Below are 72089 nucleotides of genomic sequence, written 5' to 3'. Positions count from 1 at the left end.
TTTTACCCATGATTAATATAATTTATTTTTTTTGTCACAGAAAATGGGGTGAAATACCTTGTATCTTTTCTATTCTAACAGCTTTAATTGACTGAGCAAACAGTATACCCACCAGCAATGATGTAAAAGCCTCCTCCTGCTTTGTACAGAACGTGGCTGGCAAAAGGAGCTGCACAGATGATGAAGAAACTAGCCACCACAATAGTGAGCACTCCCAGGAGCATAAGAACTGTCCAGAAACCTCGATAAACTGCAGAAAGGGAAGAAGGAAAAAAGCACACAACACTTTTTAGAACTTAAACAAGTGACATATTTGGCTAACAAAACTTTTTCCTTTCCTCTTCTCTTTTCACTTTCCTTATTAACAAACCAAACATTCATTCCATTGTGTATGCACATTATATATCATGTGGATCAAAGTAGGTTTGGACCACAGTTCTTATCCAACGATCATGGAAAATAAGATGTAAGTTACCATGAACGAAATCCATATGCTTAATATTTAGACAGTGACTTGCAACATAGCAAATTTATGCACTTTAGAAAATGGTGCACCAAAGCTGTAGCAATGATATTTTGGAGTAAATGACTGGACTGACTGGATTATTTTTTTACCAAAATTGACTGGGAGAAGCAGAGAATTCTAACATTTTGACATTGTTAGTGGTCAGAACCTCTCACCAAAAGCAATCTTTAAGTTCTCTATAATTGACTAGTGGATAATTCTCCTTACATATAGTCATATTCAATACAAGGAAATTTAAGCAGGAAAGAAGTGCAACTCAAAAATGTAAACTGAAAAACATTTTTTTTTAAAACCAGCCTATTCCTGCTCTAATGCTCTCTGTATTTTATTAAATTTAAAATGTGATGTTTCAGAAGTCCCTGTTAGACAGTGCCAAACAGTGCTGAATTAATGGATGCAGCTGGTGATAAATGAGCCGAGAGTTTTGTGACATACTCTGGCCAAAAGAGTCTTTCTAACAATTATTTTTTAGCTGGTTAATTGCACATCCATTTAACAAAGTCATCATTTTACAAATGCTACAAGAGTGACATAAATTCCTCCCATGAATTTAAAAATTGGTACATTAACACAACCCATTAGTAAAATTATGAGTTGCAAAGATCTCCATCGTCAGATCTGAAAATCTTGAAGCACTGACAATTCAGTCAGTGAAAAACATTTCCACCCAACTGAGAGAAAGCATATAAGCCAGCTGGCATGTCAGAAAAAGTGAGTCACAAAAGAAACTGCCACTTATCATTTGACAGCACCTACTTACTGTTATAGCAAAACACAGCTAAGCAACTATTATACTGGTTCAACTCCTGAAAGTTTCAAATCCATTCAGGCTGCGAAAGCCAGCTATTCTGGAATAATTCTGGTTTGCTCTCATCTAAAGACTGAAGGTGCACTAGACATTATCAGTTTGTGTTTCCTACTAATGTGTTTCAAAATTTATGGTTTTCAACTTGACCAGCTTAACTCATGTTAAAGTATACATCATCTTGCCTACCTCAGCCCTGTAAATGTATTAGCTAGATCACATTCACCACATCACATTAGACACACTTTTTAAATAACAACCTTTTTAATCCAGGCAAAGATTCACAGACATAATTTTCTGCCACAATGATCAGCAGATTTGGGCACAGGGAAGATGAATGTGTCTGAAAGTAGTTGGCAGAAGGGCTAAAACTGTGTTTTGGTTCATATCCAATACAAGGTTTCCTTCCACATAAACAAATAAATATGAAAATAGTAGGTAAAAGATAAGGCTGTGGTTCAGCAAATCAGTTAAGTGTGTGTTCTGCTTTAAGCACTCTAATTCTTACGGGATTGAGGCACCTGTTTAAAGTTAAACACATTGTTAAACGATTCACTTAATGCAAATGGACAGTGAATGGAGACCTAGAAAGGTAAATCTCTCAAGTCCTTTGGTCTTGGGTATTTGAAGCAATTTCATATTATTTTACTCATGGGTCTACTTTGCTAAGCTTCATCGCAGTCCCCAAGTCCATGGGACATTACTTCCTCATTTAAAACCTAATACTGCTAAATCAGCCTATAACCACCCAACTCCTTTACATGGATGGCCCAAGGTACTTCAAAGTCATGCTACATAATAGGACACATTGGCCAAAATGGACCTTGAAAAAACTTACTTCAATATCATTATGGTCAGTCACTGAAATTATATAGCAGTGTATCTATTTTCTGAATGGATGAGGACACAAGCTTCTCCAGCATTATGAAATTAGTGTGCAGCTTCATTATATACAGGAACTTTGAAGATGTCTTTTAGTGAACTTTTACCAGAAAAGCTTGATTTCCTCAAGTATTCCTGAAAACTAAACATAAATGGAGTACAAATGTACCTGATGAAAATCTGTTTAAACCTCTCTGTGACTATACAAGAGAAAATTTGTTTCTCTTCTCCAACAGCGTAACTGTTTTATGCATTATATGTGAAATACTGATTTGACTTAGCTATCACCTGAAATAAGCTTCCACTGTATTCCTCTATACATAATTATTTTCTCTAGACAATCATGGAGATATTCTGATGATCCTAATACTTGTTTATCTAGCTAACTCCATCATTAAACTTCAATTAGAAAATAGAGAAGACAGGTAAAAAGTCTTCAGTGCTCTCAAATTTGTGACTTTTCACGCAAATGCTTACCCCTTCTAATCTACAAGACAGGAAGTCTTTAAGGCCATTTGTGGCACAAGTCCAAGTAAACACCCTAAGAGCATCTAAACTTTTTATTTAATAATGGAATTAAAATGCAACCATTCTTCTACAGAGAAGACTTCACTTATTTCATATTCAGACCATTTTTACCCAGACCACATCTCCTACCTTCTCTGTTTAGATGGGCAAGATCACTTCCTGTGGAGCTAACCATTCAAAATTATAGTGCAGCCCTATTGCAGTCACTAGCTTAGCTGGCATCAACAGATGAACACAAGAGAGGTGGTTGAAATAAACCTACCTAAGGATGAAATTCTTAATTCAAAGACTCTGCTGCTCTAGGATTGAGGAGAACTTTGACAGATAAAAAACAACAGAAGATGCTGCTTTGAATTATGCTTCTTTATAACCCATGAAAAGGGATGACACTGTGATCCAAGCAGTCTGTTTCAGCTGTGGTTCAGTGTATGTACACAAGATGTTAAGAGAAGTTTGCACCACTTCAAGTCCCATTGAAGCAAGTTCATAAGATGTTCTGGTCCAAACAAGGAACACCCTTGCCTCTTCAAAGGCAGCAGGCGCTAAGTAAATGAACCTCACAGATATGTCAGAATTAGCTACCTCAAGTACTTGCGTTATTCCAAGTATTTCCTGCAGTGGAAGAAATAAAGTACAAGCACTACTGCAGAGTCTGAGGTAAACCTATCTGCAGTGTTAACCTTAGATATCATTGCTCTATGTTGCAAGAGTGCTAAACAGAGGGTTCTGTAACTTGTCTTGGTAAGCCGTCCCTTCATCAGGGTACAACATTTGTTTTGGTAGTGACAGGCAGGCCTAAAAATAAAATAGTACTTAGAGGAAAAACAGGAGTACAGCCAGAATGCTTGTCTTTGAGCTCTGCACCACTCAGTCTATATACCATGAGAATATTGCAGCTGAATTATATTCCTTTCAAATTGCGTGACCTGTGATTTTGCCTTTCCACCTGCTTTTCTCCCAAAAGAGAAACTTAGATTAACTAACTAACTTAGATTCCTCTGGAGACTTCTGCATCATTTGAAAAGTAGCTGAAGTATCACATTTTAAGTAAGGGACTGAATTTTGAATAAGTCGCTGAAAAGTACCGAAAGCCCCATTTTCTTGTATAGTAGATCCCAAACCTGTTTAGAAACTGACACCAGAGTTTCATGTTTTAAGATGTTACTGGTGCATGATATGGAAAATAAGTAATAATATATTTGACACGGTTACACAATTATGTCACCTAAAAGACACACTTTTTATGTAGTAGCAATGCACACCTCAAAACCTCCATAATGGGCTATTCAGGAACAGGTTAGCTAAGGATACAATGTAACACCCATCTAAAACTAGAGATGTTAACACCAAACTCATGAAACCACACCACATACTTTATTGCCCTTGCCAACTTCAAGTCCTTCAAAATCTTAGCCATGTAAAAGACTTGGCTCATACATTTCCTATGGCCTACAAAAACAAACAAAAAAAAACCACCACCAACAACAAAAAAACAATCACTTAATATCGAACAAGAATTATTAAGTCCTGCAAAGCTGAAAATCTTTTTGAAGCGTGTGTGAGTACAGTGATTCATAAACATTACAAAGAATCATTAAAATGACTTGGAAAAGTTGTCGTGAATTTTCACCCACAAACTCAGGTCCTAAAGTGAACCTTTCCTGTGATTTGGCTAAATAGTGCATTTCAGAATATCTTTTTTACCTCTCTATTTAATGTAAGTGATATCAAAACGATTTTGACAAGAGGTATCAAAATGTCACTCCCAATATAAAATATGATGAAAGGTAAAGTGCCTGAACTGTACTATATCTGAAGTATCTTCTCTGCAGATAAACAACTGCAAATGTGATCACAGCTCTCAGCAGCAGCACCTGAGACACATCTAGCAACACAATAAACCTTGCAAAACTTTTATCAGTTTCACTCAGTAACCTTTATTATCCCTTAGTAGTAATAATCTTTTTTTTTTTCAAATAACCTTAACAGTAAAATAAATACAATATTCACATTATGAATACATTGCTTTTTTAAATACTTCTTGCTTTATCACTGCTTAGTGGCTGGGGAGTTCTCCCTTAGTAAATGTACTGTATTACAACCTCTCATGGGCAATTATGTGACCGTATTACATAACAGCATTTTTTGCCCTAAAAATAGGCTAATTCTAGCATCTCACTATACAGTTATTATTTTCAGATTTCATTGCTGATATTTCCTAGATTACTTTAGGTTAATTTCAGCCCAGCAACAAACCTGCCAATAAATTTGATCACACCAATTTAGATGTAACAGTTGCTGAACCAGAACTTCTCTTCAGTCCTATAAACATTCTGTATTCCACATTATATTAGGCACTACTTCAAATGTTGGCAATGTGCCCAGTACTGGACAAAATAAGATACAAATGGTCAGGAAAAAAAGTACTAGCAGCTACAAATCAGAGTATTAAACTGATGTGTCAGTGCAGCCCCATTAAATTGCTTCCAATTTAACCTCAAAAGGTGCTGGGGCAATTTACAACAGTTAAGAAACTACTGCATATTTCCAAATAAACTTTTTTTTTTTTTTTTTTTAATTGATGACTTGACTAAGTGATAGATCCTATACTTCTTTTTCTTAGGAATTATCTCACTGTTGCAATATGGGACTATTTGTATGAGTAAGGACTTTGTACAGTAAAAGAGTTTTATAAAAGTATGATAGCCCTTGAATATCAATGTTAAGTAATGTGATGCGATACCATGAATTAATCTAGCTTGCAATGAATTATTATTTAATATAATTATAATTATAAAAATGTATATATAAGTATGCTTATTTTAGAATAAAATATTTAGAATAAAATAAATAAAAGGTCACTCTTCTGGTACTTTTACTGTATGGGCTATTTTTTTTTAATTATTATACCTAGCTTGTAGTCTGTTGCACATATGTTTGTGAATCACCATATAAATGAATCTGCTGGTGACACAATGAGGTGCTGTCTGTCCTCTTAATAGCTGCACATTGTAATAGCTGTCACTATAAAACATTGTAACATCACAGAAAGTCACTAGAGTCAGGCTTCCCTGACTTCATTTAGATGTCTATTTCAGGTTAAGATAAATGACATGGCCTGCAAAATTATTTAAGTGCATAACTATAAATGATGGCTAGCAGAGCTGTAGACTGCACTTTACACTGCAGGCAGGTGATCCACCAAGATGCTTAACAAAAACAATGAATGAACAAAGCCATAATACTTGTGATTAAGATACAGAAAGCTGCAATTTCAAAACAGTACTATCTCACCCTTCCAAGCTGATCATGTATCTGACAGTAATGATGAAAGGAAATCTGAGACAATAAAACATGCATTTGAATCCCCAATGTAAGCACCACTGTAGGCTTTTCTGTCTTCACATTTCCATCTAAGGCTATAACTCTTCACAGCAAGAACTCATAGTCTAGGTTTCCACAGGAGGATGAACCAGGCCTTTTGTGTAAAGCATACTAACACACTAATAAACTTCAAGGTCTTCAGATTTTGAGGTTTTTGGGAACTATCAAACACTTTAAAACCAACACATGAAAAAATATAAATAAAGGATAGATCAAGCCTTTTTTGAATTATGGCCATGGCCCAGAAAAACTCTGAAGCAAATTCTTACTGATACTAAAGCCAAAGGAGTTATGTCAACAGAGGACTTGGTTCAGTCACTCCACTCAAAAATCATCAGAGATTTTATAGTCCTCAGGAAACTGATTTTTGCCTGAGCTATCCTAACTGGATGGTAACATGGCACTCCAACTACAAACCACAGTTGTATTTTCATTAGTGTCTGTAATTAAATCCAATCCGCTCTGACAAGTTCTCATATTCTCTTAAGCCGAACTGTTCGTAAAAGAAGGTGCATGCCTTTGTTTGTTCAGAAAGTAACAGATCTGTTAACATGAAGCTAGAGATTTTTAGAAAATTGTGTTGTGCATATGCACCTGATTTCTCTAATGAAGTTTAAAGCTTTTTATTCAACTGTTTATTTTTCAGCAAACTATTTTTCAGATGACATAATATTTCTTATCCATTCCTAATTAAAATAAGACTTGGGGGTCTCACGAAAAACTTGGTGAAAAATCTTTCTGAAAAGACCAAGAGTGGTGGATTTTTTTTTTTATCCCCCAAAGTGAATGTTTTGAGAAGACTATAAGACATGAAAAAGGAAATATTGTATCAAGATACAGTAGCAGAAGCAAAAAAAGGAACAAGAACCCTAATCTTTCAGTAGTGCCCTTTTGTTCTATGTTTTGTTGACAGAAAGTATTAGATACAGCCAAGTGGATGTACAAATAGCTGACAAAATATATATATAATTTTTTTTTTGCATGAAATCAGATGGAGGGCTTTCTCCACTGACTAATTCAGAGAAGCATTTCCTCCACTGTGAATCAAAGAAAACAACTTTCTAGTATTTCTTAATTTAGTAAATGCAGATTCAGTGAGGTTTTAAAAGCCTGTTTGCCAAATATCACAGGCAGGACTGTCAAAGTACAATAGAAGAGGAATGAATTTTGAACTAACAGAAGAGATGATGATATAACCTTCTTAATAATAAGTTGTGGAAGATTCTTGAACAAGTATACCTGCTCTAGATGCTGAAAATGAACTGGTGGCATTAAAAAAAAAAAAAAAAAAATTCTCCAGTTTTAATGAGCTCCAAAGCAATCCAACTGTATCTATTTATACAGCAGGAATGGCTCTGAATATACTCTACCTGGGCCAGCATCTATAGTACAGTTCTGTCTATTTTTAATCTTGTAATATAAAATATAGATAGGAAAATTATATTTGAGCAGTGGTTCTTTTGGCAAACATTAACTGAAATTAATTAAACTTTTGATGATATTCCTTCTCCTTTCTTTATTCTTTGTTTGTCCATTTCTGTGTAATCATGCAATATGATTTGAAGATCTTTTGTGAATGTATGAGTGAATGGTGGAATACAAACTCTGTCTAGATTATTAGGAGCAGATGACTCGTCACTTTCAAATGGAAAGATAAACTGTTCTAGATGTGCTTCGAAGTTACAGATTAGATCTCTGACTCTGAAGGATGAGGTATGAATTCTTCCTGGACAAACAGTTCATAATTTCTGAAGATTAACAGAACTGTTACCAGTCCAACTTCTTTTTCATGTCTGTAGCATAAAACATGGATTCTGAAGACACTTCAAAGTCAGCAAAGGTATAATTACAGCTTCAGGGATCACTTAAGTCATTAAGTCAGCAGGCTCAGAGACATGCAGCATCCACATATCACAGGTTATTTAAAAAGTCATATGAAATAGGCATCAGAAGCAATATTTTCAAATACATTTGCATAAAGCCCTTGATCTGATGAAATGTGACCAATTTTTTAAGTGGAGTAGTAAAAACAGAGCTTTCCAGGCATTATTCAAGTATAAGGTTTTCGATTCTGTGTATTTTACATATACATATGTATGTCTGTTACTACACTATAGTTTCTCGGTGTTAATATCTCAGTTTAAGATATCAAGTATTTTGAAATATTATAGAACATATATATTTTTTCAAAAAGAACTTAATTTACAAAACAAGATTGCATATTGCCACACTCTTGGTCTACATTATTCATGTATGGCACGCACTGTTCAGGGTAATTTTAGTGCTGCAGCTTCCTATAGTGTCAGTGGAGAGAAGCTGGCACCTCCGGCACTTGGTGCAGTATATCTGAGTTAGTTGAATAAACTTAGACAGTATCAAGGCCCCTCTTTTCCCTTCTCATAAAGTAAAAATACAATATAATTCCACATGTGGTTATTTATTTAACAAGAAACAGTTTAATTGGGATATATGAGAAGTATTTGTTTAATGCATTCAGCCCAAGGAAGACACTTTTTCTGTAGGAAAAAAAAAAAAATAAAGCACTAAAAAGAAATGTTTCTGTTTTTAGAAATGATTTCCATTCTGCCATCATACTTAAAGCTACGCATTCATTTAAGTGCTTTGCTAAATAGTGTCTTAAATATGCATGTTGTAAAAGTATGAGAAGTATGAAACACCAAAACTCTATAAATTAAACTGTTTGGAGTGATAATGCTGTTTTGTACTGAAGCATCCAAATTGTTTTCTTGAAACTATAGGCATTGTATCCATTTGCAGCCAAAAAATTACTTACTGACTGCAGAGTCATAGGAGGTTGAGTTGTGTTCATCTCGGATATGAGGAAATGGTGAGAGGTAAGCATGTGTACAGTTCTTAGAAGGTGACTGGTTGGCTAAAAGGAAAAGAGAGAAAAAGATTAATATTATCATGCCTTAGAAATAAAATATTTTATGCCTGTTTTTCAAATAGGTAAACTGAGTTTCATAGGTCAAGATTCCAGGTTCCTTCCCAGGCAGTAGCCCTACAGTGGATTTTGCGTTGGTAAGAGATACCAGCCTTGATATCCAGCCAAGGATATTCCTTAAATGGCAGCTCAGATTTGTACTACGGGAACAGTAAAGAAGCCTCTCTTGAGAGCAGGATCTGGTACACTGCAGTTTATATGCAATGCCTATGTATGCTTTTATATGAGTATGTTCTTTTCTCTTGTGAAGGTTAATTATTTCTGTCTCATTACTGCATATCCCACCAAAACAAACAAACGAGCAAATAAAACAACAACAAAAACAGGAAATTAATTTTTCTCTTGTGAAAAGATAATGACAAATACCGAGCATCTTCAGAAATTTTACAGTCTCAACAACTATGAGTTCATTCTATGGAATCAATATCTCCAGAGAAGTGTTATTTCACCCTTTTTATTAAATGCCTGTAAAAAGGTGATGGTGATGACCTTCTTCTTTGCAAAGGGTAAAGGCTTTCTATAGTTTAAATCACATTCAGATTTCATATTCCTGACTGCAGAATTATCCAGATAAAGAACAAGGGGAAATTACAGTGAATATTACATTTGCCACCTAAGACCAAGCAACATATTTAGAAAAATATGGATATCGAAGTCAAAATGGTATGATGGCACCTGCTTTTCACAAGAATTGTGGAAATCTTGCGATAAGGAGAGGGAGCTCTGTATATCACAAGTAGGGTCAAACACAGTAGAAGTTTTGCTCAGTTTCTTCTTCACTGGAAAATGTGCTGGCAAAAAACTCACTATCTTCCAGAATCCTGGCATGTAGTGAAAGAAAACAGGTCATCCACGCAATTAGAAGAGGGATTTTTCTGGAGAGGATGTGTACGACACTATTCTCACCATGGAATTGCTCATGTCCTCCTTAAGCTACTCGTAGAACTAGCTGGAGAAATAGTGCAGGCAAAAACTCACAGACCATCCTAACCACAAGGCTCTTTTTCCAATGTTACAGACATAAACAATCTGTTAACAACACAAAGCAAAAGACTGTCCTGATAAGAATGGACTCAGACTTAACAGGTCAGGTATAACATAGAACTATATCCTAGAATCACAGAGCAGTTTGGGTTGGAAGGGACCTTAAAGATCACCCAGTTCCAGACCCCTTGCCATTGGTAGGGACACCTTCTGCTAGACCAGGTTGCTCAAAGTCCCATCCTGCCCAGCCTTGAACACCTCCAGGGATGAGGCATCCACAGCTTCTCTGGGCAACCTGTGCCAGGGCCTCACCACCCTCTGAGGGAAGAATTTCCTCCTAACATCTAATCTAAATCTCCCCTCTTTTAGTTTAAAACCATTCCCCCATGCCCTGTCATTGTCCGCCTGAGCAAAAAGTTGTTCTCCATCTTTTCTACAAGTGTCCTTTAGGTACCGAAAAGCTGCAATAAGGTCATCCTTGAGCCTTCTCTTCTTCAGGCTGAACAGCCCCAGCTCTCTCAGCCTGTCTTCATAGGAGAAGAGTAACAAAGGAGAAGAGTAACATAACACTTCAAGAATAGACTGATATTTAAACATGTATGTTTTTGTCCTGGGGATTCCTTTAGTACAAATTACAAAAGTGTTTGTCACTTTTGAATTTATTTAAAGACTGCTGAAGAAACAAAGAAGCCAAATGAAACTGAGTGATTCACAATCACTCAAAAAAAAATATCAAGAACAACAACAACAGAAAAAAAAAACCAGCTTTGAAATCAAGCTACTGTAGATAACAACAAAGGAAAAGAGTTACTTACTGTACCAGAACTTCCACATGCTGGAGTTATGTTCTCCTACTTTTCCACTAAACCAGCACCTCCAGAAGAAACCTTCATGATGGAAAGTGGCCTTCTCTCCCTATGGAAATAAAAAATAAAAATAAATAAATAAATAAAAAGCTATTATCATACCCTTTTTCAGCTACCTGAAAAAATCAAGTTCATGTGAAATTAAATGTTTAAGTAAAAAATAACACCATCACAATAAACTGTAGACTGTCAGAATATAGGTTAGCTATAGTATATCTATACAGTTACAGTTCCTTTGAAAGACTATTATATCACAAAAGTAGTATCACAAAAGACAAATTATTTTTGGAGTTGATAATAACTACTTAAAAACGGTTTTGAAGTAGCCCTATTTTGAAGCAGCAGACCTCCAGAAGGTCAAAATGAACATGATCAAAAGTTCCTACAGAAGTAATTTTTTTACACAATAAATACACCCATGAAACAACCAATATATAATTCCCATTATAAATAAAAATCCATACTAACCCCAACATCCTCAGGTGCTTTTGAACATTTTCCTATTTCTGTAGCAAGAAGCCAATAATCAGTTCCAAACGCCACCAAAAAAAGCAAAACCCCTAGAGCTGCAAAGAAACCTCCAAAAAATATTCCTACACTCAGTTTCATTATCAAAGTTATCTTAAAAAAAAAGCAAGTATTTTTTAAAATTACTTAAGAAGAAATAGTAAACTAAAGAAAATTATTGTGCGAGTGACTAGAAAGTTTGGAGAATACAGCTCATGTCTGAAGAAGTTCCTCCTTGCTTGACTTTCTCCCTGTGTTTCCCAATGCCCTGTGAGCTGATTTGTGTCTCCTAATTTGTGTTCCATGTGGCTGACTCAAGACTGACAGATGAAAAGGACCATCTATTTTAGGACACTGATGGCAGAGCTTCATTCTGTTTCTCTGTCTGGGCGAGGCCAGTCAGAAATAGCTGACCTTCCCATAACTAATCAGGGATTGACTTGAAATATTATTGCAGCTGGTACATCAAAATCAGGGGAGATGGAGGTGGAGCTGCAATGGCTCTGGCAGTCCACGTGAACTGTGTTACAGAGCCCAGAGTAGCAGTAAGGACTTACAAAGTTCAGAATTGGTGGTGAAAACTTTCCTGGCTACTAGCAGGGAAGGATATATGAACAACACTTTGAAAGTTACTATAAATCACTTTATGAAGTTTGCATTTGTTTGTTTCTTTATGGAACTCTGAAAATACGGCAGCCAAATCACACAGATGCCTTTGGAAAGTCCTGACCTTTACTGCAAATACACTTAGCTTTACAAATTTGCATCTTACCTGTAAAGTAATAGCTTTAATGACACTAAGCATTTAACTGCTTTATTTGTTCCCATTCAATTTATTTGCATATCTCACAAATGCATGCAAATAAAACCAAGAAGAAAGTCCTAAAAATGAAAAAGTGAAACCAATTCCTGCACCACACCAACCAAGCACCTGGTATAGAAATATCAAACTTTTTTAAAAAGAAGAGACTTCCCCATCTGTGTTCCTTGGACATTTTGGAAGGTGATCAGGTAGCACATTTAAATTCCAATGATTCACTGCATAAGAAAAAGGCTTTTCCAAAAATTCTTGTAATGCCAAGCAAGCCTTCCCTGCCATCTCCAGTGAATTACAGGGCTTCCTCCTGTAGAGATCTGTTGAGTTTGTACCATGCATCAGATCTTGCAGTCCTTACCCAATAAAATTCCACTGGTGTTATCTGTCACTGGAGTAAATAATCCTCCACTGCTTTCTTGCGCTGGGAAGTGCTGTGACCAAGAGAAAGATGAAGTCAATTTACCCCAGAAAGAACTTGTTGCAAAATTTTATTCAACAGATTTAGCTCTCCGTACCGGAATTCCTACTGCCAATGCCTACTTGGACAGTACTGCAGCATGCTCACAGAGGGTAACAGAAAAGACTGTTTCCACCTGTTCTCATTTCCAGACAGATGAAGCAGAGATGTGTCCTGAGTGTTTTCATAACACTATATTATCTGCCTAATGCCTTATTTGCATATTACAATTCATATTTTGTTCAAACTTGATACTATACTATCTTAATACACAAGCATTTCTGATATTTGTTGGCCCTTCTGCACTGCCCAGTTTCAGTGCGGAACAGTAAACAAACCTCCAGTCAAACCGACTCTTTGTGTCATATTTTCTTTCCCTGGCAGACACTGATGCAGTTCATTTTGCTATACTTGAAGGTGATCTTTGGAGAGTATGCTATTAAAGAACAATAAGCAAAAAGGTATTCAGAAAAAGAGCATAGAATGTGTTATAACAGGAAATAAAGCATATTTTAGAGCATATTTTAGAAAATCATTACTTGCTAGTTAGAATAATGTCCAGTCAAAATAGAAGAAATAGAAGAAGTCAGATTCAGCTCAGAACTAACCTGTTCAAATTTAGACAACTTCATGTGAACTAGATGTCCTTCCATTATAATCAATACAGATCTAGTAAATGCAAAGGGTAGCTCCAGCTAGTTCTCAGGGGATCCTGCTGGCTTTCAGCTGCCACTCTAGAGGGCACTGTTTGTCTCCTGGCTTTAACTACATTTGCTAGCACCACACAGGGGTCTTAGGTACCTTCTACCACCTGAAAAGGCACTAGGAGTATACGTGAGGGTGACTAAATGAAGCCTGGAGAGAGGGATACAGCTGCCTTGCCATCATTCCCTACCACTCCCTAGCAGTGCCACTGGATACTCCAGCATGTCTAATACATCTACATTTGGCAAAGAGGGATGACAAAGGACTTAGAGGAGATCCACTCTTTTCTTAAATGACTGCTACAGGCCAAGTTCACGTCACCTAAAACTGATGCTAGATACCTCTGTTTAGATGACTGAAACCAGTCTCCACTAGTTGGTCAGGTCATTCTGGAGGTACTGCTGCCTGTTTTAACTAGACCTCCATTGACTTTTACAGCAGCACAGATCTCTATTTCACATGGAGACATGAATTTCAAGGTCTTACTCTGGAACTGAATCCCACTCTGCAGGTAGGAGTTCCCAACAATTTTGCTGCTGTATGGGTGGCCTTACAAAAGATTTGCCCAAAGCTTATGAAATTTTATTCAGTGAAAGCCAGAGATGTAGACACTCACAACATAAACAAAATCAATAAAACATAATCAATGTCACAGTTTTTCAGGATATCCATTTAAAAAAAAAAAAAGAGCAAAAAAAAAAATGAATTACTTCAGATGTGCTGTTCAACATAATGCCATTTGGCTCATCTTGAAAACTATATTTTTGAGTGTTACATGACATTATTTTTAACCCCCAAAATACCAATTAGGCAAGGCTTTGTATAAGTACTGAAAAACTCACTACAACCTGAATTTGGTGAATTCTGACAATGAAAATAATAAACAGGCTTTTCACTCTTGTGCTTTAATCTGCAAATCTTAAAGTTCTTTTCAAAATTGTTATGCACTGCTATTGGTACCTGTGAATAAGGAAACTGTGGCACACAATGGCAAAATGCCTTTTTCAGTGTTACATCTGAAGTGAAAAGAGGACTCCAGTCTCCTGACTCAGCCACCGAACCACATATAATAAAAGAAATAAAATGGTTGGTTTATTCTTATTGCACCCAGCTGCCTCCAGGTGGCTTCAGGTCAGACAAATAAATAAATAAATAAATAAATCAGTGACTCTGTGAACCTATTTCTGCATGAGAGTAACTTACTCTCAGGACTAGCTTCACTGAAATCAGTTTGTATGAAGTTTCACTGAATTCAAATGACACCTGAATCGCTGACATGCATTCTGTACATGCATTCTGGTCTCCGAGTAGAATGTTCTTCCTGAGATGATCTAATTTAATTATTCTCTTTTGTATTTATGGTACATTCTCTGGCAGCACTATCTTCTAAATACTCTAACATCTCCGGTATTATGCCCAACTATGTCTGGAATGAATCAGAAGACAGATTTAGATCTGTTATGTCATCATAAAAAAATCACTTTTTTTCCACTACTTGAATGCTCACTGAAAGTTCCAGGGCACTTTTTCATCAATTAATTTAAATTAAATTCTGAAGGTTCCTCAACAGAACAGAGAAAGTTTCAAGGCAGTAAAAATAGGGCCAGGCTTATCAAATCAAAACAATCATTAATCTGATTCTTAAACACGGTCACTCTCCAATTACTTCCCAAACTCCTAAATTTCTACAGAAAGACTGACACTTTAAAGACATAGCCAGATTTATCCCTACTATAATGACAATGATGTAATTAAATCTGTTTTAACATACAATCAATTTGGCCAATTATGCCCAACATCCATTGATTTTGTTGATTCATAGTGTGAAGATTGAAGGCCCTCATATAATGGATGCATTCCAATCTCATTTAACAAAGCTGGCAAAAGTTTTATGATTATATTTCTGTTTATTTTTCTTTTGCAGATAAGGCTAAACTAACTCCCAAATCTGCATATTTTTGTTTATTTATGTATCTAAATGGCTCCAGCATCAATATACTATCTGAGCCCCTCCTCATATTTAAAAATAGAAAAGAATTAAAAACAAAACGAAACAATAGCAGGCTGTTTCTTTCTTCCTTTTCCATCTGAAGGAGAAAAAGCTTGATTAGTTTATGGGAGGGGGAGGTTGTTTATTTGCTTGTTTATGTTTGTGTGTGATTGAGTAAATGTCGTGTGTATATGTTTGGAATTGGCAGGCAGCTCCTTATCTGTGCTGGCAGATATGTCCATGATCTAAAAACAGCCTGTTAGAACTGGCTGCATGTCTCACTACACACCAAGAAACAATTTCTGCAGCTGCCTCAGAGCTGAGTCCTTCTGAGACCTCATTGCCCATTTGCCGCTGGAGAAAAAACGTTTTGAACATCGATAAAATACCTCACCCACTGATTCAGATCCTCATCCAGGCCATCCTCCCCAGCTGGGTAGTATGTTATCCATTGCACCTACAAGATCATTTGTCAGCAGTGTGCTGGGCAGACATATAGAGTATAGTACACCTTGTCCATTAAATCCTTGGCTGGGATTCATCTTACCTAACACTAGACAGCTGCACTGTAGCTGCCTCCAATTAAGCCAGTCACCTCAGGTTTCCTTTACAGTTATATAGGCACTTTTAGGGCACCGTCCATCTGATCTATTTTTGTATGCCTACTTCAACATGCAATGAATTACACCCTAGAAGTTCAATTCCCTGAATTCACTGAAAAGGGCCTGGCTCTGCCTTCTTTGTACCCTCCCTTCTGGTATTTATATACAATCACAGAATCATTTAGTTTGGAAGAGACATTTAAGATCAAGCCCACACTACAAAGTTCACTGATACATCATGTCCCTAAGTGCCACATCCATGTCTCTTAAATATCTCCAGGGATGGCAACTCTACCAACTCCCTGGGCAACCTGTTCTGATGCCTAACCACTTTCCCATGATGAAACTCTTCCTGATATCCAATCTAAACCTTCCCTGGTGCAACTTGAGGACATTTCCCCACATCCTATCACTTGTCACCTGAGAAAGGAGACTGACATCCTCGTTGCTGCAATTTCCTTTTAGGTAGTCGTAGAGAGCGATGAGGTCTCCCTTCATCCTCCTCTTCTACAGACTAAACAGCCCCAGTTCCCTTAGGCACTCCTCGTAAGTCTTGTTTTCTTGTCTCTTCACTGGATTCATTGCTCTTCTCTGCACATGCTGGAGCAACTCGAAATCCTTTCTTATAGTGAGGAGCCCAAAACTGAACACAGTTCTTGAGGTGTAGTCTCACCAGTGCAATGTACAAGGCCATAATCGCATCCCTCATCCTGCTGCCCACACTATTTCTGATAGTGGCCAGGATACCATTGGTCTTCTTGGCCACCTGGACGTGCTGTTGGTTCATGTTCAAATGGCTACTGACCAACAGCCCCAGGTCCTTTTCTGCTGGGCAACTTTCCAGCCACTCTTCCCCAAGCCTAGACGGCTGCATGGGGTTGTTACAACATAGGTATAGGACCTCACACCTGCCCTTGCTGAATGTCATGTGCTTGGACTTGGCCCATTTATCTAGCCTATCCAGGCCCCTCCGCAGAGCTTTCCTACCCTCAAGCAGATCAACAGTCCCACCCAACTTGGTGTGATCTGTAAACTTACTGAGGGTGCACTTAATCCCCTCATTCAGATCACTGATAAAAATGTTAAACAAAACTGGTCCCAGTACTGAGCCCTGGTGAATGCCACTGGTGATCGGCCACCAACTGGATTAAACTCCATTCATAATGACTCTTTGAGCCTCGCCATCTAGACAGTTTTTTGCCCAATGAACTGTACATCCACCCAAGCCATAAGCAGACATTTTCTCCAGGAGAAGGCTGTGGGAAACAGTATTGAATGCCTTGCTAAAGTCCAGGTAAACAACATCCACAGCCTTTCTTTAGTCCACTAATCTGGTCATCTTGTCATAGAAGGAGATCAGGTTAGTCAGACAGGAACTGACTTTCATAAGCCCATGCTGACTGCATCTGATCACTTGGTCATCCTGTGGTATGCGATGAGGGGATCTTCTCCATGACCTTTCCTGGCACCGAGGTTGGACTGACAGGTCTGTAATATTGATGAGATCTCCCCTAGCCTTCTCTTCTCCAGGCTGAGCAGTCCCCACTCTCTCAGCCTCATAGGAGAGGTGCTCCAGTCCTTTCATTATTTTTGTGGTCCTTTGTTGGACTCTTTCCAGTATGTCCATGTCTCTCTTGTACTGGGATGTCCAGAACTGAACACAGTTCTTCATGTGTGGCCTCATCAGTGCTGAGTAGAAGGGAAGAATCACCTCCCTCAAGCAGTTGGCAACACGCCTCCTAATGCAGGCCAAAATATCATTAGCCTACTTTGTGGCAAGGGCACATTTTTGGATCACGTAAATCTTGAGGAGAGACTGTAAAGAGTATAAGTTCTCTACACATGGATGAAATCAAGCCATTCTGAATACAGACATCACCAAGTCATTCATTCTGCAGCACTGCTATGCTGGTATGTAGTATAGCTCATGAAGAAATGATGGCCCAAGGACAGAAGCAGCCCTTATCCCAGCTATAGCTTCAACAGGAACTCTCTAATGCACCAACAAGAACCATCTTATGATCCATTACATCTACACATTTTAATGTATCCAGGTATTATATCATACACGTTGCTTATTTACTGTGTGGGAGGTAATGAAAAACACAGCCTCTCCCTCTCACTTCTGTTTGCACAATCTGGTGCAACCTGCATCTGGAGGAACATGCGCCAGACTTGCAGCCACCTAGATGAACTGCAGGGTGTGTAACTTCTTTGGACTCTGCCACGTATCTTCTCTGTGCTCCAGACTTTCGCACTCCAGGTACAAGAAGATGCACCATGGTTCCCCACTCACACCTGAGTGCTCTTAAATTTTCTTAAACGAATAGGAAAGCAGGGGAAATACCATTATTGTTTCCTGCAGCGTTTTAATGGAATACCTCACCCCTGTGTGCATTTTTCACATAAATAAGTTGCTTAATTTTAGGAGGTGTTCAAGGAAGTTTCCCATGGAAACAGTTATGTGCTTGCAATTCAGAAATGGTCAGAAATTAAGAGCTGCACCTCTCCTCAGCATTTCTATTGCTGTCTTATATGGGTCCTTTCACAGCAGAAAGCTGTTATGAAACTCAGTCTGAGGCACTAATTCTTCCCATGTACTGCACACATGCTTTTTGGTACATATTTTAGGATTTTACTCAGGAAGCCTGAGGAACCAGACTTCAGACCTTTCTGTACTCTTCCAGCATCTACAGGCTGGGATGCGGTCATTATTGTAGTATGACAGGAAATGCGGGTGTGGGAAATGGACTGGAGTCAAAAGGACTTGTCTGGCCTATCTTCTGCATTACAGCAGGATCAATGGCGTCTAAACCTGACGTATTTATTTTATCTGTTAATCATTAACTGAAAGAAACATGGAAAGCTATGCAGTCTTAGTTGTGCTGCCACAGAAAACTGCAGAAGGGGAGAAAGAGGCCCAATGGCTGAAACAATTTATTCCTTTAACAGGATTTTTAGAAATGCTTTTTAAGTCACTCTGTCTTGCCCACCAGCATTTATAGCTTTGAGGTAGGAGTCAATTAAAAGATTTCTTTCCATATTCCTTAAATCTGCAGATCTTTTCAGAAAGATTACACTTTATATGCCTTTAATATTATCAGCAGCTTCCAAATTCAAGTTCTTTTACAGTTCCTCTTAAAAAGTTTTGGACCACTGGATTGTAACTCTTTCTACTGGGCCTAATTTGTATATGAAAAGTTGAAATGACTGTTAGATGTTACCCTAATGATTTGAAACTGTAAACCAGAATGAAATAAGTCATTGTTAGATTTGCTAAACCTGATGACAAATGGTACATTTGGGGGTCTTGACCTTTCCCATTTGTAATGCTGAAATTCACGAATATGTTCCATTTACTGCAATAAATTTCTGTAGTTGTCTTAGATCTGTCTTACAAAATGGCTTTAAGAACTGTATTTGAGAATTTATAAGGTTTAAAATTTTCTCCCTTGTTGAAGGAATGAAAGGATCTTTTTCACAACTTTGTTAAATTTCGGAAGATGATTTCCATCAGAGCTTTCACTTTGTCTTGGCATGGAGCACACATAGCCTTCCTCAGAGTTGGCTGAAGAAGGACAGGTGCTGACTGCTTCAACCCCTTCCTCAGCAGGTGACACCGAGCATTTGCCACAGGAGATGTGTTTAATAAAGGGTTGCAGATCCCTCATCCCTTCTCCTTATTAGCAAACTGAACCTCAGACATCCTCCCTGGATTACTTCTCCCATACATAATCTGAGGCAAGAACAGTTCAGGACGCGAGCCTTAGGAGGGTCAGATATCTGACAACCTGACATGGTAAGATATTTTCTTTCTGCCATTAAAGGCTCTTTTTTTGGACCCTTTCCCATTATTGAACATTGTCCTTCAATTACAACAGCGGAACTAGACAGAAAGTTGCATTAGTATTCATATCGAAAAAACGGATACAGAAGGAATAAAGTTTTCTGCTTTTTTACTTGAGATTCCCCTATTTATTATCAGAAGACGGAGTTAGCTTCTTTTGGTTACAGAATAGTAATAAAAACTTATTCTTCCTGATTATTTAATATGACTACCAAGTTTATTTCATAATCACTGGCTGCTACAACAGAGATATGCACCCCCTTAGCGTGGCCCTCATGCTTTGTTTATAGCTGTCTTTATATTTAGAACACTAAAATATCATGAAAGCTGAGTACTCAGATTGTATTGTACCAGTGGTATGCACAATTTTCCTGGTCACTGTGTTGCCCATAATATTAATAATTTTGATACTATAGTTTCTTCCAAGTCATGAAAAAAGGGTAAGAAATGAGCGGACCCATCTAGATGCACCTCTTCCTCAGAGAAGATTCTTCATTCACAATTACAGTCTGGAGGGGTATCAAAAAATTCTGAATCCACATGCTGATGGCCATTTCTGAGCATGTATTGTTCTACTGTTTTAATCAAAAAAAATCCAGTAAAAAGACAAATACGTTACAGCAATATAAGTGTATAACATTGGCAGTATCAACCAACTATGTAATTCTGCCCTCAAAAGATATCACATTAGACTGTTTCTATTTTCCTTAAGATTGTGATAAATGGTCATTATATTTTATTCCTTTAATTCTGTGCTAGTCAAGTCCCTTATCAGTCATGCCATTCTTTATTTGGGAGCCTTTATCTTAAATATTGTAATTGAAATGACGGAACATGAATGGGATGTTCTGAGGTAGTGGGAACCATCTACCTTCAATTCAAAGGCAACAGAAATCTTCACCATGTTATTATACATTAATGCCCTTTCCTTACACATGATGTAAAAATATACAGATGCATATATATATATAAATAACCTGATCAAGTTTGCATGTTGTTTGTTTTTTTTTGTGTGTGTGTGTGTGTGTTTTTGTTTGTTTGTTTTTCTCCGTGAACAGTTGGCACTGAAAATGCTATTGAAGCAACCAAAAACTGGGTTTTGTCAGCTTTACGAGCCATTCTGCATGGGGATAGCTGAAAATAGTACGCAAAACCAAGAAACAGTTCTTACTGTCAAGGAATTCATGGCTGCCAACAATATTTTGTCCCCATTATGATTGTTTGGATATTCAAAATCTGAAAATAATGCAGAATTGCTAACTCTGCCTTCTGAGACTTGTAGCAGAGACTGACATTTAGACAGAATCTCAAAATTTTCAGTTGGGCTTGGTGTTAGGACAAGACATGATCTGTCTTATAACCCAGGAATATTATCTAAATCCTTGCAACATCTTGTAATCATCCACCTCTTTAATATTTTTCCTTAAAAAGCCTTCAGGCTTTTTCCATTTCTTCTATCAAAGTTAAAATGACCAAAATTAGTGAAATATTGAGCAGACACAGTGTAGTGTCAATTCCTATGATATTCTAATATTTCAATATCCTCTAATCATTTTGTTTCACTTCAGAGCAACTGTATGTAACCGTGATCCCCATCAATGCTACATCCAAAATTTTAAAAGAATCATTATTCTGAGAGGCCTTGTTATTCAAAGTAAATGAATAGCCTTAGAGAGCTAAATTAATAGAGAGCACTGGTTAAGCCAACTATAAAATATTACTGCCACTGGGATATTAAACAACCGAGTTATTTGAGATACTGATAGCATCTTTGTCCCTATGCATACACTAGGCTATCCTTTTTGGTATCTTATAAATAAGCTGCATATTTAAGAATATTTCTTGCCTTCCAGCTTTTTTTTTTTTTTTTTTGGTAGCTTAGTTCTTCAGAATCACGAGAAAAATGACATTCCCTTCTCCTGTTTCGTGAACTAACTCTGTTGAAGACCCTCAGCCCTGTGGTATTTATTTCTTCTTTAAGCATGAAGACAGAGGTGAAGTTATCCCATTAATTAAATAATAACTGACATTCTCAAACTTTTATGAACTTTTTTGTTCTTACTACTAATGAAAAACAAATTTTAAGATGTCCTGTTTCATAAATCAGTATTCTTTATTTATTTTTTTAACATTTAAAACTGTGCCCTTTTTGTAGATCAGCAGCTATACAAACAATCTCTGCCGCCTCCAATATAACAATATTTTGCATGTGATAATCACTTCCATCTATGCTTCTCAGAGATTTAAGAATGTTGTTTTACTTCTTTGGATGAAAATACTTCTAAAATAGGATACTGGTCCAGAATTTTATGTATCTCTGACTTTAGGAGAAATGCAGCACAACTAGAGACACCCTAAAAAGAAACTAGGATGACCACCTCCCTTGGCTGCACTACAACCTCCAGCCAGTTTTGCATGTAGCATGGCAGGAAAGCACTTTGCCATCAGAAACACGTGAAGCAAGCAGATTTAACCCTGTGAGAGCCAAACACCAGCAGTGGTAGTAGAACAGGGACACTTCCCCGTGGGGGACGCAGAACCCGAGGCAAACAAGTTTAAAAGCTGTCTTCCTACAGCGGCCAGCAGGACTGTGCCGGGGACCATCACCATGCTGCTGGGGCATACTTCTGCCTCCAAAGGCAGAAATTAAAAATCATCTCCAAAGAAATATCTCCTCCTCTCCCCCTCCCTATCAAGGCGTTTCTACTTTCCTGGGGTGACACTGACACGTTGCGAAACTCTCTACAAACACGCAGAGAGAGGCAGAAAGGGCAAATTCCTGCAGGTGACGAGAGGAAGGCCGGGACTCCAAAAACCTCCAAAAACTGAAGGAACCCTGATTCCTCGCTTGGAGGAGAGGAAACACAAATACCCTCGCTAAAATAAGAAATAAAAAACCGCCGAGGTTTACACGACGGCACTCAGAGGACTGCCCTGACTGCCCCCTCCGCGCCGCCATTTTGCGGCCGCCCCGGCGGCACTGCGCACGCCCATCGCGGCCGCTGCGGGGCGCCGGGCAGCCGCCGGCCCCATGGAGGAAGATGGAGGCCGGGGAGCCGCGGCTGGCCCGGCGGCGTCCGCCCGCTTCGTGCGGTGCCTTTACGCGGTGGGCTTCCTGGTAAGCGGCGGCCGTGGGGCAGCGGGTGGCTGCGCCGGGCGAGGGGAAATGAAGCCCTCCCCGCCCCGCGGCTCTGGGGCCCTCTGCCGGGTCTGCCGCCGGAGGGGCGGTGCTGGTGGTGGCAGAGGGCGCTTCTCCGTTAGGGTCCTTCAGGTGCTTGGGAGGCGCTGCAAAGCCTGAGGTTAATCAGAAATTGGTTTTCTGTCTCCCTTTCTCTTTCCTCGGGCACCCGGTCAAAGCCCCCGGTGCTCCCACCGAGCCTGCGGCAGGGCCTGAGCTGGTGTTGGGTGCCCCCCTTGCGCTGCAGACGAGGTCGCCACGTTCAAGGTGCATGGCTTAGCTGCTTTCTGGAGTGTGAACGCTTGCTGAAGCAGCGGTCTGCAGCAGCTGGGATGTTTCTCCGCTGTGATCAGTCATATGGCCTGGCTTGGTATGGGTTGCATCCAGCGAATGCAACAGAATAGCGTATCACCATTAAAATTTAGTCTTGTTGTACGTATATCAAAACAGTTCTTTGCTTCCTTGAACTACTAGTGCTTATTATGAACTCAAAAACCATCTGTTTTTTAAAGAAAAGTCACAGTGGAAAAACAGATTTGCTTTCTGTAGTTTACAAGCCTTGGGAAACAGGACAATTTAATTTAAAATTAAAGGGGGTAACATGGAAAATGAATACAACATTGGTACAAATTTGCACCGTGAAATGTAGCTATACTCTGTTATTTACCTTTAGCCCAGGCAGTAGAAACAATCTACCTGGTTTTAGTCCTGGAACTAATATTCCAAACAAAAGTGCATTATAACACGTGCTGCTTCTTAATACCTTCTCAGTAATACCTTGCTGACATGAAGCTTTGAGTACACACTGCAACCAAGCAAAAAAATGAGTGTAATTTTAATGGTGTACAGTGTGGTGAAGTATAATAAAGAGCTGTTACCTGTTATGCAAGTTTCCTGTAACCAAGCAAATGCAATGTTGTCATTTGACATGAGAAATTATAAGCGAAATGACAAAATAACCACCTATTAAAGAATAGCGGTCAATGGGTCTTGCCCGACCTGCGTGCCTGTGACAAGTCGAATACTGCCAAGATGCATTCTGAGACCCAGACTCTTTAACATCTTTATCCCTGACCTCAGCAAGGTGGCAGACTGCAGTCTCTTCGTGTTTGCAGATGACATCTAAGTAGGGGGTGCAGTTTAAGGCAGGGGTGCCGTCCAGGGGGGAACTAGGTGGGTTGGATGGATGAGCTGACAGTAGCCTTATGAAACAGAATGAGGACAACTGCTAAGTCTTGTTCTTGGCAGGAAACAACCCCTTCCAAATATACAGACAGGGGAGTAGCTCTTCTGATAAGGCCCTGGTGGGGAGTGAGCTGAATATAAGCTAGTAGTGTGCCCTGGTAGACAGGCAGTCAACAGCATCCTGGGCTGTGTGAACAAAGAAGTGATGTTAGTTCACTCAGCACTTGTGAGAATGCATCTGAAATACTGTGTCCAGGTCGGAGGGAGCTTCCTGGGCCACCAGGGTGGCTGGAGAGGTGGAGCACTTGCACCGTGAGAAGAGGCTGAGGAGGAACCTGGCAGCAGCCTTTCCTGTGTCAGCAAGGAGATACAAGAAGATGGAGCAGGACTCCACGTTGTAGTGCATGGCAAGAGTAAGAGGGACACAGGTCCTGTACGCAGTCAGAACCTCAAGTTTTCAAGGCATGACTAGTTAAAGCCTTGAGTTACCAGGTCTGACTTCAGAGCTGGCTCTGCTGGGGACTGGACTAGAAACCTCCTGAGGTCCCTTCCAAGGGGATTATTCTGTTTTTCTATGATTCTATAAACCAGTGCTTGGAATAGCTTTTTGAGCCCTGTTACTGTTTTACTGATGATGTTTGTAAGTCATGTGGGCCATTTTAACTTTCTAAGTCTTATTTTCAATCATCATAAGAGACTTAGACTGTTTGAATTTACTCAGTGGCATGCGTTGTTGCAGTTATTCTGACTGTGGGCATCCTATGAACAACTAGTCTACTTCAGCTTCAGCAGTCAGTGATAAAAGGTGATCTTGCTTCAGTAGCTCTCCTTTGTAAGCTTCAGCTCTGATAAAAGACTTGTACCAGCAGCGTATAGTGAAAGAACTACTGGGTTAATGTGGTTAGCTTAACAAAAGATAAAAAGTCAAAAGGACTGAGTAGGAAATCCTTGTACTGTTCAGGATGGGCAATGTTCTTTGCCCTCCTCTTACAAGAAGTTTTCTACTTATGCTTTGCTCTATGTGTTTTTTTCATGTTTCTGCCTTTATACTTCTTCAGTTATACAGAAAGACAGTATGTGGGTAGGCTCAGATCTACCTTAGCTTCTGCCCCATCCTGGTTCAGAGTTAAAGTACTGTAGATTTTCTAAATACACTCCCTCTGCGCAAGTAAAAAGTATTTAGGCGACTGAAATGACAGACCACTTTGAATTTAAACTACTAGCGCCAAGTACTTTTTTGTTAAACAGGCAAGTATTCCCTTAATATATATTCAGATGTAATGTTTATATATGTATCTTCAGAATGTTTGCATCTGCAGGGGGGAATGTACTGATGTTTTTGTAGTTTTCACGACTTTGTGAGGCAATCCTTTATCTTTCACCTTCTGTGTTTATAATTCTGTACATACAGGGTATGCTGCAGAGGTTACAACATACCACATTAGCCATGAAGACTTTTCTTTTAATCTTGTACTGATGCAGAAATCATTTAAAACTTTTGAATTACTGACTGACTGTTGTTAAGCCAGGTTGCTACCATCTTCGTAGAAGTGATCAGTTCCTAAAACTTTTCCTGCCTTCTTTTCAGGATTTGTTTGGTGTGAGTATGGTTGTTCCTTTAATGAACCTTCATATCAAATCTCTAGGAGCAAGTCCTACAGTTGCTGGAATAATAGGTGAGTTGCAGTAGTCAACTGATTTACCAAAGAATAAGATAATATGAACTGGAATATGCTTTCCTGCAAATTGGACATTGAAGCGTAATTCTTCCTTGCTAGTAGCATGATAAAAAGTAATGACAAATTCCAAATAAAAATGTAAGGAAAACCATGCTGCGTTAGATCCAGAGACCCGTCCAACCTCACATCCTGTCAGTAGCCTAAAGCATTTGCCTGGGAAAGTGCATTATTGGCAAGAAGAAGGAAGTCTTGCAATAATACTTGGTATTATAATAATAATAATACATATACTGTACATATAATAATAATAATAATAATAATACAGGTGCTTTTCCAGCATCCAAGAATTCACAGCTCAGCAATTCTGGGATCCAGAGCTGTAGCTTTTATTTTTATTGTTATTTGCAGGCTTTCCAAACAGTACTTCTACAGCTGGTTCTCCCAAGCTTTCCAGTGCTCTTGATTGCTTCCCATTTGATTAAATTCCTTGTAAGTGCCTTTTGGCAAAAAAAATATTTATCATCTTTAAGTAATATTAACGAGTAAATTCTGAAATTTTGGAGTTGTATCTTACAAATTAACTGGTAAGATGAAGTTCCATGGTTCTGAGGTTCTTATTTATATATTGTGATACTGTTTATGGTTTGCTATGATACAAGTGTGATATTCTTCATTGCCATGTGTGGTTGACTTGGGTTTTGTTATTAATTTTTTTTTATTACCTTGATTTTTTATTTTGGATGAAAGCACTTTTTGTGAAATAATTTAGTTCTGCTCTGAGGTGGCAATATTATTTTAAGCAGCAGTTTATCAAAAATACGTTTGCATTTCAACAGTCTGCTTTGATTTAAACTTAAAAAAAATAGATTTTGAGATGTATTCTTGTAAAAGAAAGAATTTGGCAAATGTTTCTCTGTGCTTTTCTTTGCTGCTTCTCTTCTGTCACTAACTGTGCTAAACTCAGCCTCTAAAATGAAAGAGTAGGGTCTGTGGTTTCTTCAGGGCTTCTATGGTGTGGAATAGGTTGAAATGCCAAGTGGAAAGTAATTACAGCCTTCCAGTAATGAAATCCTCTCCTGATTCTGAGAAAGGAGTTATAAATGCCAAGATCTCTTTTGCTTAATACGCCATGCAAAGCAACATCCTTCTACATTACATAGCTGTGTAAGTTTGATCAGCAGTTGCTTTACTTTTTTACTCCTGAAACTATTTCCCTTGCAGTCTAAACTTCATCATTGGTTTGTTCCGTTCCCTCTTCTTTCAGTAAATTATTCCTAGAATCTTTCTCATGTTTCCTCATCTAAGATTTTGTTCACTTTTCATAACATAATAATAATAATTTTTCCTGTTGGTATTTTACTTGTTTGTTCTAGGATCTCTCTATGGTATAATGCAGCTATTTTCCAGCACATTTGTGGTGAGTTCTAACACTGCTTTTTAAAGTACATTGGTATTTCTATGGATTTTATGGGAAAAAAAAGAGAATTAGGTTAATAATAACATTTCTTGAAATTTTGAAAATATTTATAGTGTTCATGTAAGCATTTTTGGTTTGAAGGTACCATGTGTTTTTTGCCTTTTTGTTTCACTTAAAGCAAATACCTAGATCCTTCAGAACATTTCTAAATAGAATGAAGTCTTTAGTCCAAAGCTAGAATTCAGATTTGGTGTCAGTCACACAGGGTTGTCTCCAACGTTGATGTTAGTAAAGCAGTTTTCTTCAGTGCAGTAGCCTTTCTAAAAAAGTAGTCTCATGAGTCAGCTTTTCATAATCCTGTTATCTAGAGCTTGCTTTCCCTGCTTCATAAGCAGTGTCTTGTAATCTGTCATATGGCCTATACTCATGCAGTGTGTCTTTGAGCTCTGTATAGTTTTTGTTTGCGTTTTTTTTTTCTTGTTTTTTCTTACATCCTGACAGAAAAAAAAGTTCTAAGGCTTGTCAAGCCCAAACTTCATGAATTCACACTTTACCTATCAATACCTTAGATACCTGCATTTAACCAGGAACACCTTTAATATTATTACCCTGGTACCTCATAGCTCTCAAGAGAGCAGATTTTGAGCATCTTATGAAAAAGTGTTTCAGAGTTTGTTATGCAGGCCACCTGGGATAACTCACTTCTGTAATTTTGTGGCATTTTCTTTGAACTGCAAGACCAGTACCTACATTCTTACAAACCTACTTCCTGTTTGGAAACAAGCTGATTTATAAATATACTACGTATAAGTTCACTGTTTGACTTTCTCATAATTCCTACTTGTCCGCTCTCAGGTGACAAACTCCTACCTAAGACCGTTTGTTTTAGGATGCTTGGCAAGTGTCTACTCCACAGCAACCATTGTTGCAACCAAATATTTGTGGTTGGTTGTGATGATGTTTTCAGAGGGCCACCATCAATAGTATTTGAGGGTGTTTATTGCAGGATTGTATTTTTAAAAAGAAGAATATATTTTTTAAAGTTTTATACATAATATTAAATAGAAGCATAGTTTCAGCAGCTGCACTGCCGGCAGGGCAGAACTCTGCTTGTCACTTCCAGACTTCAAGCACGTAGGAAACTTGTGTAATAAGCTTATTAAGTGTTCACTGACAGTCCTTTTAATTCTTTTCTCAGTTTAATTTAGACATACTGATTGTGCATTGTACCTAGTTAAATGTTATAAAATGTTCTTAAATTCCTTCTTTTTTGTAGGGCTGCTGGAGTGATATAGTAGGAAGACGGTATTCCCTGCTTGCTTGTATTCTTCTCAGTGCACTGGGTTACTTCATTCTTGGAATGTCCACCACTGTGTACCTGTTTGCCATTTCTAGAGTCCCTGTAGGTGAGTAAGCACTTGGCATTTTGCAATTTACATTCTCTGTACTTTCAGCTTGAGAATTGCTACTAGAGAAGTGGTGGCATGTGGATAACTACACAGCATCATCCAACAGCACCAGCTGAACCCTGCGAATGGAAACACCTCTACAAATTCATTCTCATGATTTTTCTGAAAATAATTTGAAACGTGTACTGAAACTGTCACAAATTTTATGCCACCTTTAGTGGCTGAGTTTTATAATAATAGTAATGCAGCAATTCCTTGAAAGCAACTGTTGTAAGGTTAATCTTTAGGGGTACCTAATATACCTGGTCACTGATGAAGTCTTGCAATGCAGAATGGAATGATTTGTGCATTATTATTTTTTTGTTCTGTTTTGTTTTATGCTGAAAACATACTTTAAAGTGATACTACAAAATCTGGCTGAAATTTTAGGTCACTGCTTCAGTAGAATATTTATGTGCAAAAGCGTGTGTTTTTGCAGCACATAAGCTAAGTTTGTAGCAAGGTTCATAACAGAATTCTTATAATAGCTGAACATCAATTGTACATATCCTGATGTAATAAACATTGCTGTTACTATGAACACTTCTACTGATGGGCACTTTTGTCTCTATGGTCCCAATTTAGGAACTCTTTCTATTGTTTCTTAATTTAAAGAAAATTTGCTAATTGATTAAATATTGATCAAATACTTTTTAATACTAACAGCGCTGTCCCTGTGACAGATGGCATTGTTCTGGTCAGAGTGAAGGAATTTAAAAGATTGTATTGTTAGTATTCCTGCAGCATACTTACACTTCTGTGCACTTCTTTTGCCACTCACCAGTATCTAATATGAATATGGTGCATTACAATCCTGGAAATCTCCATACTCAGCAAAGTTGTTACTGAGCTATGTTTATAAAAAGAAAAGCCATTCCCGTTCCACCTTTACCCATCCATGATATCCTATTTTAGAGACTATGTTATTCTTAGTGTGCTCCAGCACTCAGCTTATTTACTTATTCTTCCAGTAGGGTTGGGGGAGTACTTCATCAACTCAGTTATCTGAATAGTTTTGATTCTTAGGTCCAAATCCTTGAACAGCCTTGTTGATGGTCATGGCTCAACACACTGTATAGCTCTAGCATTGAAGAACTTTTTGTTTGTGGAATATTAAACATACTAATCATACAGATTTTTTAATATTGATACTTCATATAGCATCTGGAATCTTTAATCTTTTGGTTTAAGCTATACACATTTTTTTAATAATATGTTGCAGGTATTTTCAAACACACGCTCTCCATCTCTAAAGCCCTGCTTTCTGATTTGGTTTCTGAGAGAGACCGCCCTTTAGTAATGGGACGGTTCAATGCAGCCTCCAGTGTGGGCTTCATTCTGGGACCTGTTGTTGGTGGCTACCTTACAGAGTTGAAAGATGGCTTTTATCAAACGTCTTTCATCTGTGCTTCTATCTTCCTTCTGAATGCTGGTAAGTTTTGTCACGTTGCATTTTGGGTTCCTTCACTCCCTACTCTTGTATATTTTTGTCATTTGTAACACCTGGAATTCACGGTGGCTTTTATTATTTATGGCACACATGTTCTGTATATTAATAGTACCCTTTCAATTTGAGCCTGTGTGGAAGAGCAGGAATTTTGAAACAGTTAACTTCCAAGTTGCTTCTCCATTACATTGTGTACATTGCTTTTGTAGTCAGACACTGGAATGAAAATTTTGTATGTGCCCAAAATGACAACTGGAAATCAGAATTTTGGCTTCAGTCTTTAGATTAATATGTTGTGAGGGTGTCATCTCAGTGTTTGCGTTTTCATTCCTTGCTTTCACCATATTTAAAACTGAACTGTGAATAATACCGGTAATCTTTGTAATTTTTTAAGGTGAAATGATTGTTGAAGTCTTTTTTTTTAATTTATTTTTTACACTAACAGTAAACTTACCATTAATGCTATTGAATAAAATCAGCTAATTTTTTGATCTATTTAGGTCTTGTCTGGATGCTACCCTGGAGTGAAGAAAACACCGGCAATAGAAAACAAAAACAAGGGAAGAAAAGGACAGACAGCATCACAGCAAAACCAAATTGTGACCTGCAGTTGACATCAGTAACTAATGGAACTGTGGCAAGTGATAGTCCTTTCCAGTCTCCGTGGGTCCAAATTGTGACAGTGCTGAAGAGGATTAAAGGAATTGCATGTTCTGACTTGTGGGATATATTTTTGGTGCGGTTACTGATGTCTGTTACTATACTGCTGTACCATAGTAATTTTAGTCTGGCCTTGGAGGAGAGATTTGGGGTGAAACCCTTGTTCTCTGGATACCTAATGAGCTATAGCAGTTCGCTCGGAGTCCTGGCTGGTTGTCTGCTTGGACCAATAACAAGACTGTATCAGCACAACACTTACAGACTTCTGTTGCACTCCAGCACTTTTACCTGCACGTTGATTCTCCTGTATGCATCAGCGCTTAGCATATGGATGGTCATTTTGTCTTCTACCTTCTTAGCCTTTTCAACTACTATAGGTCGTACTTGCATCATTGATCTTGAACTGACCATTGGTGGGAATGAGGCCAGTGGTACGCTCCTGGGTGTTGGACAGTCTGTGACATCAGTGGGACGTATAATTGCCCCGCTCCTTTCTGGAATTGCTCAGGAGTTCAGTCCTTGTGGACCTCCAAGCGTAGCGGTTGGATTGGCTTTGGTAGCTATTCTGATAATGAATGTAAACAAACAGAAATATTGTAGCAGTGGAAATGTTAAGTTAAAAAATCAGTAGCTGCAAATTTGGATTGTATGGGTGTATCTCACAGAAGACGTAATGAATCAACCTGGGGTGATGCTTACACCTACCAGACCTGTACAGCAGTAACGGGATCTTCTATGAGGGCATGTTATGTTCACATGGACAACACGTAACAAACTAGTTGGAGACAAATACATATAAATGTCTGCTGCAGGACTGATATATTTTTGAACTGGTACCACTAGAACTCTGCTGAGACGGACAGATACTACTATACAGTATGGGCTGGGATTTTTTTTTGTGGACTTTTAACCTTTCTGGAGGGAAAAAGGATGACTTGAAGTACACAAATCCTGTTTGTAGCTAACATTTGAAACAGTATTTAGACTGACTTTAAAAGGTGCAGATGGAAGTTGATTTGTATTATTTAATCAGAAATGAATTTTTATTATTTAATTGGAATTTACATTATAACTCGTTAGCCTTATTTTCTTATGCTGTGGCCTGCTTCCATTTGTCTGCTGTGACAATAGCTTCATTAATACGATATTTGCTCATATGATTTCGTTAAGCATACTTTGTCTACAAAACTTGTGCAGCATGATTAGACACCTTAGGGTAGCTATCCGGCCCCTGTTTTCTAGTCTCTCCCAGGTAACAGAATGGGGTATATGTTAACTTTGTGTATTAGCAAGCCTAAATTGGACGATTTTAGAATAACATGAGGACGTTCAGATGGAAACTGAGACCAAACCTAAGCTTTATTGAACCTTGAACTGGTAGTTTCTGTCTAGTGCTGACTTCTACTGAGCAACTTTGTCGTAAATTATTTTTTAATACTTCCTGTGCGGGTTTTCTACCTTCGTTTTAAGAATAAATTTTCTTCTCAAGTCTTTTGAATGACTGTTAAAGGTCTGCCAGAGCAACCAACAGTAATTCTAAGATGGCTTTGGATTAATGCATTCTCTCTCATTACCGGAGTCATAGGTGACATTTTAGTGGCAAAACAAAAAGTGTCAATTTGTTTGTATTTTGGTCTTATTTGTCTGAACTTCTTAAGTAATGAGAGCTTACTCTCAGAGCTACAGTGAGAGTTGTAGTGCTCTCTTGTGCTATTTGTTGTTCGAGCCTGTATTGCTTACCAGTCACCACTGTTTATATTTAATCTGAAACATATACAAAAAAAGTATTTTGCACTGATAATGTTCCATGTGCTTTTCCTAGCATTACTTGATGAAAGGACAAAGTCTACTACATAGAATTTTTATTTTTTGATTTAAAAAAAAACACGTTATTCCCTTGAATACATCTGTGCAAATATGTTGCTACTTTAGGAGAATCTCAGTGTTTTGCACTTTATATTTTCTTTTACAGTGCCTGCTGCCATTTAAGTCCTTTCTGAAACCTCAGTCATTCCAGTGACACGACCATGAGAATATATAGAGGAAGCTCTGAGTTTTTAATTGTATATATTGACACAATAAGTGTCTTATTACATTACTGCTATGATGTCAGTAACTATCCTCAAAATTACTTATTGTAATTATCTGTGTTTAATTTACCCTAGGAACTTGAGGCATTTTCAAGTGTGTTATCTTCCCTTGTCTTGCTTGATAGATGCTTCAAAACATTCTCACCCTCGATTTCCTATCCTCTTTCTTTCCATGTCTTAAATAAATTTTTCAGTATTTATTTTTACCTAAAACCACTCTTCTGTAAGTCAGCAATTTCTGATTTGCAAGTACAGCATAGGTTAAAGGAAAAAAGGGAGGGAAGATGGGACCTAACAAATGAATGTATTTGAAATACTTTGTAATTTTTACTATGCTTATTGGTTATGCTAGGTAACAGATAATATTTACCCTTCTAGAGTTGCTGCACTGTTTAAAGCTAAATTCTGTAAACACCATAAAATTCAGTTTATACTGTACAGCTGACAGAATATTGCTTTTCTGCCTATAAAAGCTTCAGTTTCACTGTTTTTTATACATGAGTAAAAAATGTGCTTTCCACAATGATAAAATATTTTTGATTAATATTGTTTTGAAAAATAGGTCTCCATATACACTAAATAAAAATGAAATTAAATATTTTCATTCAGAAATCTTTGGAAAGCTGTGATCTCAGGGATGTTACAACTGGTGTTATGGAAGGAATTTTTTTTTTTACTAGTAGGCCAAAATGATTTCAGAAGTGCCATACAAACACTTCTTCTTGAAAAGCCTCAGTTACAGAAAAGTTGTACTTTTTTCTTTTTTTTTTTTTAAGAAATAGTAATAAAATGAAATTATGTTCCACTTTTGTCATTTTGTCACTGTGTTTTTTCCTCTCTTCCTCTGCTGAAACTATAGCATGAAAAAGAAATGGTCAAGTTAATGTTAAAGAAGTGCAAATTTTTTTTTCTTTGTGGACTAGCTGTTCCTTAAAATAATCATTTGAGTCTGTCTACTTTACATGTAAAAGGCAAAGGAGCCAACCAAGTGGCCTGACAGTGAATGAAAAAGAAGAAAGAAATGGAAAAAAAAAAAAAACTTACCAGTTGGATGGTAATGCTTAAAGCTACCGTTCCTAGTGTGTGGAGACCATGTTTGCATCCCTCATGTTGCTATGGCCATGTAAGCAGCAAGTGATGAGTAAACGATGTCCAAGGAGAGAAGGAGATGTGATTCCCCCTTTTAAGCTGAAGGAGGAGCAGTTGCAGCTATTTTTAACTACGTTCTACTGGGCTTTACTGAATTACTCAGCAGTTTCTTTAATCCAGTTGTGGCATCTGAAGATACCAAAACAGATCTAAACATGGACGAAAGTGGAAAAAAAAGTTTCAACGTGCAAATGACTGCAAAGTGAGAATTTTTTTTTTGCTTTGGGTTAGTATTCTTGGGCTTGTAGGCAGTTTTTTTTTCTTTTGAAATTTTCACTTTTTTAACATAGACCTTTATGATCAGCTAATGCTAAAGAAACTGCATATACTGTGCAGTATTTCTTCTGTAAAACAACTGGTAGCGTATGATAGGTACTCGTTTTGTTGCTTTTAAATGATTAAATAAATGTAGGATTTATTCCTTGTTCGTTTATGCTCTATACATTCCAACAGATATTTTATAAATCTATCAGTTCTGCATATTTATTTTTTTCCGTTTTGTTTTTTGGTTGTTTTGTGTGTGTGTGTGTGTGTGATCTTTTTACTCTGAATTTACTCAGCACAGACCCACCACAGAGGTCTGTACCATTCTCATTTTCTGAGAACATGTTTCCTGAGGACCAGATAATGCAGCTACAGACCAGGACAAGTTTTGCTTGTCTATTGGCTTGCTGGTCACTTCAAGCACTTCTTAATTTCACTGAAGTAAAACAGATTGCAACCACCGTGGATATGTTCAAGCACTGCCACTTCCCCCTTCTCCCCCCTTCAGTTATGGGTGCTGTGGAGTATACCTGGGTAAGTGATGCTTTATAGCTTGGCACTTTGGGATTTGGAAACTGAAACTGTGCCATTGTTGCTATAATTTTGAAGACTCACAAAGAGATCATCATGAATCTTGTAAGGAAGTTTATTATGGCCTGGACTTTGACCTCCACTCAAAATAAATTTATTTTCAGACCTTTTTCTCATAAAAATGAAATAGTTAATGGAGCTTGTTTTAAAGGGAAGTCTTGAAAATCTCTGAGGCCAACTTAGAAAAGAAGCTAAATATTTAGTTATTTTTAATCCAATGTTAGCATCAAAGAGCTATTTTTGAGAAATGCTTTGCAACTGGAGCTGCTCTTTCATTCTGTCAAGTCTATTAAACAAGGTGATAGCAATAATATGAAAAATAAATAAGCTGGGGTATTTAAAACATTTTTACCTTTCTGTGGCTAAAAATTACTTCTTGAAACAAAACCTTTGGCAACTAGGGTGCTGTTGCAACTCACACAACACCAATGTGAACCTCAGCACATTCCAGATCATGAAACAGTGAGACTCACCAGATCAACCAGTGTAACTATTATTTTCCTCCTGCAATATTAGTCCCAGGTATCAAATGTCGCAGGATAAAAAGGTTTCCAAAGCTTGTCAGTGCTGTACCGGAATTGCATCAGGGTTTGACTGCATGGAGAAACAATGCTAACCCAATACCCCAGTGTGTTGTCCTATGAGAAGACCTGTCCAGCACCTGCAGAAGGAATTCTGGTGGAGAAAATTCTCAAGCGGCACAGTGCAGTTTTCAACCCCAAATCTGATTAACTCCCAAATGCTGAGATACCCTTCAAATGTCAAGAGGAGAATTAAGCTGTAATGTATATTTTTATTAAAAAATAAAATATCTCCCCATTTAGCTTGCCATCTAATAAATAAGCCAAGAGGGAGATGAAACCTGTTGACTTGAAAGTCTTAAGACATCTTCCACATGGTGGTTCACATAAGTGACCTTGTCAGGCACAGCTGCAGCTTTATCTATAACGTACAAGTTAGTTTAAGGTGTGCTAAAGTCAGGGAGAAAAAAAAAAATAAAAAAAGGCTATTAGTCCTTCTTTCTCTTCAGGGTTTAAATAGCACCTGAATAAGGTGAGTTAGGTAGTTCATGACTTCCCTCTAGTGGGTCCTAAGGCAGATCCTCATTCTCCTGCTTGGACTTGATACCTCCTGCATCTTGTTTTCTGGGCTGTGCCTCCAGGCCTCTACTGTTGGCCTGGCTGGCACTGTGCGTTGCAGATGCTGTGTTTTAAGCATATTCACAATCATAGTTTTATAGGACCAAAAAGTCTTGCGGTACAAGCATGCCTCCAACCAATTTCAAAATCCTTCATCTCTTCAGGAGCTGGGGATGTTGGCAGAACCTAGACAATTCTGGAAATGGTGACCAGCTGAAGCACTTCTTGCAGTGTCAGCCTTAAAAGGTTTCTGGTGTCTGGAACTGATGGATTTGGCATCTCTTGAAAAAGCTGGTGCAGAGTGCAATGTATTTACTTCCAGAGACCCCAAGGTACTATTCAGAACAGCATGCATGTTATTTTGGCCAAGTTTTCAACTCAGTTTGTTCCCCTATGTGATTTCTATGTGGCTTCAACAGAGAATGATATTCTTAAGTTTCTAAATTGTTATGCCGCAGGGTTATCTTCTGTTAAACACCTGTCATTTCAGTGGGTCTTGAATTACACCCGAATACCAAGCAGTACGTCCCTTAAAATTTGGTCTCTTATAGCAAATTATTCTTGTTTTCTCTTCCAAATATATGCTTAAACAGATAACTGGATGTCTATCTACACTGTAGCCCTTGCTATACCTACTTTCTTATCCTATTTGCTTTCAATTTTACAGGCCTTGGAGGCTGAAGGGGAAAAGAAACTCTCAGAGAACCCTAATTCACAGTGTAACATATATTTTCTACTGTCTTATCCCTAAATTTGGACAGCTGGGCATTTACCAAGGCAGTAAAATATTGATACTACAGCGAGCACTGGGGAGTCCATCTGGAAACAAACAACAACAACGAAAAGAAAAGTGTGGATTTGGCAAGTTTCCCAGTCAATGCTGGAGATGTGGTTTTCTGAAGTGAAAAGCGTGTCCCCAGTCAATACACATTATTCTCCATCAGATGGTGCTCGAGGACAGATTTATTGGGCTTCTCGTTCTTTAGCAGACAAGCTTTCTTTGATACAACATTAAGAAAGGTCTCTTCCGCAAGCTGAAGCTAGATGGGCACTCGAGGAAGAGGCAAAAGTGCTGCTGAACTTGTTTACCCTTTGCAGGAGAGAAAAACAGGAAGAAAAATAAAAGAGAGACAAACTTCAGACCCAAACCAGAGTATGAGTTGAATGAGGGGCTACCTGGGACATAGCCTGTGTCACCTGCAGCTGTCTTTGCTACTGAAAAGACCACCCAGGGAAGCAGTTCCCAGAGGTGACGAGGTCTGTCCCAGCAGCACCAGAAAAGAAAGAGCCTGGAGGAGGTGGGAGGACCAGGAGAGGGAGAGGGAGGCAGCACTTGCAAGGAGCCAGAGTCCCAGGAGATGTGATTCCACATTGCAGTGTAACCATGCTGGAGGTTTACCTCGATGCTCCTCTTCTGAAGTTCTCGAAGTGCTTTGAAAAGACAACAAAGTGCTGGTGTGTCTTGAAGTGCCAACAGGTTAAGACCATATTTCCTAAGAACAACCTCTACCTTTGTGTTTTTACAGTGGGGAACCCAGTTCAAGTACCAATGATCTAAGCAGGTGCTGTACTAATGGACAACACAGGCAAGGCTGTCAGGTTCCTGAAACCTGCATTCATTATTTAAAATTATGCCAATAAAACCAACAAACATTTTTTTTAAAACATGACATCTTTCCCCAGACATAAGCCAATTACCTGGTCATTACCAGCCGTGAAGGAGAAAGCTCCACAGGGAGTAAACTAAGTGTCGATGTGCAACATTTTGCATTTATTTATTTGGTCAGATTTCAGATGGGCCTGCTATAAAACACCTAGTCTAAACAGTCCCATCTGCAGAGAAGTTTCAGAACTGAAGACAGAACAGAAACTTAAGGCTTCTTATTTAATCATGATCTCACTAATGCAGTGACAGAGTATTTGCTGGCAGTTTTACAGCTGAAACATTTTCCTGTAGAAAGACATTCAAATTTATTTTTAAAGCTTACTAGCTTTCTTAGAACCCAGTTTTATTTCCAAACAAGAGATGGTCATTAAAGGGTAGACAAATATTGCCTTCCACAAAAATCATTTTTTGAAAATAGCCATGAACAGCTGACTGAGATTTCTAGGGTTCACCTAGCCATCTCTCTGCAGCTTAAAATTTGCATTTGACAAACAGCAGAGATTACATAGCCTGAACAGAGGAAAAGATTAAAAGACGTGACAATAAGAGAGTTCAGGCAGGTTTGACATTTTAAATACATACATGAAATGAATATTTTGGAAAAGCTTAAGTGAAGGAAAGTCATTATCCCTATTTATAAAACTCATTTACCATCCCGGCCTACAAACCTTTGAAAGAAATCTACCCTGTGATTTTAAAAGCAAATTTGATTTTTAATAGTTATTTCAAAACGAGCTTAAATAAAAAAGTGAATCTTATTGCCCACAGATTTAGAAATGTGCTAACGAAAAAAGAGTAGTTATGATTTCACAGTGTACATTCTTAACTGAAAGTTATGAATCTTGTAACAAGAAGAATGAAAATGATTTTTGCATTGTGCTGAAATGTGTATCTGTGCTGAAGCAAGCTCAAAACTTAAGATAAAGTGGGACAGAAAGTGAAAATTCCTGAGAGCTATTAAGTATCATTTATTTTAATGCACCCTCCCTTCTCATAGGCGCTCAGATGACAGCCATTTACGCTGGGGTGAAGAAAGTCTGCATTTCTATGGGTATTAGTAAGGTGCACAGTGACTGCAACTGATTCCAGAGCTATTTTTTTTCCAGGTCCTACTTTTACTGTACGAGAAGGAACATTTTTGTTCCTTGGAGTGCATAGCCCAAAGAAAAGATAATCATTCCCCCTTTACAGATAAAGAAACAAAAAGTAAAATGAGTTGACCAGGTTCACAAGCATGAGTGAAGGAGCTTTCTTGAACCTCAGTGGTCCCAAAACTCAAACAGGGCACTGCTGGTTTCGTCTATGTGCAGTGCTCTACAACTGTTCTACTGCTGTGTTTGCACTGGCATGGAAAAGCTAAGGTGCGAAAAGCAATTTTGAACAGTAACATTTTTTATCTACTTGAAGTCTCTTTTTAGGGCTTCTGGTGTCCTTTTAAGTGCTCTAGTCATGTTGACATTAGTCAGAATCAAGGTTCAGATTTCAGTGAGAATTCAGATTTCCCTTGGTGATTCGCAGTACCATTCAAAGGCTACATATTGCCAAAATTAAAAAAAAAAAAAAAAAGTAAAAATTCAAGCTATTCAGGCCTCGTCTGTGTTGCAGCTTCTCTCTATAAACTGTGCAATTCTGCTCCAACAGCTTGCTCCTTCTCTTCTTCCTCTTTTTGCACATCACAGCTCTTCGAACAAACTGGGCTCCAGGAATATATTTATTCTTCTTACGAAGTCTATATGATAGGTGCATTGTGCAATTTTCAGTGTTACTCATATTAAAGCTCTGGTTAAAACAAGTATTATTTGATCATAAATAAAACCTGAAATGATATAGGTTTTTGTAAAGAACCCCTTCATCACTGGACTTTCATGATTTTTTTATGGATAGCTGGGTATTGAACTTGCATGACTTGGTTCCACAGGAGATGATGTGATAAGGCACATTTCCATCCTATCTTAATAGTGGATATAATGTAATTAAAGCATTGCCATAAGTTATTTATAAAAGAGATTTTTTTTTTTTAATGTCCTCAGTTTTGCAATTGCTCCAGTATTCCTTTCACTTAGTTAATGGCGTTGACTTTGTCCAAATGGAAATGCTTAGATCCACATTAAGGTTTCTCTTCTCTTTAATGGATCCCGCTGTCTGATCAGAGAGTTTAGAATCCTAACTTGATATGCCCACTGCTTATTACCAATAGTTCAGTTTCTGCTGTGTTCAATACGGCTGGTTCTCAGGCTTATTTCTCTGTCTTTCCCCTTGTGACGCCTGCCTAACCAATCGTGGTGGTGGTGTAGGTCTTGCCGACCCATGGTCTGCAGTCAAATCTTCCCTGCTCAAAGTGCCAAATCTTGGTCTCGTCAGCAGTGGCTGCCTGAACCCAATGGATGGCTGAGGCAGGCTGCCTGGCTCCTGCTGCTCTCCTCGTCCGTTCTGGCTCCCATCGACTTCATTCTTCCACTCCATCCTTAACTCAGATGGTGGCCGCTGCTGCCTCAATCTCTGTTCTCTCAAGATTTTCCCTGCTCTGGGTCTTAAATTGAGCACCGTGGTAGTGGCATCCATTTCAGAGTCACTGCTGTCACCCACTGTTGATTGAAAACAAAATTAAAATTTGGCACAGAAACGAGATACTCTCACCTTCACATCCCATAAGAGGCATTTCCAGGGCACTGCACGTACAGGGACTCTAGAAACTTGACTTTGGAAAAGTAACATCAATGTTCCACCAAGCAAAGGATCTCCCAAGGGCAATGACCAGCTGGGAGGAAACATCCCATTCTTAATATGCCTAAATGTAAGATATCAAAGAAAAAATACAGGGCAAATCTCACAGCTTGCAAGTGCCACAGACTCCTTCATCCCCTCACAGCAAGGTAGAAAACGGCCAAGGGAAAGCTGGCATAACTATTCAGGGAATACTCTTAAATGATAACTATCAGGTAAGCTCAGCTGGAAACATTTTGGGTGTGTGCATGTGCAATATATTTTCCCCAGCAGACTTCTTTTTAATTAACGAACATCTTCATCAAACTTGCGCACTTCAGTCATTTGGTAATCATTTTAACAATCATTTATGACTGACTCAGATTTGTTCTTAGGCTCACGTCAGATATAATGTTTTAAATGAATCAAAGCAAAGAATTGCATATTATGCAACTGTCATAAGAGCAACTTCCATTAGTAAACTACATGTTATTTCTTTTAAAAAGGTGAGGAAGAGGTCAAGAAAATATACCACCATATAATTGTCCATTCACCCAGATAATTTTATATCAAGGAAGGTCTTCATCATACTGTGTTTGTAGGCTTTTCTTCTCCTAAATATGTCATATGATATATATTTTTGACAATTGAATAATCTGGAGGCATTTTTCCTCTTTAATATCTAATTCTAGGTGACAGTAGGTGACCTCTGTAGACATAGCTATAGAATAAAACACATCTTACATTCAGGAGGGCAAAGATGTAATTAACAAGAGACAAAGACGTGGTCTATTGCTAAATTAATTTGGAAGAGTGGGAGACTAATTGGGCTGGGGTGTTGTTCAGAAATTTTAGTGAATATGTAGAGATTTAACTTCTCAACTAGAGATCCTGATGATAGCTTGGCATGAAAGGGAACGTTCCTGAGCATGGTATAAGCATGGTAATGCAAATAAAAGTAATGTATAGAGTTGGCTAAGTTTTCACATCAAATTGTTGCCTTCCTCCAGATTTTTTTTTTCTTAATTTTTTTTAGAATTCAAGAACTCTAAAGTGAACCACTTGTGAGTTCAGGCATAAAAATAAATAAATAAATAAACATTAGGTTGCACACCACAGACTTTTGAGAAGTTCTTCATGAGATCTATAAATCAGACCTCATGTCCTCATTTTCCTCGCTGGTTTGGTTCTCAGGGCACTGTCGTCTGCTCTGACCCCAGTAAGAAAGGAAACCACATAGGGTCACAATCCAAGAGAGAGATCTGTATATTATTGAATAAAGATTTGGAGAATAAGCAATGAACAGAGTTTCTGGTGCAAGTGTCTCAGGCTACTGCTTGCTCACATGAGGAGATGCACTGTGAGGACCATGCTGCTACAGCATTTGAACTGAGAAAGCCCCACAAGACTGCTTGTTGAGGTATTTCTCCACACTAAAATACCTGCTTTAGAACCCATCACTTTTAATGCTCTAAGACCCCTGCTAAATATCCAGCACCTACAAATATTTTATGAAGGTATTAACTCTAGAATGAAAGCACTTGCACATGAAGCAGTTAAAGTTTATTTCAATATTAACATGCTGACTTCCTTACATCGTCCCTGGAAAAGCTTTCCTTCTATGTAGGCAAGATGAGTGCAGCACAGTAAGAGAGCAGAAAAATTTCCATTACCTCTGGAAGATGTTTTATTTCTTACACGTAGTTTCTCTGGTAGTTTAGTGTTTTTAGGAAGTGAAAGAAATCTTTTTGTATTTGCAGCAGCAGCCTGTGTAAAGAAATAAAGGAAATATTAAGTTACAGCAGACTGAAGTACCTCCATAGTGTATGTTAAGATAAACAACCGAGGCTTGAACAGACTTAGGTAGCTAAAGGGCTAGAGAGTAGTTTGGGATTAGCTAATACGTGATCTTTTACTCCACACTCAATTAACACTTACTGCTGGTTGAGGTCTGTGCTAACTAAGGTAAGGACTGGGTATTCTCAAGCAGCTTAATCAAAGCAAAGCCTAGTGCTATGCCCTCTGAGATCAGAGTTAATAAATATATGCTCTCTAACCTCAACCTTACCTGTACACGTTTTTCAGAGGAAGGCAAAGCATCATTTTATGCAATTCCAGTCTGGAACCTTATTAGTCAGCTACGAAAATTAGCTTGAGACTGAAGCTTGGGCACAAGAAGTAATCTGTATTCTGATCCTGCAAACACCTTATACATATAAATGACTTTTACAGTTGACTAGTCACACTAGTTGACGAAGAAGTTAGGCACCAGTGTGACCATTTACCAGTGCAGGGCATAAAAGCCTTGTTTTCCCAAGACTAATCTCTAAAGTCCCTGGGTGCAGAGCACACCTCTGGCATACTCTGGCAAACACTTCCTGGAGCATACGAGGTACTTTCCAGGACAGGGTGATTTTTAAAAAGTCAGAGATTTCTCAAGGGTATCCTTTCTCTCGTTTGTATATGAAGACCTGTTTAAAACCTTTATAATCTACCAGCTCTCCCCTGCCTGCACCACTCATCATTGCACGCTCAAAGGGAGTGTGTAAGGAAAATCTACTTTCCATGAGACATTTTTCATCTTTTGATATTTTTGTGCTTCTCAGGACCACTTCTGTAGTCTGGCCACGTGCACCGGGCACAAAGTTAGAGATAACACTTCCTTGTGTGGTGGATTTATTCAAGGATAATTATTTTTAAAATAACAGCCTGTGCATTTTAAAAAGTTGTCAGACATCATCTTTCTCCCTGCCCAAAAATGACTCAGTCCTGCTAAGTGTCTTCAGTATTCCTTCTAAAAAATCAACATACGTTACTGTGGTTGAGAACAACAACACAAAGATCATTCAGAAACGGACTTATTGCTATAACTAATGCCACAGGTCACCCAGGTAATGATCACAAATGGGATGCAGCACTTATTGTAGACATCATTATCAGCAGCCTCAGTAGCTGAAGGACAAATGTATCAATGAAGTCGCTAAGTGTTCTTGTAACATGAAAATACATGTTTATAAGGTGGTTAATTTCCCTCCTAGCTAAAATGGGAGTATCAGCTTCTCTATTGTTGCTCTGTTTGGAAGGTCTGAAGTTTACAATGATGGCATAAAAGGATTGGTTCAGAGTCAAATGTCAACATGACATGCCATTTCTTGCAGATGGAGGGGTTTTTCCCATCCTGTGTCAAAACCTGAAGTCCTGACCACTTTTTAAGAATTCTAAGGAGATGATGACAGTTTTCAAATGGAGTGCTCACCCTGTCAAACTTGACCAAAAGTTCTCCTCTTTCCCGTATTTTGGAGCATACTGTAAGTAGTTTGACTGTCCCAAAGTCATTTTCTACCTCGATCATCCACTCTTCATCAAAATACTGACAGAGAATTCTGACCATGCCATAGAAGTATGCTGTGTATGGAACCTGCTCAGCTCCTCTGAGATAAAATCATAGCAGCACATCCCACTCATATTCCACAGCACTGAAGGTTTTCTGAAGGGATCAATGCAAACTAAGGGGCCCAAGTGCACAACTGAGGGTGTAAGTGTGACATTATATGTGCTATTGTCTTTCAGATTTGGGATTTGTTTTTTCTGCATTTCAGATTTCGCTCTGCGTGGCATTTAGCTACTGAGAGTTGTTTTCTATAAATCAACTAAAATGCAAATACCGGTCTTTCTCTTGACAGGCTGTTAGTTTTCCTTAGGCTCTCCCTAAGGCTGTGCCGGCGACGGATAAGAATTTCTTTGGCCTGCTTCTCATTTGCATCTGCAGCCAGGCTATGTCGGTTATATGACATTGTCTGAAACAGAAAAGCAGTGGTTACATTCTGAAAAAAGCAATGTCAAATGTTGAGCTATATGAATAGTACAAAATAGGATTTTTGCTTTAATATTTTAATAACCACCATAAATCCTTGCAAATAAAATCATATTAAAGATGATTAAGAACAAGGACAATAATTATGCTGGCATTTTTTTAGTCAGAGGCTTCGTGAGCAGCTGCTTGTTTTTTAAGCCTGCTGATATTTGTAATGAAACAGAAATTGCAGAAAGCTGACTTAATACAGTGTTTACCCCCACATTGTACTAGCTCAGTCAATGTCAATGGAGGATGCACATTTGAAAGTGGTAACATGAGTCACCTAGAGGGAACTCATTTTTACCTCCAGCAAGTTGAAGCAAGCTCCACTTTTGAATGTTTTCCAAGGGCGCAGACGTTCAAACTACTTAGCCATAGGAGGGTAAATGTGAAATGTCCTTTTGCTTTTATTTCACTGTTTTTCCATCTCATCACCTCTGTTCTTAATACAAACAACTTCACAACTGGAGGCAAATGGGAAACCAAATCCCATATCATGACGTGACCAAAATACTAATAGAAGTGGGACAAGGTTGGATTGAATTTGCACCTATGATCCTTTCTAAGTAATGGAAGTATATTGCAGGTAATATGAGAAAAACATGAAGCTTTATCAATAGTCTAAGATCAAGTAAGCAATTTGCATAAAGGATCACGAATATGTTGCTCTACATATGACAGCAGATTAATAGACAACAGAAGTAAAATACAGGATTAATTATTACGCTATAGTACAGCAGATGCTGTGCTGGCCCAAAGATGTCATAGAACCATAGGATATCCCAAGCTGGAAGGGACCCACAAGGACCATCAAGTCCAAATCCTGGCTCCACACAGCACTACCTGAATCAAACCCTATGTCTGAAAGCAGTGTCCAAACACTGCTTGAACTCCAGCAGGCTCGGTGCTGTGACCAGTGCCCTGGGGAGCCTGCTTCATGGTGCAATAAAGCTTCAGGAGCAAACCCTGCTCTAAGGTGAACCCAAGACCAAGAGGTACAAATTCACTGCACAACAGTCTTCTAATATTTCATTAGCACCTGAGCTGACAGTACCGTAAATGGAGTGTACAAAAGGAAGACTGAAAAAGCAGAAAGGTAATAAGTATATTCAAAAAGTAGTGGGGTATTTAAGTATGCAAAGCTTTATTCTTACTCGATGTCGTATTTGGTAGAGATTCTTTGTTAGAATTTCCCGCATGTTTTCCATTTCAGTGGGAGACAATGGTTTTATTTTTCCTTCATGATATTCACTGTGGCAGAATAAAAACAAACAAACAAACAAAAACACACACACACACACACAAAAAAAAAAAGAAAATACATGGAAGAGAGAGAGAGGAAAAGAATATTTATTTTTACAATTGGAAATTATATTTGAACTGTTTTCTTTTCTAGAGTTGGAAACAGCATTTTAAAACAACTGAGGAAGAGGTAAAAATGTAGCAGGTAAGAATGAAACCTTGATCTCATTTGAGTCAAGTGCTAAGGCTCAAAACCCACTCTCCAAAACTTGGTATTGCTTTCACTAAATTGTAAATTCGACTAAGACACTTTTCAAAATGTCCCTCAGGCTTCCCTTGTAGCTCCTTGTAGCAGATGTGCAGGCACTGGTTTAAATCCAGCTCAGTTCTAGGCAGCAAATCAACGTTCCCTGTGAGCTGCATGCAGCTGCCCTTGTAAAACTACATGCTCTGGAAGATTGAGGCTCACTGAGTACTTTTTATGTGAGCTGCAAGTGAAACGCTCCGGTTTCACGTCTGCTTACTGTTCGTGGACACAAAGTGCCCTAAGTTAAAGTGATTATCTTGCCTATGGACTGTGAAATACATTACACGACCCCACCGCAATGCTCAGCCACGCTGGCCTAGCTGGCTTACCTGAGAGACACCGACGATGGGACTTTGCTGATCATTCCACTCTCGGCCATCTCGATGGCATGCTTTATTTCCAGCTTCTTGTACAAAGAAACAATGCTGGATTTGGGCTGGTTCTCCCGGATGAGAAGTCTTCGCAGGTATTTATTGTCAAACTTTTTAAACCTGTATGAGAGGAAAACCAACCCAACCAGTTAATTTCAACTATGCATAGCTGAGGAAAGCTGCTATACTGTAGCTAAAGCAATTGTGAAGTTTATTCCCATGGAATACGTGCATATTAAGAACTTAGGGCTGGATAACACATAATCAAGGGTCAAGTTCATCTTTGCTTCAGATAGTATTAACCTATGTTTTGGTTCATCTGTTAAAGCACACGTCTCTGGCAGCAACATTTGACTTTTAGGTACTATGTGTTATTGGACAATATTGTTTCTAATTCTCCATTTTCACTGAGACAAAGGAAACATTAAATATTTACTGTAATAACAAATAAAAGGTCTACATTTGCACCCACTGCTTTTTCCTTTGAAATTTTAGCTTGCTCTTGTAAAACTTCAGAAGTTCTCCTTTTCTCTAAAGCAACCACAACTCTCTTGGATGCTTAGTGAAAAAACATTGATTAGAGCCAGGGTGACTTTGTTTGTCAGAAAATATTCTGCCCTCCAGTCATTCTGAAATTATTCTTGAATTTCAGTCAGAAGTCTTTCTGAAGGTCACAAGGAGGTGGGACTCTCCTTTGCTCCATAATCTGTTGGTTAAAGATCTCACACAGATTGGAGGAGAACCAGGCTGAGTAAAAAAGAGTTGTACCCATGTTATCCATCTTTCAGGAACACATCCTCTGTCATGCCCTCTAATCATTTGGAGAGGGATCTTCTCAGCCTCTCCCACTGATGCTCCTTCCTCGGTACAAAACACTTAATTTCTTATTGGAGCAGTGACTAGAAGGTGGGTGAGCAATGCCCATGCTTTGGGGCTGAAGGATTTGGGTGAAAAAGAATGTACTTCCGCGAAAAGAGAGTTAGATCCAAACAAATGATGATGATGATGATTCAGCAGCTAAACTGAACACATGAATGATTCAGGTATTGCCAGTGGTAATCTTCTTAACTGACACTAAGTCCTAAATAATACCATCAGGAAATGTGGAGCTGTCTGCCATTAAGATCTCTCATGCACCTCATGCCAGCCAGTACCTTGATCTTCCTAGAGGAAGTCCCAAAGCTTTTGTTTGTTTCTCATCAGCTAGGGAACTAACCCCGCACTTAACACCACAGAGGCATACAATTTGCAGCAGCATCCTGAGCAGGAAAGCCAGCTCGGGATGAAAAGCTCAGCAGACACACAGGAAATGCTCTGAAACTGTCAGAAATAGGGAGATTACACTCACCCTCAGAAGGTAGAATACTTTACCCTGGGATCAGAGGGCTGTGCTTTTTCCCAGCTGGAGATTTTGTCCTGTTTGCTTGTGGTTTAGTTAAAAAGACATTGCTTTTCTGCTTTCTCTTTGTAACCCACACATTCTAAAAACAACCACCCGCTTTCAAGAATAAAATGCTGAAAATGAAATCTGATGCCCAACATCCTTTATTTGTTGCTGCAGAGCCAGTTTAGTCTCCCCTGTATAACAAAGAGTTTTAAATGCCATTCTTACTTATCTCTCCAAAAGTTGTGACCCCAGTGTCCACACACATCTTCAATTCCCGTCTTCACATGATCGAAGAACTAAAGGAGAAATGTTGGATCATTACATAAACTTATAGACATAATTTAGCTTGCACTTAGATATTACTATTTTTCAACTTACTTCAAAACAGAAAAGCTTACTCAGAATTCAGGATGGTGCTTGACTTTAACTAAATGCAACTAAATAATGTTAACTAAAGGCAGTCTAAACAAACAAGTGCAGGCTTGGCTTATGGATATTGAAAGGGGTCCGTCCTTGCCTCCATTCAAATGCCAGGGAGGGCAGCATGAACTTGGAGCTGGTTTCTGTTCTCCCCCCCTGGAGCTCCATCAGTTCACAGCCCCAGAAGGACAGAATTCAGCTGCCAATCTCCATGTCAGTCTTGCTGATCTCCTACCTAAATCTGGAGGCAATTTGTTTTTCCTATATTTTCATTTCTTTTATGTTCTGTAACCAGTTGGGGCTATGCCTGGGCATTCTCCAGGGACTTCCCCAGGCTTCACAGTGAGCCAGGTATGACTTTGTGGAGGAGACAGCTGGAGTGGGCAGCAGGTCCCCGTGCCAGCGCTGCCCCTTCTGTATGCACAGAATAGAGCTACAATAGCCAGCACCGGGTCCTGAGCTCCTATTTCAGAGGACTGTGGTCCAACTTCACCTCAAAACATCCTGAGCCCCCAGTATTGGAACCACGCTCTTCTTTACTCTATTACCAATTACAAAAGGATGAACCAGTCCATCTAAGATTTCACTGGATCCCCAGAGGTGGCTCACAAGCAGCTTTGCTCTTGATTCAAGTACCATAGGAGGGGGTCTACAAAATTCAGAGGGAAATCCTGATAGATATGTCCAAAGCATAAGTTCTAGAAGTACTGACTTTTAGTTGCCTAGATTCAGTTCTCTACTGAATGTCACCCTTATTATTCCTCAATTTGGAATTTAAAACCACCTACCACAGGTATGCTGTAAGGAGAAATACATTCAAGAACATGCACAGCTAATGAGCCACAATAATTAGACATACACATACTAAATACAAATCCAGTGAGGGGTTGATGATGTGAGAGTTAAGGAAGTTTAAATGTGTCTTTAGAAGAAGTTTACATGTGTTTAATTAGACTAACTCAAACACAATGTAATGTAATTAAATTGCCAAAGGTTTCCTAATGTAGACAAGTTCTAAAATAACACATCTCCTAAGAGAAACAAATTACAAGAGGATAACTTACCTCAACAAGTAACAAAACAAGGTGAAGATTCCCAAATAATGATACATAACAATGATAATTTTGATAATGATCAGAATTTAAATATACGCTTTACAATTATTGTGCTTAAAACAGCTTTAGAAAAGAAATCTTAGAGTGCATGCATCTCTGTAATACTGTATGTTAAATCTCTCATACTGAAAGCCACCAGCAATTTTATCTATATGAAAGTTTCATCTGTAACACTGAAGATACAACATACCCTGTTATAAATTTCTTCACTGACAGCAGGCTGCTTTTTATTTGACCTTTTGACATCAAGAAACTCCACCAGTGGACGAATTGTTATTCCCTGTGAAGAAAACAGCAAATATTTCTGTGTTTTTCCATAAACATAAAGGAAAAACAAAGCCTTTTGGTCTTCTGCATCTCTGTCAGAGCAGTGAAAATGGCTGTGGATAGCTTTTTTAGCTCCAAAAATTTTCTTAACTCAGTTACGCAAATATGTCTCAACAGTAGCACTAAAATTGCTATTGAATGGCTATAGACCAGACCCATGACACCAAGATTTTTGGTAAATATGTATCCATGTTATACTATTCTTAGAGAAAGAACAAATGTTTGGCTACCCCTAAATGATATAATGATTTTGAACCATTATTTGTGGAAGAATTTTCATCATTGTTTATTTGTATAGGCACACTGACACAGGAGAGAGAAATGAATCTAATGGTGTTGAGATCAGTCCCTACTATCCTAGACAACCATGTCATGTATTTCTATTCATAAATGAATCAAGCTTTATCTCAAAAGTAGTTAGGTTTCTTTGCCCCATTGCTCATTCTGGAACACTCCTCCTGAACCTCATTGTTCTGATAATTAGAAAGCAGCTTCTTAATTACATCATGGTCACTTTGTACCACTTTGTTCTTGTGCCAACATTGTCTTTTTGGCTTGAACAGTGTTCCTCCTTCTCTGGTGTTCACTCCCTGATATAAACAGTAATTACATTCCCTCTTCTCCTTCATTTTGCTGAGGCCAAGACATTCTGGTCTCCTTTCACACGACAGGCTTACCAGCCCCATGATCAGTCTAGAACATGACATTGTTTTCTCCTGGAAATACCTGTCTCAGTATGTCTTGAGATCACATTCGCCTTTCTTCTGTACGTATTGCATTGGTGGCTTAAACCCCACTCCATTATCAATCAGTACACCTATGTCTTTTTCCCTATTTTTTAATTCAGAATGAAAGGTCCCCATTTCATAAGAGAACTCCTTAGTAAGAAAGTCCTTGCAAGAACACATTTGCACTTACTCCTGTTAAATTTCATTCTATTTCTATCATATTGGTCCCTATTCGCTCTCCTTTTCCTAGTTGCTACCCCATAAGGCTGTCACCTTCCGAGGTCTGTCATCAAAAACCATAGCACCAAAAAGCTCCTATGTCATGGTCAATAACAAGAATATTAAACAAAACCATCGCCAGGAACCATCCTTTGAGGAGTTCCATCTCATCAGCCTCATCTGTCCAGGATGGTCGAACCCTGGAGCAGGTACCCAGAGAGGCTGGGGGATCTCCATGCAGATACTCAGAACCCAACTGGCCATCACCCTGAGCAACCTGATCGAGCTCTTGCAGGTGGCCCTGTTGTGGGCATGGGGCTGGACTAGAGACCCTCAGAGGCCCTGTGCTTCTATTTCCCTATAGAGGAGGAATTGCCAGCTCCTTCCTCATTCACTTTACAATCCTTCAAAGGCCAGTCTAAACCTCAGTTTAATTAACAGTTACGCTAACAATCTCCTGTGTAGCAGCTCGTCCCCCTCCCCCCCTACAACCTCATAGGGTTTTAAATGCTTAATGCTACTTACATGTTCGCATAAGTACTTAATATCTGGCATACTTTTGCTACCTGTCTGCTGACTGCATAGCATATTTTTTTGTAAGCATGACCATGGAGCAATACAGAAGTATGTTCCTTCAAGTATGTTCCTTCCAGTAATTTAAGACACCTGTTTTTCTACCCACTTCTTATTTGCAACATATTTGAGAAGGAAAAGATCCAGAAGAGGAAAGGCGTTACCTGAATGAAAACAGTAAAGAATATCACCACAATAACGGCAGTGATGAACAACTTCTTCCTGGGGAACACAGTAGAAGGAAGCAGAAACACAAGTGAAAAACAAATAGCTCCTCGGAGGCCACCATAAGCAATAATAAATTGGTCCTTAAAAGTGAGAGGAATTGTCCGGAACACATTAATGATCTGAGTCAGAACAAAAACACCTGAAGAAAAAAAATGGAAATACAAAGAAGAGAAAAATAAAAAAGGGAAATTAAAATTGCATGGAAATCCCCCACAATACTAATATTTGTTTTGAAACACCTTTATTTGCTTCTTCCTTACTCATTATAGATGAAATTAGAAGTTATATAGCAGCTCGAAAACACCAAAGAGGAAAAATTTTTAATTCCCAAGGAGCATTGTCTTAAACATATCCACCTCAGGTCAGCTGGATTTAGGACCTGAAGCACCTAATTGATAGCCATGAGACAGCCACTATGCCCCTCTAAAGTAGCAATAATTCTTGTGTCAGTATAGACTGAGACACCTAAATTATATTTTTAAATGGGATTTAAAGTGCTTTGGAACACATTGCCTTGTCAAATCTGTGCTTTGAATTCTGCAAAATCCTAGTCAATCTCTTAATTTTACTGTAATAGGCAGAAAAGATGGAGGACTGGGGATGGAACGAGAAGATATCAGTGAATGGGGGTGTACCAAAGGCACAGGCTCCAGACATGGGGCAGGCTGGAGTAAAGGCATAAAGGCAGGTGAAGGGAGCAAGCCTAAGGGCCCTGAGCTGAGGGGCAGTCAGGATGGTTTTCAGTATAAGATATTAATTGTGGGGTTATGTGTAGTGGAGGGAAAATAGTCCATATCTGTGCAGCGAAGGGAGACTTGGGAGCTAGAAGCAGGAGTGAGGAGGCAGTCCAGAACAGGAACTGCTCGTATGCACAGATGGTCCAAAGCAAAACGAGATTGAAGACCTATGAACCTGACATCTACTTTGGTATCAAGGTAAACGAAAAAGAGCTAATACTACAAACGCAGCAGGGTCAAGCACTTTCCTCACATCATATGCCTGAAAGCACTACCAATATAGAATTTCTTGTTTTGATGCTATTAACGTCAATGATGGGGAAAAACACAAGCCTAGTAAGCATTAAAACAAAAACAAAATCTTTTTATTGTTGCAGAACTGATCATCCTTTTAAGTAAAAATGGTTTATTTGTAAATAAATGTGTAATTAGATATATGTACTCTGATTACCACGCCTACTGCTTCTGCCTTCAGATAGGCAAGATCAAGACCAAACTGATGTTTAGGTTCTCTTCTGGGAAAAGGTGGAAGCTGACCCTGAGATCTAGAAAACATTATAAATAAGAAGACAATTCCACAAGCTGATGGGACTCTGCCTAAATTTTGGCATTTTCTGCTAGAGGAAAAGTGGTAGGAGTTTTCTCTTTTAAAGAACACGACGTGCAGTCTGAGACTTGCTTACCCAGTGCCCTCCATATTAAACAGAAAAGGAGGGTGAAGCTAACGAAGGCCCAGTTCCACTCATGGTTCTTCCCAACTGTGGACACTCCCATGAAAATGAAGATTAAGGTCTCACTGACACTGCTCAACATCTTCATAAAATACTTTATCGTTGTATAGGATTTCTGGGAAACGTTTTCCTCCACATATTTATTCATGGTCATGGCACAAGATGTAATCCTGAAAGGCAAACATAATCCTGTATCATTGGTATGATTTCTTCTACCCTCTCTCATTTCTACAGAATACTATCCACTTTTCCATAGTCCTCTTTAAAGTGCAAAGCACGACTTATTCTACCACCACTAAATGTCAAAGTTATGGACTCAGTGAACCTCCAGCTTGGGGCATGGGATTTTTTTTTTCCCCACAGTGGGAAGTTTTCTGAGAAGACATCAGTATATGGAGAGTTTTTTCACATACTAAATCCATGTGATCTGTGCAAGGTCACTCAAACTGTGTATTTTAAGAGAGGCAGAGCTGAGGAGAGCCAAGCGCAGCCCTAGAGAACTGGGAATGCTGCTCCTATTGCTGCTGAAGGGCATCAGACAGATGTCCTTCAGACATCAACAGACAGGATGGAAACTGTAGGCCCTGGGGCTGGACTTTACTCCCTTCCCATAAGTAGTTTCCCCACCAAACCATTCCCCCTGCAACGGCAGTGACAGTAGCCAGCTCCTCTTTCCTGGCAAAGTAAGCAGCAAGCAGTAAGCTACAGAAAACTTCTCCTCCACTCTAGGACTCTGCTTGTTTTGTGTATGCACAGAGCTGACCACGGTTTCAGAAGTAAAAAACACAACCAGAAATCATGCTGGTGCTGTTGCACATATAAAGCACTCACAAATGAATGAAATGCACATCTCTACTGATATGTGAGAGAACAGACAGGGCTTACTATGTCTACAGGTCCTTCCTCTAGGCCTGTTAGTAAATGCAGACTCTTAATTAGCAGGAAGAGCAAAGCAAAGAATGGCATTACTGGCTGTACGTCATTTGCTCAGGATGGTGATGTATCCCACAGTGCAGGGATGGCTGAGACTATTCAGCTGCAAAGTCTTCAGACTTAAAGATGTTTAGCAGTTCTAGCTAGAAGATAACCTCTAAGTGGTGCCTCGGAGTAGGGAAGCACAGTCTGAATTGCCTAATAATCATCAAGGTGGGCAACCAGTGCAAGATGAGTTGAGAAACAGCTGTCGTTCTTAGTTCTTTTACCTAAGGCAAAAGCATGTCTTCCCTCCCTGCAGCCATGTCTTTTTTGATTTCCCAGTTAAAAACAATATTATACACAACCATGCATTGATTCTGAGTCAAATGATATAGACTAAACCTAAAGAGTGAGGGAGAGGTGTATTTATGTTGCTTTTCTGAATATAGCCCACGAGGACTTATCCCATGGTTACTTGCCCCAGTACCACCAGCTTTCAGTTTATAAACACTATTTGCCAACACAGGGTATATCTCCTCCTACTGAAATGTCCACATTGCTCTCTCTCATGAAGGAAGAAGATCAAAAGTTTTCCAGACCCTCCTTGGAAAGAAGCTGAGGAATGTTTCCTCAAGTCTCATGCATATTCCAGTGAAGAAAATCTAATTCTGCGTTCTCACTGCAAGCTGAGAGTCCCATCTCTGAACAACTCAGTTGTCCCTGACTGTAAGTGCAAATGGAAAAGAAGGCAGAGGGAAAACTCAGAACAAGCCTACTGACTGGAATAAACATGTCTAGATTCTTTCTTCTAAAAGAAGGGATTCATTATTATTATTTTTTTTAATATCAGAATTAGTAGTAACTTCAAAAGGACCTCAGAATGAAAACTTTCTTAAAATTTTGCAAGAGGTTGTCCCTAACAGAGACTGAGGCTGTAGTTGAGGCTGGTAGACTCGGAAAACATTTCTTTAATTAAATAACTTAATTAAAGTTAGTTTTGTCCAGAAGTTTCTTTCTCTTATGTGGAGCCAACATGACCCGTTTTGGAGGACAATGACCACAATATGATATGTAGTTCTAGATCTCTGACCCAACCAACAAGTCCACAGCCCCAAAAGTGACTGGGAAGCATTAGGTCTGCCATGTGAACCTGGGACATCACTGGGAGAGGGCACAGACTACTCCTCTTACCTCTGCTGAACAGTGCAGGCATATCAGGGTGAATAAAAGCCAGGGAAGAGGGTCTGATGTGGGGACAGTTGCTTGTAGTGGCTTAGAAAGGTAAGTGGATAGGTGTTAAAAGAACAGTGCACCTAACTTGGCCTTCGCTCTAGATTTCTGTACAACTACACTCGGTGATACAGTGGCAGATCCAGTCTGCACAATACAAAATGGCCATTTCTATCCAAGGACTAGCTCCACCCCTAACCAAACCTCAAGACTGAGTAGAAGGAAAGCTTGATAAAAACTGTCCCAGGTCCTCACCTGCATTTAGTACGAACATAATGGTCAGCTATCTCTCATTGTCGGCTGATTTCACCATGGTCTTGAACAGAGAGATCCTCTGTGGCCCAAGACTAGTGTGCTCTCTGGGAAGCAGATTTCGTCATGGCTACTATGGGATCCAGCACAAATGAAACGATGCAGATTTCATGAGTATGCAACCTTCCTCCTTGCAACTTTCAGTTGTTTACGTAACATTTCTAGTTTAAGCATGACTAGGACAACCGAGGCCCTGATTTTTTGCCAGCACAGACTCCTCCTCGTTCTGATTTTACAGTTACCCAAACTAGGGACTTGTCAGAGATCCCACATTACACATGCCTGCACATCTCAGGAAGAAAGTGGGAGAGGACCTGGGCCATGAATGATTTTGTCCTGACATGGAGTGATGACTTGGCCAGGACACACACCCAAGCCTGGGAGCTGGCAAACATTGCCAGGTTCTTCAGTTTACAAATGACCAACCTCTAAAGTATACGTGAAGAAGGGTCTCAATTCTACTTATCACATTCACTCTCCAGAACTCTCATATTCAGGGTCAAATCAGCTGTTGTCAAGCCACAGACTGCACTGATAGACCTACAGATATCTCAGGTTATGTCACGGCCCATGACAGCTCTCCTGTGAAGGCACAGCTTATCTGCCCAGGTATAGCAATTCAGTCACATCCTCACCACCTCCAATCGATTGTACACACAGCAGAGACGGCACTGGTGCAAATGCAGGGGCAGAAAGGGCAATCTAGTAAGAATGCCATGGGCAGGCTGCAAAACAGACCCTTATAGACACACGGTCTTTTCAGGGTCTCAAAGCTGCAGCTTACTGCCTGACGCATTATGGCTGTCAGGTCTGCCTCAAAGACAAAATGAAACACTCAGTGCTATTTATTACCCTCTTAAAATAAATAGTTTTTGTGATTATAGTAATTTAGGAAAGCCCTGTAGCTTGGGGAGTAGGGAAGCATACACCGGACACAGTTTGTTTTTGGATCCTGAGGTAATGGAGACACTGTAAATAGATGTCTGATAAGAATCTGCCACCAGATTAATCGTGATCTTTACAAGGTGTAATTTAAAACACCTATCATGTTTAACCACCACAAGAATTTAAAGGGACTACACTCCTATATAAAATATCCTTTTCAGTCACATTTTGCATTCATCCAATTAGTGTCATCAGCTGAGCTGATTCACTCTTATTCTTCAGATAAATGCTATTCCACTGCAAATCATTGTTTATTTTATGAATCTGGTATCTCTTCAGAATATTTATCTACATTAGAAAAAAAAATCCAATTGAAGTCTCTTCAATTTGAAAATGGTATGGAGATAAGAGTGTTAGAATACAATATAAAATCAAATCCTTTAAGATTCAATATAAAAGCAAATCCTTTAAATTTTTAAGATTTTATGTAGCTCACTATAAGATGTTTTTCATAGACTAAATTTTTACTGTCATCTTGATCAAATGAAAAGCTTAGGTATGTTTTATTTTACATTTCTTATCCTCACACATTACTTCTAGCTTCCATTTCTGTGACCTGAAGTAGTTGCCTTCGTCAAGAAAAGGAGGGAAAAAACAGTTAATTGCAATTAACCTGCAGCTTTCTGTGCCTCTGAAGAATAGAAATTCTCCTGCACAAACAGTAGAGTTTCTGTCATGACTGAAATAAACTAGGCCACTGGGTTCAATCCTCATGTTTCCTTGACCTACTAAATTTACAGTAGTTTCAATGTTTGTTCCTTTCAGACTGCTAATTCACTGTTGCAAAAAAAAAAAAAGTAAAAAAAAAAAAAAGAAAAAAAAAGTTCTGCTGCTTCACAGCCTTTATAAGAAATTAGAAGCAGCAAAAGCAGCAAATGCAGTATTATAATTACAAATGGAACCAAGCAGATAACATTCAGATTCACATCTGTATTTTTCACACCCGTGAATCTGACGCAAGCCAGGCTCTAATTACAGGAGGACCTCCTTCCTCTCCTTCTGAAGAGGACTTTCACACAGCAGCTGGCAGGGTGATTCAGTCCCAGAGCTATTTCAGCTGAGTAACCCAGTGCAGGGTTTTCACATGGATGCTTCACGAATCATTTGTCCCCAGGGTGAATACACAGACTTATCAGGGGAGGGACAAGAGGGCACCTCTTACTCCCCTCTGCTCCTTTAGCAGAAAATTTCTACTTGCACAGAAAGGAGGCAGTCTGTGTGTCATAATATTTATGCAAAAATCTTATTAATGCAATAACACTGCACGTTCCTGCTTATGTCCTGTGCCTGAAGTGTGGCACAGTGTGTACCTGCAAGGCTTTGTGGGGTATCTTTAAGAACCTGGTTATGAAGGAAGAGGGAATCAATAGTTCAGCAGACTCAAGCAAATATGGACCTTTCCCTGTGAGCTGAACTGCAAATGGCCACAGAATCATGTAACGACTGAACGAGCTGGGTTGTGAGGGGCACCCCAAGGTCATTTGATCCAGCTGCTTGCTCAGAGCAGGGCTGCCTTTGAAGTCAGAACAGAGTCATCGTGACATGAATCACTTGCTGCAAAACGTGGCAAGGGGCTCGGTACTGGTGCATGCTGTGCTCTGACACAGGGCAAGAGATTCTCCCTAGCTCGGAGCCTAACGAAATGCAAAGAGCGTGAGGTAAGATTTACTCCAAGGTGATGTGGGGATTACAGGAGCTGTAAGGCCCCCCTGCAGGGTGGGGGCATGCTATATGTCTCATGATAGCAGAGAGTCTACACCTCTGCAGAGAGCCCTCCTCCTTCCCACCTGTGCCACTGAGGTATCCAGCTCCCTCAGCTGATACAAATACAGCTCAGATACAAATACAGAGTCAAAACGCATATAGGACATTTTAAAGGTAACTTGTTTTCTGTTGTGTTGTTGGAGGGAAACAAACAAACAAACAAAATAATCCTCAATGTTTCCTCTACTGTTTTGCACCCACTCAGACGATGCCATTATAAAAATAAAATAAAAGAATAGAATAGAATAAAAACAAATAGTTTACTTGTGCCACGTGAAGCAATGTTGTGCTGGTTCCAGGCACTGGCATACACCAGTTCCACTCACCCACCAGCAGACCCATGGTGCTCTTTCCATTTTATCCTGGATGCAGAATGTCCAATTCAGTATTTTCATGCACACTGATACATTTTTTTTTCCATGCACAGTTTAGCCACACATTTTTAGTTTAGAAGCCCTTTAAGTATCTGATCATAGGATGTCAAGGACATTTGACTTAAGAAGTGGAGGAAACTAGAAACCACACAAATGCTATGAATAGAAGCTAGGGAAAGAGATGGCTCATTTATGAACTCGGTCAAAGTGGATGCATATGTTACTTTATTTAGGCTCATATCAGAGAAAGAAACCCATGTAATCTTTACATCTTTACTTATATTAAAGTACTAACCCTTCTCGTTTCATGGCGTATTTCTATTTTTATACTACTGAAATCATCAGCTACGAGTTTCCTTGTAAATTGCTTCCTGGCCCCAGAAAACCTTATACTGACAGGACTACAATATCAAACCTATCTTCACTTTCTTAAACCATAATCATCAAATGAGGTATTATCAAGTATCAGTGGTACTCAGAAGTAACATATGAGCTTTCAAAAAAAGCTATGCTTCTAATGCCTGAATGACTCACATTTGCCACTAGAACAATACAAAGTCATTAAGGAAGGTCAGCCTTTAAAAATATTACTTGGAACCAAAGAAAACCGTATATCAGGTGTCATAAAGGCTCTTTCTAAAGTTGACGTTGCTAAAGTATAAACAGCACCAAGTGAGAGTCCGTACTCTATCTTTACTGAAGCCCAGGAGTGAAAACCCAGGGAGGGAAAATATTTTTGTGTGTTAGCAGTGGGAAGAATAATATTTTTTGTACATAATGATGTACGCAGACAGCCTTGTAATACACAGGCACATGTATGAATATATTAAACTAAGGTGTTATACTACCATAGGACTAGATTCTGCAAATCCTACATTCATCCAATCCTTACTGTACTTGTAATCCAGCAGGAGTTTGCCTAGATGATACATGCATTGTCTTCGTTGAATGGCATTTACTGGCTGCTCACATGACTGTGTGAAGATGCAGTTTCACAATACATTGGCATCAGCAGCGAAGCCAGCTCATGAGGTTCTCAGCCACCACTCCCACTCCCTGCCGGCCACTGCTGCCCCCACGTCACTCTGTGCCACCCCTGAGCCATGCCTTTGTGACTGGTGGCAGGGTCATATGAGGACTTGGGTCACCAACCGATCTGGGTTATGAATAACCCCACCAAAAATACAAGGGATTATTTTTAACTTGGAACGTTTCAAAGATATGGTTTATGGTGTGATGCCACGGGCAGTTTTAGTGACACAGCTGGTGTGGTGGCAAGCTGAGACAATGGGATGGAAGCAGGAGGGGAGAGGCCGGAAATCCTCAAGCCAGCTTTGCTGCCATGCACAGTGGAATGAGGCCATATGGCAGAGTTTGAAAAATCTGGTCCTCTCTGCAGTTCCCTTTGGCATTCTTATTTGGGTGCTATAGGTTGAAGTTTGGGGTACTTACGCCATGATGCCCGAGAGATGAAACATTTCAGCTGTTATATATGACAAGTAACTGTACAGGAAGACAAAGAGTGGCTCAATCACTCGGATTTTATGGGTGAAACGGGTGGTAAAGGCTGCTACAAATCCCAAAAGGATTCCAATCAATACTCCACCGATCCCCACTATAAAGAAGTTAGCAATTCCAGCGAATACATCAATAACCTTAATTGTGCGCATCTGGCAGAAAGACTTGAACAAATTGTACAGGACCTATGAGAAAAAGAAAAAAGCACATCATGTTTCTGAATTCTTCTTAATTTCCTTTTGTGTTATCATGCTCCTCTGATTCAATGCTGGACTTTGTATTTCTCTATCTATCTTGAACACACTTTTGAGATATGCTGCTGTTTACTTCTGACATATTACTTGTCCTCCACAAATATCAGGGAGATATACAAAGAAGGGTAAATATAATTATTCCCATTTTTGCAAATGGAGACAAAAGACTGCAATGTCTCAACTGACATCATTCTGCAGGCCAGGAGCATAGTCATGATTGGACTCCTTACCAGGCTGATTCAAAGACCTGTCCAAAGCTCCACCTAAATTTTCTTTAAACTCATTCATTTGCAGATCTTCTAATTTCCCCTCAAATGGCTATTTCAGATTTTCCCCAGAAGCAAAGAAATAAAAAAGGAGAAGGAAAAAATACAGCTTCATAATTGGTGAAAATTCATGTTATTTTCAACCGCGTTTGAGCTACATAGGACACCAAGAGCTGCAGCACTGAATTAGACCATAGATCTGTCTGGCATGGGGGAGATGGACTGTGACCACCCCAAAGATTACAAGAAACATAGCATATCCATGAAGTGGTCTTTCTCTTCTAACTGTTAGGAATCCAATGATTTAAAGACTTTTCAAATTTGAGATTATTTCTAGATATTTGGATTTAATTTCCATTAGAACACCTCTTAACATGTTATTTGCCCAGTTTCGTTTTCAAAGTTTTTACAACAGTCCTCCTAAACAAATGAGGTCAATGAGATTTTTATATTTTCTTGGCCAGAAATCTTTTTTGTTCTACGCAGGAAACAGAATGATATAAAGTCCAAATTTCTCTAACATTCAGTATGCTAATTACTACTTAAAAGACAACAACGGAATCAGTCACTCCTAAAGAAATATTAAACGGTCTCCCCTCTTGCAGAATCATTGTATGTGTGCTCCCAGCCATGCGATACCATGATGGCTATGTGGTCTCCTTGTCCAGCCCAAAGCTTGGTCCTACTCCTATTACAGAATGCATCTAAGCCAGAAGTGTAAACTGGGGTCACAGTTTAAGCCACCTTGGTCATAACAAACACCAGGCCAGGCAGCTTGGACAGTTTATAGGAGTTAAACCTCTGCTTTCTTTCTGGGCTTCTTAGTAGACCAGACAGGTTTCTCTATCAGAAATGCTATTTGAGAGAACAATGTTTTATCAGTACTTGCATTGTGCCAACAATGTAGGTATTTGAATACTGGGAGGGATTTGTCACCTTTGCAGTCTTGTTCTCTCTCACATGACAGAAAGAAAGTTGTACAGCTCTTCTTGGCCAAAATTTGAGAGGTCTTACACAGGTAAAAGTCCTCACTAAAGACTAATGCGAAGACATGGGCTATTAGGGGTCCTTTAGGCTAAGTGAAAGGAAAGAACTGAAAAAGAAAAGAAAAAAATATATATTCCAGTGCAAGCATGAAAAAAAAGAAGGTTAAATCAAACATAGCAGGGTCACCGGTAATTTCTGATTTTCATTACAAAGCAACAAAAAGGGCAAGAGCAGGAGCACAAACTGTTCATTTCCTAAGAACAATACCCTCACGATGAGTCCACATGGGAAGAAGTGTCATTTTTCACCTCGGCAAACCCATTCACCTTGCTGCTCTGAGGCAGACTACCAGCCTTTTTTTGCCCTGTTCCTTGCTACTGTGTCCCGTGCAGGACAGGAAAGTAATGGCATATGCTCCTGTAATTTTCAACCTGTTTTGATTTGTGGACCTTATGAATTTCCATGGAGAAAAGCATAACAGAATCAAGCCTCCTGACAATAGCTGTGCCTTTATTTTTCACCCAAAAAAAAAAAAAAAAAAGACCCTCCAGTCCACAGACTCCCAGGGCTCTCCAAATCACAGGCTGAAGAAAAAATACTGCTGTTTTGTGTCAAGCAAGGAGAGGAGTTTCCTTAAGCCATTTCTTGGTATTTGTGACTTGTGACCCAGGGTTGCGTTATTCTTCAAGACATTTACAGAATTTGACCTTGTAGAATAGTCCCTTCGTATGTATTATGGAAGATGACTATTTTCTTTAAGTGGTGTCAAATTGTTTTACATTTTCAAAACTATATAAATATATGTATATGTATGGCAAGTCTCTGAGGTAAGGCCACTGAGAGCCACTTGTAAAGAAGCATGTAATTGTGACCTCCTCATGCAACATCACCTCATCTTCACAGCAAAGTACTCACACTGCAAATCGAACGGAGCCTGGTTCCATCAGATATCCCTACAAATCTTGAGTCTGTTGCCAGAAGTTATTTGAAGGAAGAAAAGCAATGTTCATGGTTCAAAACCAGACTGCCGTGCTAGAAGCAGCAGCTAGCACTATGGAATGTCACGAATACAATTTCAATCTCGTCCTTGTTGTTCTTTATCTGCACTACTGTACATGAGATCATAATCAGGTTCAGTTCCCTTTTACTCTACAGGTAGTTCAGTTTTACAGCTCTCTTTAAGCTTTCAGGTGAGTTAAACAACAGCAACACTAGACACATTTTGCAATGCTTTTGGTATGAGAACCGGTTTTTTTCAAGTTCAAGATTTGCATTTACTCAACATCCTTTAGCTGAACTCGCTGAAGGTTGCAACAAATAATATCAGTCACCAATCTTTTCTTAATCACGTCTCCTTTCTTAATCATGTCTCAGAGCATCTCTGCTCCTCCTAGACGCTAATTGCTTATTTTCATCAGTTCTCAGTTATTAGTTTTTAATTCTGAAATTACTCTAAAGCACTCTAAAATAATGTTTTCAGTAGAGGCAGAATACAGAGTACTTCTGCAATGTTTTCTAACAAGGGAATAATATTATTGCAATGACACTAGCTCCGTCTCTGTGATTTTAAGCCCAGGACTGAAATTTGAACTGCTAACACTCTGCTTCATTTGTGATCTTGCCGTTTAGTATTATCATGGTAGTTGTCACTGACCCAGGAGGCCGGTAAAGCACCAACCCTGAATGAGAAGCACTACAGCTGACTGGCAAACATTGCCTTCAGCCAAATTCAAGCTCAGAAATCCCACCAGCAGGATAAATGGATCATCCAAATGCACAGGCCTATCATGAAACCTATTAGGAATGCAAGATCATCTGAGAAGCACAGCAGAGCTGAGATTCCTAACAAAAGAAAAGCTTTTATTAGGAACAGCCTGGCAGTGCAAGCAGGTTAGCAGGAAGAAGGGCTTAAAGTATTTAGAAAGCATGGTTACTGAAGTCACACTGTACTGCACTGCCTGTCTGTGTTGCCCCCGGGTTTTGTGGTACTTTTGTGGTTTAGTGGCTGGTGTCTGCAGGCAGGAATTGGGCAGTCCACACTGATGGCCAGCCCGACTTCAACATCCCTCCCACCCCACCCCCACATCCCACTGAAGGCACCCATGCTACCCTGACCACACTGCAGCAAGAACTACTCTGGCAGCACTTCCGTGGGGACAGGAGGCAAAGTCCACTAAGCACACCCCACAGAGAACTCATGCGATGGCCTAGGTCATGTTTTAAGTCTAAGCACATGATTGCAGGTGTGCAAAACCATAACAGGGAGCCATTAGCAGACCAGTGCTTAGCATGCGGAAACCACCTGGTCTGCTGCCAAGTACCACCTCCAAATAATAGCTGGGAAGTAAGACCAAACACACTCCAAATCCCTTTCACTCCCTCATGAATATATGTATGGCCAGTGCCATATGCTCAGTTGGCCCTACAGGCTCCTCAGAGTAGCTCCCCCCGTGCTGGGGTGTTTGGGAAGGCAGTGCGTGAGAAAGGACCCTAAAGAAGGCTATAATGATGTCTACAGGAAAGCTGCAAATCATGGTTATTTAATTGCCATGCCAGTGCCTATAAAAACGGTGCCTTGAAGTAATCTGCCATGTCACACACAAATACATCCGCCATCAGGATGCAGTGTTTTGCTAGCAAAACTGGATTAACTGCTGCTCCAGTGGAAAGGTGATTGATTTTGTGATTAGAAAAAGCAATTTCAGCTGGAAAAAAAGTCAAGAAGAAAAACCTTTATATTAACATAAAAGTAGCCCTTTTTCCCCTTAAATAATAATAATATGGAAAGAATTCCCTTGCATGAGTGGTCATTAAGAGTGAATAGCGACAAGACACAACCATGGCTAAACTGCCAAGTTATTTGAAACATGGTATTTACACCCACTGTTTTCCACGACTGCTTTAGGTAACAGATTAGTCAGAACAGGTAGTTTCAGCTGTAAGCTAATGCAAAAAGTTAGGCTCTAAGGCAAGGCCATGCAAGGGGATGTGATTCAGCTGACTGGATAGCAGCAGAGTCAGGTAAAACATGAAGCCTAGGAGAACAAAACAGTATGGGCACACAAGAAACAATTGGTATCAAGGCTCAGATTAAATATTTGAGAAATGCATGTGTTAAGCAGATGAGGCAAAGTCCTAGAGAGGAAGAAAACCAAAGGACAGTTCTGCATGGAGTGGGACAGCAGATAAGATGCCAGTGACAGAGACAGGGATGGTGCAGACCCAATTCATGTACATTCATGATCCTTCTGGAATATAAAAAAAAAAAATATGGATTTCCATTGCTTAGAAAACAGAAAGTATGCCAGGACATAGTTAACATGGGCAGGGTTTCAAGTTAGGCATGACTAAATGGAAGTAATGTTCCAGACATGGTGTCATCAGGTACAAACGAGGGGCATTGGGGGTGTTAGCGGAATTTGCAGATTGCTGTCTTCAGGTCAGCACCACAAAGCCAGTTCAGCTAGTTAATGATTAGAAACGGCTACCTCCGGGTGGCTGTCCTATCTCATCTGTAGCCTGGGAGAAATGTATAGGTGGTCTCAGTGCAGTTCCAACTGGACAGGCACATGCAAATGCCTAGCATCAAGTGGATCCTGTGCCTGTGGTAGCTCAGTGACTGGCCCGTTCTCCCTGCGAACTTGCAGGGACACTCCACATTGGCCCTTTTCCCTCTCCCATCCAACGACATTTCCGCAGTTGAGGAAATCCTCCAGTTTAGGATTACGGAAGTAACAGAATTAAAAGATACAGAAACTAAAGAGGTCAGGTAGTAAAATCACTTGAGCAAATATGCTACCATTACGTGTTGCTCTGCTGTAGTTAGGCTATTATAGTTTCTAAACATAAAGTTTAGAGAATTACATAAATGCATTAGCACTTACTGACTTCCCTGTTTTAGCAAACAGCAATAACCACACACATACAAGGAGATATAACACAGTGACATGCAAACAATCATTTATCATTTTTATCAACTCATCATTTATCAAGTAACTTACCACAGTTATAGCATCGTTCAGCAATGACTCTCCAAACACCAGGATGTAAAGCTGCTCATTGACATGAATATTTTCAAAAACAGCTAGCACTGCCACAGGATCCACAGCTGAAATGAGGCTGCCAAAGAGCAAATTCTGCAGCAATGTGATATCAGTCAAACCAAATGCACTGATTTGGCAAATTCCATAAAGTGAAATCCCAATGCCAATGGCATTCCAGAGTGTGCCTACCACGGCATACCAGAATATAGTACCGAAGTTCTCAAAGAAAAGACGAGTTGGCATAAAATATCCAGCGTCGAGTACAATCGGTGGTAAAAGATATAAGAAGAAAACATCACTGCTCATTACAGGTGGGGACTTCTCCTCCGCTCCAAAAATAATGCCACCAAGAAGCAATCCAACCAGAATAAGGAGGCAGCTTTCAGGTACTATTGAGGGCAACTTGTGGTAAAGATGAAAGCCTTCAAAGGAAATTCAAACACAAGAAAGTGAAATAATTGTTTGCACAGAATCCAAGACTATTCTGGATTCTGTTATCTTAGTCTCTATAGTAAACAAACAGCAATTGCAGGGCAAGTACATTTTCATTGCAAAGACTGAAATGGACCACTACAACAGGTGAATGTAAATTTGTGAGCTACAGCAGTTAATTCAGTTAATTTGGTGGAGAATCAATTTAATAGCTAGATTTTCAAGCTAACAGAACAACTATTGCCCTGTTTGTGAAACTGTTTTTTTTTGTTTGTTTGTTTGTTTTTTACATAAAGTGGAATACCCCAGAAATATGATCCAAAGACTTTTACAGGGCAAATTACATCTGAGAGAAAAAAAAAATCAAAGTAACCACACCTTCCTCCATGCACAGCTTCACAAAGTAGCTTAAGAAACACACTCATTTTATTTTTAGGTGTGTTTTAGGGTCTCAAAGTTAGGGGAACTAGCACATTTGACCTGCATTCACTCACCCACGGTCACTTCATTAGAGACCATGAGGAGCACTCCAAGACACATTCTTTTAATTTTAGTGGAGCCTTCAAATTAATTTCACACACACAAAAAAAACCCATGTGTTTTTCATGAAGTAACAATAAATTGCAACCTGTACTATTATACTCATTCTTCTCTGTTATATGAATTATGGTAGTGTCAAGAGTCTCTCATAAGCAGACTGTGCAGAGTACTGAAACAAAAAAAAAAAAAAAAAGAATTAAAAAATTCTGAATGACGACTTAAAGACTGACTGTTCCATAGCTCACTAAAATTCTCAAAGCCAAATAGTTTTGATTTAAAGATTCTGATTACTTTTAGAAGTTGATTACTGTAGAGGTGATTTTTTTATTTATTTGTGTGTGTGTGTGTGTGTGTGTGTGTGTGTGTGTGATGAATGGGAGATGTTCCAAAGGAACTTACTTTGGCCAATCTAATGGAATGGCCAACTGTATGCACCAAGGTCACATTCCAGGTCCTGGCGATACCAATCTTTTCCAGGCTCCTCCTTATCTATATTTGGCCCACATAATTATATAGAAAACTATCCACACCCACAAGATCCTACAATTCTTGCCTAACTAAAAAGCATTTAAATTATTTTAAATGAGAGCTGCACGGAAACACTGGGTGTGGTAATAACGGGCATCTATTTCAGTAAAACTATTTCAGTAAAAATCACACCTGTAGTCGAAACAGTTAAACTAGTGCAAACTTGGAATACTTCACATCTAGTTTACCAGTTCCAGGTTTCTGTATCTTGTGACACTGATTTTGTTAATTCCCCTCTCATCATAGATTTTTTCCAGGTTAAAAAAAAAAAAAAAAAAAAAAAGCCTGAGTTTATAGTTAGGAAAAACAAATGGTTAAGAAGGACTAAGGGGGGAGCTGTTTTAATCTACAGAATTTTACTTACATATTCAATAACTGTTAAAGCTACTTTTAAAAATGAGCAACTCAAACTTCTTTTTTTTTTTTTTTTTTTTTCCTCTCTGGATGAATACAGTTTTTAAAAATTAGAAACACAGCCTATGTGATGTGTCAGAAGGACTGCCAAATTCACATTGTTCCTCGAAACAGGAATCACCAATATCCAATCTATTGCATGGGCAGAATAGGTAATGACCCTGGAGACACAAGAATTGCCTTCTGGACACTTGACTCTTCACCTTTCAGCTACTTCCACTTAAACATTTTATGGTTTGCCTTAGTTTCTGCAGTGGCAGGATGCCAAAATTTCTATTGCAGTGATTGAAGTTTCTCCTGGCTAAGTAGGTTTTGCTAGAAGAAAAGTTTTTAAAAGTCTTCTAAAAGTATCTTCAATAATTTTCTAAATAAAAATTGAAAAGAAGAGAATTTGTATAAATACTGCTTTCAGTGAAAAACAAACAAACAAAAAACTCCCAGCCACTTCTAACACAAAGGCAATGAAATGTCTATTATGAATATAACTTTTTTTTTTTTTTTCCTTTACAAGTCACTGTTTGGAAAGCTCATGTCTTCTCAGAGCTTTTGGGACTTTACCTCATCCTTGAAGATAACATAAGGGCTCCTTATGTTTACTATATTTAACTATGTTAAATGTGCTTTTTATCCATGTAAGCCACATCAAAACTCCTAAAAGACTACCTGCCTCTGTGAAAGGCATTCACAGGTGATCTCAGGAACAAGCTGTGGTTCCCCACTTACGGACAGATAGCCAGGAGATGGCATCCAGTGCACACCAACTCAGGCACAGCTGTCCGGCAGGATGAGGGACATCTTCCCTGCTCTGACAGATCCACAGCCATGTTGCCCGCAGTGTCCTGGGAGCAGATCCCCAGCAGCACATGACTATTTGGCCCTTTATGCTGAACCCAGGACCATAGCTACTTTCTCCTCCTCTGACCCTGCTTGTTTTTGGACTCCTGACTATGCAGTGGAAGCATGGAAGATGTTTGCCCTCAGGCCATTGGGCATTGCCTAAAGTGCAAGTTCAATATTCTTCAAAATGGAAGTCCTTAGAGCCCTGGTTTCCCAATTCTTGGGTGAAATCCAATGCTTTCTGATGCTGAAAATGCTATTGAGACATGTACTTATGATTATGTGTGAGTTTTCCAAGGGCACTCTGAGTTCAGGTGCTGAACAACCTTTTTTCAGGAAAGAAGTGTTGGAAGGATATCAGCTCGGTTCCCAGAAGCAGCACTTCTAATCATGTATTTGTGATTAAACGTAGTAATGGGAATCTGGATGAGTTAGAGAACATTCTGTAAGTTTAGAGGCATAGGAATTCAGCAAAACTGGGAAGTAAGCAGACGAGACTCACTGCTTAGGCACCACAGCATGCTTGGGGTGCACTGGATACCACCTAAAGCACCGGTGGAGTCCATCGGCATGTTAGTAACATACCTCATTTGTGGTATCACCACGCAAGATAATAAATAACTAGAAGTAGCCAGAAATTAGCAATTCTGTTCAAGGCAAGTTCTTACATTTCAAAATGTGCTCTTGTTTTATCTTGGAATATACACAGACTGTTCCTAACTTCTTTGTGAAAATGTACTTCATCAAAACTTAAGTTCTGCCTGACAACTTCAAGTTTTCCTTTCTCATGCTATGTTTTGTGCTCTCTCTAAACCTAGTCTGCAGTGACAGGATCTGAAAAACCTTTCAGATCTGTAACAATAAGCACATCTTGGAAACTTTCTGCTTCGATGAAACTGCTCTTCTGCAAAATCACATTTGTTCAAAAAGGCTCCAACTAGGCAACAAGCAGGTGCTGCGATACAGTTGTCTTTGGGATCCTACACACACCGCGAGAGCTGTTATTAAATTTGGCCATATCTTCTGAGCTCCTTGTAGCTGAGAAGAACTTAGGGCTCTGCTCATAAAGGTTTGCTGTTCAGCAGTGCCATGCGTAAGCGCTCAGTGCCTAGCCCCAGAAAGGAATTTGCGATGCCAGATTAAGTACCTAAGTTTCCTGGGCAGTGCGTGAGTCTCAAGGTGGCATGACACGGGTGAGATGCCTGTGCTGCCCAGCAGGAAATGCTGGAGAAAGGAATCTACGGGAGAGCAGCCTCTCTCACAGGCTCAGAGAGATGGGCTGAGAAACTCCTCTCCATCCCATTGAACTGAAATGGCCCAATCCTAGAAACACAGTAGGATGTGGCAGAGCCAACATTGCTGTGTCTCAGTGGTTAGAGAACTCTGCTGTCTGGGCTACCTATCAAAGAGGACACAAGCGAGTGCAAAATTAACATTGTGGGAATGTGGCTTAGGAGTGATGAGAGTCTGCGCTGGGCAGGTGTAGTGACCCGATGCAGTGGCTGGATAAGGGAGTGCAAAAGGAGCTCCGGCAGCAAGAACTGGATGTTCCTAATTCCTGTCCCGGAGTCAGGGCCCCTGCAGGTAGGTGTGGCGGAGCCAAGTGCTGCCACACCTAGGGCCTCCCTTGGATCCAGCCCTCATTGCTTAGTGCACACTCGTAACAGCAAGGATAACACCCTCAATTAGCCACATCGGTTTTCATTTGGTATAAATGAAAACATTTTTAAATTATAGGCATTTCTCCTCATTGCAGTCAGCTTGGGAAATAAAAGTAGCCAAGTCTCCCTTTTTTTTACTTTTTAGATGCCTATACACTAGCAAAATATCATGACAATTATAATGTACACAGTCCTGCAGAATCTATATATTATTGTGTGTATGTGTTTACATGTTTCAAATGGATTGCCTGTAATCTTTAATAAAACATAAACTTTTGTCATTAGTCTTAGATTATTCAAGAGTTCTTGCTGTATCTAGACTCAGAAGCCAGAGCAATTTTGCAGTACTTAATCGGCTGAGATTAGTTCTGTACCGAACTCTGTATTTTCTGGCTGTAACAGTTCATGATATGTTTGATAGGATCATATTTGAACTACAACCTGATTCTGCAAATGCCTAATTACATACTCAAGGCTAAACAAGCATATTTGATGAATTAAGATACATGCAACCTTAACGGATGCAGCATATAATAAATCTGCGGAAAGTAATGAAGCTACAGCAAGTTACTGGGGTAGGGGATCGGGCCTCCAATTTCAACACTAACTGGGTCCTGGAGGTAAGCACAAATTTTTGGTTTTTCAGAATTTCAATTACCTGTCTTGCAATACGTAAATAACATGACACGGTCCATTTAAATGCCACAGGCAGAAGTCAAAGTTTTAAGTTGTATCAAACTGTTTCGTCAAACTATGATTGGAGCTTTTACTGAAATCTGTGCTGCCAGGTCTGGCTTCTGATTTAAATAACCAGAGTATGAGTACACCTTTTTATTTGGCTCCCCCAGCTTTATCCCTGACGTTAAGGCTATCTTCTTGTTAAGAAGACACAGAGTTTATCATTTATAGTTTTACTGATTTTTACATAGCTCTGTAGGACGCCTCTACCTGACATTCTTCACATTAGTATATTGCACTTATTCTTCTGCCCGGGCCATAGAAAGTTCATTAAAAACATGCTATATAAACCTCACAAAACAGTCAAACTATGCAATACAAATAATTTCCACATGAGGGAATAAGTGGCCTTTCTCACTCATTCGGCGCCGCATTTTTCATCTTTCACGGGACATGAGTGAACGGTGGGAAAGCGCAACGAGAAGGCTTCCTCATAAATATTTGCTTTCCATCGATCTGTTGTTCTGTTAGGAAGCTGTCATTATAGCCGGCGTTATTTTAAGAGAAAGCGCTCAAATGACAGCGGGGACGACCGAGGCAGGAAGGGGCTGAGTGAACTCCCGGCCCCGCTGCTTTCGGGGCCGGGGGGGCATCGCCCTTCTCCGCGACCCTTTTTCCAAGCCCGGTCCCTCCGGCTGTCACCACCGAGTCACGCCGGGATGTCCATGCCGCGGGAGCATCGCCAGCCCCGGGACCCCCGGGGAATGAGGAAAGGGGAAAAGGGAAAAAGGGATGGGGTAGTGGTGAGGGGGGTTGGTGGGGGGGGGGCTCACCGATCTTGGCGAGGGACGCCAGCAGGATCCAGAGGGTGATCTCGAAGGGGATCTGCACGTGGGGGTAGTCCAGGGTGAAGACGTGCAGCCGCGTCTCCTCGGAGGCGGTGCCGCCGGGGCTCGGCGGGGTGCCGGCGCCCATCACCGTGCCGTCGGGCGCCGGGCTCCCCGCGACCGCGCTCGCCTCCGCCGCCCCCGCCGCCGCCAGCACCGCCAGCACCGGCACCAGCCGCAGCAGCAGCCGCGGCCCGCAGCGGCTCGGGGGGTCTCCGGCCCCGCCGCCCCCTCCCATGGCGCCCCCCGCCGCCCCGCTCCCGGCCCCGCCGCCGCTGCCCTACGGCCCCGCCGCCGCCACCATCCCGCCGCCGGCACCTGCCGCCGCCGCCGCCCCGCCGGCTCCGCCTCCTGCCGGGCACTGGGCGAGCCCCGGCACCCGGCCCCGCTCCCCCCCGCGCCGCCCCCTGCGCGCCGGCGGGCCCCGCACGGGGGGAACGACAGGCGGGGAGCCGGGGGTAGGGGGGCGACGCGCTGTAGGCACCTGTGGGTGCGCGCCTAGGTCGGTGTGCGTGCACCTCCACGCACACCAGCGAGTGTATTTTAGCCGTACGTGCGTAGAAGTCGCTCTGTGTCAATGTGCATCTCTATAAATACACGCACGTGTGAGCCCGTATGCCTATAGATCGCCGTTATCAACTACAGGAAAAGGGCTTCTGCCAAACACATCAGGGGAGACATTCTGTTCCGGCAAATTAAGAGTTAAATTCCGTTAATTTGGAGTTAAAAGAACGTTCTCTGTATAAATGTACCTGTATAAATGTATACATATATACACGTGC

General features: G+C 39.6%; 3 protein-coding genes across 4 annotated transcripts in view; 1 reads left to right on the top strand and 2 right to left on the bottom strand.

Moving 5' to 3' along the window:
- The window catches only part of TMEM182 (transmembrane protein 182), a 25032-nt gene extending 13285 nt beyond the window's left edge, over positions 1-11747 (bottom strand). Inside the window, exons 1-4 of the mRNA XM_013190208.3 lie at positions 11409-11747; positions 10890-10989; positions 8920-9018; positions 113-250 (exon numbers count right to left, since the gene is read on the bottom strand). Of these exons, the coding sequence (XP_013045662.2) occupies positions 113-250; positions 8920-9018; positions 10890-10989; positions 11409-11549 (478 nt within the window). The 5' untranslated portion in view covers positions 11550-11747. The remainder of the gene's footprint in view (positions 1-112; positions 251-8919; positions 9019-10889; positions 10990-11408) is intronic.
- Positions 11748-22471: 10724 nt separating this feature from the next.
- On the top strand, positions 22472-33741 carry MFSD9 (major facilitator superfamily domain containing 9). 2 transcript variants are annotated; one of them, XM_013190254.3, is made up of 6 exons: positions 22472-22983; positions 25817-25904; positions 27281-27324; positions 28601-28730; positions 29995-30204; positions 30720-33741. In XM_013190254.3, the coding sequence occupies exons 1-6, from the start codon at positions 22897-22899 to the stop codon at positions 31508-31510; spliced, it is 1350 nt and encodes a 449-aa protein (XP_013045708.2). In that variant the 5' UTR covers positions 22472-22896; the 3' UTR covers positions 31511-33741. The 2 variants fall into 2 exon arrangements, with proteins under 2 accessions (XP_013045708.2, XP_013045709.1); XM_013190255.3 differs by lacking the exon at positions 22472-22983 and adding an exon at positions 26316-26396 and having other exon boundaries at positions 25819-25904.
- A 3313-nt stretch (positions 33742-37054) lies between these two features.
- SLC9A2 (solute carrier family 9 member A2) lies at positions 37055-71646 on the bottom strand. Its single transcript, XM_066984580.1, has 12 exons — positions 71254-71646; positions 65289-65752; positions 59715-59965; positions 52675-52892; positions 51191-51393; positions 49370-49459; positions 47870-47940; positions 46216-46377; positions 45492-45588; positions 44147-44278; positions 42155-42248; positions 37055-40363 (listed from the first exon to the last, which is right to left on the bottom strand). The coding sequence occupies exons 1-12, from the start codon at positions 71543-71545 to the stop codon at positions 39993-39995; spliced, it is 2445 nt and encodes an 814-aa protein (XP_066840681.1). The 5' UTR covers positions 71546-71646; the 3' UTR covers positions 37055-39992.
- Positions 71647-72089: the final 443 nt, after the last annotated feature.

The sequence above is a fragment of the Anser cygnoides genome, chromosome 1 (genome assembly GCF_040182565.1).
Source record: "Anser cygnoides isolate HZ-2024a breed goose chromosome 1, Taihu_goose_T2T_genome, whole genome shotgun sequence".
In the NCBI taxonomy this organism is placed as follows: domain Eukaryota; kingdom Metazoa; phylum Chordata; class Aves; order Anseriformes; family Anatidae; genus Anser; species Anser cygnoides.
The sequence above is the reverse complement of the archived record's forward strand: the minus strand, read 5'-3'. Positions and strand labels throughout refer to the sequence as shown.

Excerpts from the sequence above, each read along its gene's own strand:
- MFSD9 (XM_013190254.3), top strand. The coding sequence starts at position 22,897 with ATGGAGGAAGATGGAGGCCGGGGAGCCGCGGCTGGCCCGGCGGCGTCC. Across the intron at positions 25,905-27,280 it reads TACAGTTGCTGGAATAATAG|GATCTCTCTATGGTATAATG; the intron begins GTGAGTTGCAGT and ends TGTTTGTTCTAG. Across the intron at positions 30,205-30,719 it reads TATCTTCCTTCTGAATGCTG|GTCTTGTCTGGATGCTACCC; the intron begins GTAAGTTTTGTC and ends TGATCTATTTAG.
- SLC9A2 (XM_066984580.1), bottom strand. The coding sequence starts at position 71,545 with ATGGGAGGGGGCGGCGGGGCCGGAGACCCCCCGAGCCGCTGCGGGCCG. Across the intron at positions 59,966-65,288 it reads TGAACGATGCTATAACTGTG|GTCCTGTACAATTTGTTCAA; the intron begins GTAAGTTACTTG and ends TTTTTCTCATAG. Across the intron at positions 51,394-52,674 it reads TTTAATATGGAGGGCACTGG|GTGTTTTTGTTCTGACTCAG; the intron begins GTAAGCAAGTCT and ends TTTTTTCTTCAG.